We start from the raw sequence: 72089 nt of genomic DNA, 5'->3' as shown, positions 1-72089 counted from the left end.
CACAGCTATCTGTATATCAATGGAAATATCTACACTGCTATCTCTATAAACATGGAAATAACTACACTACTAACTGTATAAACATGGAAATATCTACACCGCTATCTGTATGAACATGGAAATATCTTCACCGCCGTCTGTATGAACATGGATCTATCTACACCGGCATCCCGATGAACATGGAAATATCTACACCGCTTTCTGCGTGAACATGGAAATATCTACACAGCTATCTGCATATAGATGGAAATATCTACACAGATTTCTGTATAAATATGGAAATAACTAGAGTGCTATATCTATAAACTTCGAAATGTCTACACCGCCATCTGTATGAACATGGAAATATGTACAACACCATCTGTATGAACATGGACATATCTACACCGCCTTCTGTATTAAGATGGAAATATCTACACCGCTATCTGTATAAACATGGAAATATGTGCCCAAATATCTGTATAAACATGGAAATATCCGCACCGCTATCTGTATAAACATGGAAATATCTACACCGCTATCTGCATAAACATTTAAATATCCACACCGCTATCTCTGTAAACACGGAAATGTCTACACCGCTATCTGTGTAAACACGGAAATATCTACACCGCCATCTCTATAAACATGGAAATATCTACACCGCCATCTGTATGAACATGGAAATATCTACACAGCCATCTTTATAAATGTGGAAATATCTACACCGTTATCGGTATGAATTTGGAAATATCTACAATGCTATCAGTGTAAAATTGGAATTATCTACACCACTATCTCTATAAACATGGAAATATCCACACGGCTGTCTGCATAAACATGGAAATATCTACACCGCTATCTGTATAAACATGGAAACATCTGACCATCTGTATAAACATGGAAATATCTGCACCGCTATCTGTATAAACATGGAAATATCTACACCGCTATCTGCATAAACATGGAAATATCCACACCGCTATCTGTGTAAACATGGAAATGCCTACACCGCTATCTGTGTAAACATGGAAATATCTACACCGCCATCTGTGTAAACATGAAAATATCTACACCGCCATCTCTATAAACATGGAAATATCTACACCGCCATCTGTATGAACATGGAAATATCTACACCGCCATCTCTATAAACGTGGAAATATCTACACCGCTATCTGTATGAACTTGGAAATATCTACACTGCTATCTGTATAAAATTGGAATTATCTACAGCGCTATCTGTATAAACATGGAAATATCTACACCGCCATCTGTACGAACATGTAAATATCTACACCGCCATCTGTATGAACATGGAAATATCTACACCGCTATCTGTATGACCATGGAAATGTCTACACCGCTATCTGTATGAACATGGAAATATCTACACCGCTATCTGTATGAACACGCAAATATCTACACAGCTATCTGTATATCAATGGAAATATCTACACTGCTATCTCTATAAACATGGAAATAACTACACTGCTATCTGTATAAACATGGAAATATCTACACTGCCATCTCTATAAACATGGAATTATCTACACCGCCATTTGTATGAACGTTGAAATATCAACACCGCCATCTCTATGAACATGGAAATATCTACACCGCCATTTGTATGAACATGGAAAGATCTACACCGCCATCTGTATGAACATGGAAATATCTTCACCGCCATCTGTATGAACATGGAAATATCTACACCGCCATGTGTATGAACATGTAAATATCTACACCGCCATCTCTATAAACGTGGAAATATCTACACCGCTATCTGTATGAACTTGGAAATATCTACACTGCTATCTGTATAAAATTGGAATTATCTACACCACTATCTCTATAAACATGGAAATATCTACACCGCTATCTGTATAAACATGGAAATATCTACACCGCTATCTGTATAAACATGGAAATATCTTCACCGCTATCTGCATAAACATGGAAATATGTACACCGCCATCTCTATGAACATGGAGATATCTACACCGCCATCTGTACGAACATGGAAATATCTTCACCGCCATCTGTATGAACATGTAAATATCTACACTAACATCTGTATGAACATGGAAATATCTACTCCACTAACTGTATCAACATGGAAATATCTACACCGCTATCTGTTTGAACGTGGAAATATCTACACCGCTAACTGTATGTACATCGAAATATCTACACCGCTATTGGTATGAACATGGAAATATCTACACCGCTATCTGTATGAACATGGAAATATCTACACCGCCATCTATACGAACTTGGAAATAACTACACCGCCATCTCTATGAACATGTAAATATCTACACCACCATCTGTATGAACATGGAAATATCTACACCGCTAACTGTATGCACATGGAAATATCTACACCGCTATCTGTATCAACATGGAAATATCTACACCGCTATCTGTACGAACATGGAAATATCTACACCGCTATCTGTATGAACATGCAAATATCTACACAGCTATCTGTATATCAATGGAAATATCTACACCGCTATCTCTATAAACATGGAAATAACTACATTGCTATCTGTATAAAAATGGAAATATCTACACCCTCATCTCTATGAACATGGAAATATCTACACCGCCATCAGAATGAACATGGAAATATCTACACCGCCATCTGTATGAACATGGAAATATCTACACCGCCATCTGTATGAACATGGAAATATCTACACCGTTATCTGTATGTACATCGAAATATCTACACCGCTATCTGTATGAACATGGAAATACCTACACCGCTATCTGTATATCAATGGAAATATCTACTCAGCTATCTCTATAAACATGGAAATAACTACACTGCTATCTGAATAAACATGGAAATATCTACACCGCCAGCTGTATGAAGATGGAAATGTCTACACTGCCATCCGTACGAACATGGAAATATCTACACCGCCATCTGTATGAACATGGAAATATCTACACCGCTATCTGTATGAATATGCATATATCTACAGAGCTATCTATATATCAATGGAAATATCTACAATGCTATCTCTATAAACATAGAAATAACTACACTGCTATCTGTATAAACATGGAAATATCTACACCGCCATCTCTATGAACATGGAAATATCTACATCGCCATTTGTATGAACATGGAAATATCTACACCGCCATCTGTAAGAACATGGAAATATCTACACCGCTATCTGTACGAACATGGAAATATCTACACCGCTATCTGTACGAACATGCAAATATCTACACAGCTATCTGTATATCAATGGAAATATCTACACTGCTATCTCTATAAACATGGAAATAACTACACTGCTATCTGTATAAACAAGGAAATATCTACATCGCCATCTGTATGAACATGTAAATATCTACACCGCCATTTGTAGGAACATGGAAATATCTACACCGCTAACTGTATGAACATGGAAATATCTGCACCGCTATCTATATGAACATGGAAATGTCTACACCACTATCTGTTTGAACATGGAAATATCTGCACCGCTATCTGTATGAACATGGAAATATCTACACCGCTATCTGTATGAACATGGAAATATCTACACCGCTATCTCTATAAACATGGAAATATCTACACCGCTATCTGTATGAACATGGAAATATCTACACCGCTATCTGTATGAACATGCAAATATCTACACAGCTATCTGTATATCAGTGGAAATATCTACTATGCTATCTCTATAAACATGGAAATAACTACACTGCTATCTGTATAAACATGGAAATAGCTACACCGCCATCTCTATGTACATGTAAATATCTACACCGCCATTTGTATGAACTTGGAAATATTTACACCGCCATCTCTATGAACATGGAAATATCTACACCGCCATTTGTATGAACATGGAAGTATCTACACCGCCATCTGTATGAACATGGAAATATCTTCACCGCCATCTGTATGAACATGGATATATCTACACCGGCATCTGGATGAACATGGAAATATCTACACCGCTATCTGTATAAACATGGAAATAGCTACAACGCTGTCTCTATAAACCTGGAAATAACTACACCACTATCTCTATAAAGATGGAAATATCTAGACCGCCAGCTCTATAAACATGGAAATATCTACACCACCATCTGTATAAACATGGGAATATCTATACCGCTATGTCCATAAACATGGAAATATCTACACCCCCATCTCTATGAACATGGAAATACCTACACCGCCATCTGTATAAACATGGAAATATCTATACCGCCATCTGTACGAACATGGAAATATTTACACCGCCATTTGTATGAACATGGAAATATCTACACCGCCATCTGTATGAACATGGAAATATCTACACTGCAACTGTATGAACATGGAAATACCTACACCGCTATCTGTATGAACATGGAAATAGCTACACCGTTATCTGTATGAACATGGAAATATCAACACCGCTATCTGTATGAACATGGAAATATCTACACTGCTATCTGTATGAACATGGAAATATCTACACCGCAATCTGTATGAACATGGAAATATCTACACGGCTATCTGTATGAACATGCAAATATCTACACGGCTATCAGTATATCAATGGAAATATCTACAATGCTATCTCTATATACATGGAAATAACTACACTGCTATCAGTATAAACATAGAAATATCTACACCGCCACCTGCATGAACTTGGAAATATCTATACTGCCATCCGTACGAACATGGAAATATCTACACCTCCACCTGTATGAACATGTAAATATCTACACTGCCATCTGTATGAACATGGAAATATCTACACCGCTAACTGTATGAACATGGAAATACCTTCACCGCTATCTGTATGAACATGGAAATGTCTACACCGTTATCTGTATGAACATGGAAATATCTACACCGCTATCTGTATGAACATGGAAATATCTACACAGCTATCTGTATGAACATGGAAATATCTACACCGCTGTCTGTATAAACATGGATATATCTACACAGCTATCTGTATATCAATGGAAATATCTACACTGCTATCTCTATAAATATGCAAATAAATACACCACTATCTGTATAAACATGGAAATATCTACACCGCCACCTGTATGAGCATGGAAATATCTACATTGCCATCCGTAAGAACATGGAAATATCCACACCGCCATCTGTATGAACATGTAAGTATCTACACCGCCATCTATATGAACATGGAAATATCTATACCGCTAACTGTATGAACATGGAAATATCTACAATGCTATCTGTATGAACATGGAAATATCTTCACCACTATCTGTATGAACATGGAAATATCTACACCGCTATCTGTATGAACATGGAAATACCTACACCACTGTCTGTATGAACATGGAAATATCTACTCCGCTATCTGAATGAACATGCAAATATCTACACAGCTATCTGTATATCAATGGAAATATCTACACTGCTATCTCTATAAACATGGAAATAACTACACTACTAACTGTATAAACATGGAAATATCTACACCGCTATCTGTATGAACATGGAAATATCTTCACCGCCATCTGTATGAACATGGATCTATCTACACCGGCATCCCGATGAACATGGAAATATCTGCACCGCTTTCTGCGTGAACATGGAAATATCTACACAGCTATCTGCATATAGATGGAAATATCTACACAGATTTCTCTATAAATATGGAAATAACTAGAGTGCTATATCTATAAACTTCGAAATGTCTACACCGCCATCTGTATGAACATGGAAATATGTACAACACCATCTGTATGAACATGGATATATCTACACCGCCATCTGTATTAAGATGGAAATATCTACACCGCTATCTGTATAAACATGGAAATATCTGCCCAAATATCTGTATAAACATGGAAATATCCGCAACGCTATCTGTATAAACATGGAAATATCTACACCGATATCTGCATAAACATTTAAATATCCACACCGCTATCTCTGTAAACACGGAAATGTCTACACCGCTATCTGTGTATACACGGAAATATCTACACCGCCATCTCTATAAACATGGAAATACCTACACCGCCATCTGTATGAACATGGAAATATCTACACCGCCATCTTTATAAATGTGGAAATATCTACACCGCTATCGGTATGAATTTGGAAATATCTACAATGCTATCAGTGTAAAATTGGAATTATCTACACCACTATCTCTATAAACATGGAAATATCCACACGGCTATCTGTATAAACATGGAAATATCTACACCGCTATCTGTATAAACATGGAAATATCTGACCATCTGTATAAACATGGAAATATCTGCACCGCTATCTGTATAAACATGGAAATATCTACACCGCTATCTGCATAAACATGGAAATATCCACACCGCTATCTGTGTAAACATGGAAATGCCTACACCGCTATCTGTGTAAACATGGAAATATCTACACCGCCATCTGTGTAAACATGAAAATATCTACACCGCCATCTCTATAAACATGGAAATATCTACACCGCCATCTGCATGAACATGGAAATATCTACACCGCCATCTCTATTAACGTGGAAATATCTACATCGCTATCTGTATGAACTTGGAAATATCTACACTGCTATCTGTATAAAATTGGAATTATCTACAGCGCTATCTGTATAAACATGGAAATATCTTCACCGCTATCTGTATAAACATGGAAATATCTACAACGCTGTCTCTATAAACTTGGAAATAACTACACCACTATCTCTATAAACATGGAAATATCTAGACCGCCATCTATATAAACATGGAAATATCTACACCACCATCTGTATATACATGGAAATATCTATACCGCTATCTGCATAAACATGGAAATATGTACACCGCCATCTGTATGAACATGGAAATATCTACACCGCCATCTGTACGAACATGGAAATATCTACACCGCCATCTGTATGAACATGGAAATATCTACACCGCCATCTGTACGAACATGGAAATATCTACACCGCCATCTGTATGAACATGGAAATATCTACACCGCTATCTGTATGAATATGGAAATATCTACACTGCATCTGTATGAACATGGAAATACCTACACCGCTATCTGTATGAACATGGAAATAGCTACACCGTTAGCTGTATGAACATGGAAATATCTACACCGCTATCTGTATGAACATGGAAATATCTACACCGCTATCTGTATGAACATGCAAATATCTACACAGCTATCTGTATATCAATGGAAACATCTACACTGCTATCTCTATAAACATGGAAATAACTACACTGCTATCTGAATAAACATGGAAATATCTACACCGCCACCTGTATGAAGATGGAAATGTCTACACTGCCATCCGTACGAACATGGAAATATCTACACCGCCATCTGTATGAACATGGAAATATCTACACCGCTATCTGTATGAATATGCATATATCTACAGAGCTATCTTTATATCAATGGAAATATCTACAATGCTATCTCTATAAACATAGAAATAACTACACTGCTATCTGTATAAACATGGAAATATCTACACCGCCATCTCATTGAACATGGAAATATCTACACCGCCATTTGTATGAACATGGAAATATCTACACCGCCATCTGTAAGAACATGGAAATATCTACACCGCTATCTGTACGAACATGGAAATATCTTCACCGCTATCTGTACGAACATGCAAATATCTACACAGCTATCTGTATATCAATGGAAATATCTACACTGCTATCTCTATAAACATGGAAATAACTACACTGCTATCTGTATAAACAAGGAAATATCTACACCGCCATCTGTATGAACATGTAAATATCTACACCGCCATTTGTAGGAACATGGAAATATCTACACCGCTAACTGTATGAACATGGAAATATCTGCACCGCTATCTGTATGAACATGGAAATATCTACACCACTATCTGTTTGAACATGGAAATATCTGCACCGCTATCTGTATGAACATGGAAATATCTACACCGCTATCTGTATGAACATGGAAATATCTACACCGCTATCTCTATAAACATGGAAATATCTACACCGCTATCTGTATGAACATGGAAATATCTACACCGCTATCTGTATGAACATGCAAATATCTACACAGCTATCTGTATATCAGTGGAAATATCCACTATGCTATCTCTATGAACATGGAAATAACTACACTGCTATCTGTATAAACATGGAAATAGCTACACCGCCATCTCTATGTACATGTAAATATCTACACCGCCATTTGTATGAACATGGAAATATTTACACCGCCATCTCTATGAACATGGAAATACCTACACCGCCATTTGTATAAACATGGAAATATCTATACCGCCATCTGTACGAACATGGAAATATTTACACCGCCATTTGTATGAACATGGAAATATCTACACCGCCATCTGTATGAACATGGAAATATCTACACTGCAACTGTATGAACATGGAAATACCTACACCGCTATCTGCATGAACATGGAAATAGCTACACCGTTATCTGTATGAACATGGAAATATCTACACCGCTATCTGTATGAACATGGAAATATCTACACTGCTATCTGTATGAACATGGAAATATCTACACCGCAATCTGTATGAACATGGAAATATCTACACGGCTATCTGTATGAACATGCAAATATCTACACAGCTATCTGTATATCAATGGAAATATCTACAATGCTATCTCTATATACATGGAAATATCTACACTGCTATCTGTATAAACATAGAAATATCTACACCGCCACCTGCATGAACTTGTAAATATCTATACTTCCATCCGTACGAACATGGGAATATCTACACCTCCACTTGTATGAACATGTAAATATCTACACCGCCATCTGTATGAACATGGAAATATCTACACCGCTAACTGTATGAACATGGAAATACCTTCACCGCTATCTGTATGAACATGGAAATATCTACACCGTTATCTGTATGAACATGGAAATATCTACACCGCTATCTGTATGAACATGGAAATATCTACACAGCTATCTGTATGAACATGGAAATATCTACACCGCTGTCTGTATAAACATGGAAATATCTACACAGCTATCTGTATATCAATGGAAATATCTACACTGCTATCTCTATAAATATGGAAATAAATACACCGCTATCTGTATAAACATGGAAATATCTAAACCGCCACCTGTATGAGCATGGAAATATCTACATTGCCATCCGTAAGAACATGGAAATATCCACACCGCCATCTGTATGAACATGTAAATATCTACACCGCCATTTGTAGGAACATGGAAATATCTACACCGCTAACTGTATGAACATGGAAATATCTGCACCGCTATCTGTATGAACATGGAAATATCTACACCACTATCTGTTTGAACATGGAAATATCTGCACCGCTATCTGTATGAACATGGAAATATCTACACCGCTATCTGTATGAACATGGAAATATCTACACCGCTATCTCTATAAACATGGAAATATCTACACCGCTATCTGTATGAACATGGAAATATCTACACCGCTATCTGTATGAACATGCAAATATCTACACAGCTATCTGTATATCAGTGGAAATATCTACTATGCTATCTCTATGAACATGGAAATAACTACACTGCTATCTGTATAAACATGGAAATAGCTACACCGCCATCTCTAAGTACATGTAAATATCTACACCGCCATTTGTATGAACATGGAAATATTTACACCGCCATCTCTATGAACATGGAAATATCTACACCGCCATTTGTATGAACATGGAAATATCTACACCGCCATCTGTATGAACATGGAAATATCTTCACCGCCATCTGTATGAACATGGATATATCTACACCGGCATCTGGATGAACATGGAAATATCTACACCGCTATCTGTATAAACATGGAAATATCTACAACGCTGTCTCTATAAACCTGGAAATAACTACACCAATATCTCTATAAAGATGGAAATACCTAGACCGCCAGCTCTATAAACATGGAAATATCTATACCGCTATCTCCATAAACATGGAAATATCTACACCCCCATCTCTATGAACATGGAAATACCTACACCGCCATCTGTATAAACATGGAAATATCTATACCGCCATCTGTACGAACATGGAAATATTTACACCGCCATTTGTATGAACATGGAAATATCTACACCGCCATCTGTATGAACATGGAAATATCTACACTGCAACTGTATGAACATGGAAATACCTACACCGCTATCTGCATGAACATGGAAATAGCTACACCGTTATCTGTATGAACATGGAAATATCTACACCGCTATCTGTATGAACATGGAAATATCTACACTGCTATCTGTATGAACATGGAAATATCTACACCGCAATCTGTATGAACATGGAAATATCTACACGGCTATCTGTATGAACATGCAAATATCTACACAGCTATCTGTATATCAATGGAAATATCTACAATGCTATCTCTATATACATGGAAATATCTACACTGCTATCTGTATAAACATAGAAATATCTACACCGCCACCTGCATGAACTTGTAAATATCTATACTTCCATCCGTACGAACATGGGAATATCTACACCTCCACTTGTATGAACATGTAAATATCTACACCGCCATCTGTATGAACATGGAAATATCTACACCGCTAACTGTATGAACATGGAAATACCTTCACCGCTATCTGTATGAACATGGAAATATCTACACCGTTATCTGTATGAACATGGAAATATCTACACCGCTATCTGTATGAACATGGAAATATCTACACAGCTATCTGTATGAACATTTAAATATCCACACCGCTATCTGTGTAAACACGGAAATGTCTACACCGCTATCTGTGTAAACACGGAAATATCTACACCGCCATCTCTATAAACATGGAAATATCTACACCGCCATCTGCATGAACATGGAAATATCTACACCGCCATCTTTATAAATGTGGAAATATTTTCACCGCTATCTGTATGAATTTGGAAATACCTACAATGCTATCAGTATAAAATTGGAATTATCTACACCACTATCTCTATAAACATGGAAATATCTACACGGCTATCTGTATAAACATGGAAATATCTACACCGCTATCTGTATAAACATGGAAATATCTGACCATCTGTATAAACATGGAAATATCTGCACCGCTATCTGTATAAACATGGAAATATCTACACCGCTATCTGCATAAACATGGAAATATCCACACCGCTATCTGTGTAAACATGGAAATGCCTACACCGCTATCTGTGTAAACATGGAAATATCTACACCGCCATCTGTGTAAACATGAAAATATCTACACCGCCATCTCTATAAACATGGAAATATCTACACCGACATCTGTATGAACATGGAAATACCTACACCGCCATCTCTATAAACGTGGAAATATCTACACCGCTATCTGTATGAACTTGGAAATATCTACACTGCTATCTGTATAAAATTGGAATTATCTACAGCGCTATCTGTATAAACATGGAAATATCTTCACCGCTATCTGTATAAACATGGAAGTATCTACAACGCTGTCTCTATAAACTTGGAAATAACTACACCACTATCTCTATAAACATGGAAATATCTAGACCGCCATCTCTATAAACATGGAATTACCTACACTACCATCTGTATATATATGGAAATATCTATACCGCTATCTGCATAAACATGGAAATATGTACACCGCCAACTGTATGAACATGGAAATATCTACACCGCCATCTGTATCAAGATGGAAATATCTACACCGCTATCTGTATAAACATGGAAGTATCTGCCCAAATATCTGCATAAACATGGAAATATCCGCACCGCTATCTGCATAAACATGGAAATATCTACACCACCATCTCTATGAACATGGAAATATCTACACGGCCATATGTACGAACATGGAAATATCTACACCGCCATCTGTATGAACATGTAAATATCTACACCACCATCTGTATGAACATGGAAATATCTACACCACTAACTATATGAACATGGAAATATCTACACCGCTATCTGTATGAATATGGAAATATCTACACCGCCACCTGTATGAACATGGAAATATCTACACCGCTATCTGTATGAACATGGAAATAACTACACCGTTATCTGTATGAACATGGAAATATCTACACCGCTATCTGTATGAACATGGAAATATCTACACCGCTATCTGTATGAACATGGAAATATCTACACCGCTATCTGTATGAACATGCAAATATCTACACAGCTATCTGTATATCAATGGAAATATCTACACTGATACCTCTATAAACATGGAAATTACTACGCTGCTCTCTATAAATATGGATATATCTACAACGCCATCTCTATGAACATGGAAATATCTACACCGCCATTTGTATGATCATGGAAATATCTACACCGCCATCTCTATGAACATGGAAATATCTACACCGCCATTTGTATGAACGTGGAAATATCTACACCGCCATCTGTATGAACATGGAAATATCTACTCCGCCATCTCTATAAACGTGGAAATATCTACATCGCTATCTGTATTAACTTGAAAATATCTACACTGCTCTCGGTATAAAATTGAAATTATCTACACCTCTATCTCTATAAACATGGAAATATCTACACTGCTATCTGTATAAACATGGAAATATCTACAACGCTATCTGTATAAACTTGGAAATATCTTCACCACTATCAGTATAAACATGGAAATATCGAGACCGCCATCTCTATAATCATGGAAATATCTACACCACCATCTGTATAAACCTGGAAATATCTATAACGCTATCTGCATAAACATGGAAATATCTACACTGCCATCTCTATGAACATGGAAATATCTACACCGCCATCTGAACGAACATGGAAATATCTACACCGCCATCTGTATGAACATGTAAATATCTACACAGCCATCTGTATGAACATGGAAATATCTACACCGCTACCTGTATGATCTTGGAAATAACTACACCGCTATCTGTATGAACATGGAAATATCTACACCGCTATCTGTATGAACATGCAAATATCTACACAGCTATCTGTATATCAATGGAAATATCCACACTGCTATCTGTTAAACATGGAAATAACTACACTGCTATCTGTATAAACATGGAAATATCTACACCGCCACCTGTATGAACATGGAAATATCTACACTGCCATCCGGACAAACATGGAAATATCTACACTGCCATCTGTATGAACATGTAAATATCTACAACGCCACCTGTATGAACATGGAAATATCTTCAACGCTAACTGTATGGACATGGAAATATCTACACCGCTATTGGTATGAACATGGAAATATCTACACCGCTATCTGCCTGAACATGGAAACATCTACACCGCTATCTGTATGAACATGGAAATATCTACACCGCTATCTGTATGAACATGGAAATATCTACACAGCTATCTGCATAAAATTGAAATTGTCTACACCACTATCTCTATAAACATGGAAATAACTACACTGCTATCTGTATAGACATGGAAATATCTACACCGCCATCTCTACGAACATGGAAATACCTACACCGCCAATTGCATGAACATGGAAATATCTACACCGCCATCTCTATGAACATGGAAATATCTACACCGCCATTTGCATGAACATGGAAATATCTACACCGCCATCTGTATGAACATGGAAATATCTTCACCGCCATCTGTATGAACATGGATATATCTACACCGGCATCTGGATGAACATGGAAATATCTACACCGCTATCTGCATGAACATGGAAATATCGACACAGCTATCTGAATATACATGGAAAGATCTACACAGATTTCTCTATAAATATGGAAATAACTACAGCGCTATCTCTATAAACTTCGAAATATCTACACCGCCATCTGTATGAACATGGAAATATCTGCCCATCTGTATAAACATGGAATTATTCGCACCGCTATCTGTATAAACATGGAAATATCTACAATGCTATCTGCATAAACATGGAAATATCCACACAGCTATCTGTGTAAACATGGAAATGTCTACACCGCTATCTGTGTAAACATGGAAATATCTACACCGCCATCTGAGTAAACATGAAAATATCTACACCGCCATCTGTATGAACATGGAAATATCTACACCGCTAACTGTAAGAACATGGAAATATCTACACCGCTAACTGTATGAACATGGAAATAACTACACCGCTATCTGTATGAACATGGAAATATCTACACCGCTATCTGTATGAACATGGAAATATCTACACCGCTATCTGTAAAAAATTGAAATTATCTACACCCCTATCTCTATAAACATGGAAATATCTGCACTGTTATCTGTATAAACATGGAAATATCTACACCGCTATCTGTATAAACATGGAAATATATTCACCGCTATCTGTATAAACATGGAAATATCTACAACGCTGTCTCTATGAACTTGGAAATAACTACCCCATTATCTCTATAAACATGGAAGTATCTAGACCGCCTTCTCTATAAACATGGAAATATCTACAGCACCATCTGTATAAACATGGGAATATCTATACCGCTATCTGCATAAACATGGAAATATCTCCAACGCCATCTCTATGAACACGGAAATATCTACACCGCCATCTCTATGAACATGGAAATATCAACACCGAAATCTGTATGAACATGTAAATATCTACACCGCCATCTGTATGAACATGGAAATATCTACACCGCTAACAGTATGAACATGGAAATATCTACACCGCTATCTGTATGAGCATGGAATTATCTACACCGCTATCTGTACGAACATGGAAATATCTACACCGCTGTCTGTATGAACATGCAAATATCTACACAGCTATCTGTATATCAATGGAAATATCTACACTGCTATCTCTATAAACATGGAAATAACTTCACTGCTATCTGTATAAACATGGAAATATCTACACCGCCACCTGTATGAACATTTAAATATCTACACCGCCATCTGTTTGAACATGGAAATATATACACCGCTAACTGTATGAACATGGAAATAACTACACCGCTATCTGTATGAACATGGAAATATCTACACCGCTATCTGTATGAACATGGAAATATCTACACCGCTATCTGTATGAACATAGAAATATCTACACCGCTATCTGTATGAACACGCAAATATCTACACAGCTATCTGTATATCAATGGAAATATCTACACTGCTATCTCTATAAACATGGAAATAACTACACTGCTATCTGTATAAACATGGAAATATCTACACTGCAATCTCTATAAACATGGAAATATCTACGCCGCCATTTGTATGAACATTGAAATATCTACACCGCCATCTCTATGAACATGGAAATATCTACAACGCCATTTGTATGAACATGGAAAGATCTACACCGCCATCTGTATGAACATGGAAATATCTTCACCGCCATCTGTATGAACATGGATATATGTACACCGGCATCTGGATGAACATGGAAATATCTTCACTGCTATCTGCATGAACATGGAAATATCTACACAGCTATCTGAATATACATTGAAATAGCTACACAGATTTCTCTATAAATATGGAAATAACTACAGCGCTATCTCTATAAACTTCGAAATATCTACACCGCCATCTGTATGAACATGGAAATATCTACACCGCCATCTGTATGAACATGGACATATCTACACCGCCATCTGTATTAAGATGGAAATATCTACACCGCTATCTGTATAAACATGGAAATATCTGCACCACTATCTGTATAAACATGGAAATAACCGCACCGCTATCTGTTTAAAGATGGAAATATCTACACCGCTATCTGCATAAACACGGAAATATCCACACTGCTATCTGTGTAAACATGGAAATGTCTACACCGCTATCTGTGTAAACATGGAAATATCTACACCGCCATCTGTATAAACATGAAAATATCTACACCGCCATCTCTATAAACATGGAAATATCTACACCGCCATCTGTATGAACATGGAAATATCTACACCGTCATCTCTATAAACGTGGAAATATCTACACTGCTATCTGTATGAACTTGGAAATATCTACACTGCTATCTGTATAAAATTGAAATTATCTACACCACTATCTCTATAAACATGGAAATATCTACACCGCTATCTGTATAAACATGGAAATATCTACACCGCTATCTGTATAAACATGGAAATAACTTCAAAGCTATCTGTATATACATGGAAATATCTACAATGCTGTCTCTATAAACTTTGAAATAACTACACCACTATCTCTATAAACATGGAAATATCTAGACTGCCATCTCTAAAAACATGGAAATATCTACACCACCATCTGTATAAACATGGAAATACCTATACCGCTATCTGCATAAACATGGAAATATCTATACCGCCATCTCTATGAACATGGAAATATCTACACCGCCATCTGTAAGAACATGGAAATATTTACACCGCCATCTGTATGAACATTTGAATATCTAAACCGCCATCTGTATGAACATGGAAATATCTACACCGCTAACTGTATGAACATGGAAATACCTACACCGCTATCTGTATGAACATGGAAATATCTACACCGCTATCTGTATGAACACGGAAATGTCTACACCGCTCTCTGTATGAACATGGAAATATCTACACCGCTATCTGTATGAACATGGAATTATCTACACTGCTGTCTGTATGAACATGCAAATATCTACACAGCTATCTGTATATCTATGGAAATATCTACACTGCTATCTCTGTAAACATGGAAATAACTACACTGCTATCTGTATAAACATGGAAATGTCTACACCGCCACCTGTATGAACATGGAAATATCTACACTGCCATCCGTACGAACATGGAAATATCTGCACCGCCATCTGTATGAACATGTAAATATCTACACCGCCATCTGTATGAACATGGAAATATCTACACCGCTGTCTGTATGAACATGGAAATATCTACACCGCTATCTGTATGAAAATGGAAATATCTACACCGCTATCTGTATGAACATGGAAATATCTACAAAGCTCTCTGTATAAACATGGAAATATCTACACCGCTATCTGTATGAACATGGAAATATCTACACCGCTATCTGTATATTAATTGAAATATGTACACTGCTATCTCTATAAACATGGAAATAACTACACTGCTATCTGTATAAACATGGAAATATCTACACCGCCATCTCTATGAACCTGGAAATATCTACACCGCCATCTGTATGAACATGGAAATATCTACACCGCCATCTGTATGAACATGGAAATATCTTCACCGCCATCTGTATGAGCATGGATATATCTACACTGGCATCTGGATGAAGATGGAAATATCTACACGGCTATCTGCAAGAACATGGAAATATCTACAGAGCTATCTGTATATACATGGAAATATCTACACAGATTTCTCTATAAATATGGAAGTAACTACAGTGCTATCTCTATAAACTTCGAAATATCTACACCGCCATCAGTATGAACATGGAAATATCTACACCGCCATCTGTACTAACATGGACATATCTACACCGCCATCTGTATTAAGATGGAAATATCTACACCGCAATCTGTATAAACATGGAAATATCTGCCCAAATATCTGTATAAACATGGAAATATCCGCACCGCTATCTGTATAAACATGGAAATATCTACACCGCTATCTGCATAAACATGGAAATATCCACACCGCTATCTGCGTAAACATGGAAATGTCTACACCGCTATCTGTGTAAACATGGAAATACCTACCCCGCTATCTGTATGAACATGGAAATATCTACACCGCTATCTGTATGAACATGCAAATATCTACACAGCTATCTGTATAAAATTGAAATTATCTACACCACTATCTCTATAAACATGGAAATAACTACACTGCTATCTCTATAAACATGGAAATACCTACACCGCCATCTCTATGAACATGGAAATATCGAAACCGCTATCTGTATGAACATGGAAATATCTACACCGCCATCTCTATGAACATGGAAATATCTACACCGCCATTTGTATGAACATGGAAATATCTACACCGCCATCTGTATGAACATGGATATATCTTCACCGCCATCTGTAGGAACATGGATATATCTACACCGGCATCTGGATGAAGATGGAAATATCTACATCGCTATCTGCATGAACATGGAAATATCTACACAGCTATCTGCATATACTTGGAAATATCTACACAGATTTCTCTATAAATATGGAAATAACTACAGCGCTATCTCTGTAAACTTCAAAATATCTACACCGCCATCTGTATGAACATGGAAATATCTACACCGCCATCTGTAGGAACATGATCATGTCTGCACCGCCATCTGTATTAAGATGGAAATATCTACACCGCTATCTGTATAAACTTGGAAATATCTGCCCAACTATCTGTACAAACATGGAAATATCCGCACCGCTATCTGTGTAAACATGGAAATGTCTACACCGCCATCTGTGTAAACATGGAAATATCTACACCGCCATCTCTATAAACATGGAAATATCTACAAAGCTATCTGTATGAACATGGAAATATCTACACCGCCATCTCTATAAACGTGGAAATATCTACACCGCTATCTGTATGAACATGGAAATATCTACACTGCTATCTGTATAAAATTGAAATTATCTACACCACTAGATCTATAAAAATGGAAATATCTACACTGTTATCTGCATAAACATGAAAATATCTACACCGCTATCTGTATAAACATGGAAAAATCTACATCGCTGTCTCTATAAACTTGGAAATATCTACAACGCTGTCTCTATAAACTTGGTAATAACTACACCACTATCTCTATAAACATGGAAATATCTAGACAGCTATCTCTATAAACATGGAAATATCTACACCACCATCTGTATAAACATGGAAATATCTATACCGCTATCTGCATAAATATGGAAATATCTACACCACCATCTCTATGAACATGGAAATATCTACACCGCCATCTGTACGAACATGGAAATAACTACACCGCCATCTCTATGAACATGTAAATATCTACACCACCATCTGTATGAACATGGAAATATCTACAACGCTAACTGTATGAACATGGAAATATCTACACCGCTATCTGTATCAACATGGAAATATCTACACCGCTATCTGTACGAACATGGAAATATCTACACCGCTATCTGTATGAACATGCAAATATCTACACAGCTATCTGTATATCAATGGAAATATCTACACCGCTATCTCTATAAACATGGAAATATCTACATTGCTATCTGTATAAAAATGGAAATATCTACACCCTCATCTCTATGAACATGGAAATATCTACACTGCCATCAGTACGAACATGGAAATATCTACACCGCCATCTCTATAAACGTGGAAATATCTACACCGCTATCTGTATGAACATGGAAATATCTACACCGTTATCTGTATGAACATCGAAATATCTACACCGCTATCTGTATGAACATGGAGATAACTACACCGCTATCTATACGAACATGGAAATATCTACACCGCTATCTGTATGAACATGCAAATATCTACACATCTATCTGAATATCAATGGAAATATCTACACTGCTATCTCTATAAACAGGGAAATAACAACTCTGCTATCTGTAAACATTGAAATATCTACACCGCCACCTGTATGAACATGGAAATATCTACAATGCCATCCGTACGAACATGGAAATATCTACACCGCCATCTGTATGAACATGTAAATATCTACACCGCCATCTGTATGAACATGTAAATATCTACACCGCTATCTGTATGAACATGGAAATATCTACACCGCTATCTGTATGAACATGCAAATATCTACACTGCTATCTGTAAAAAATTGAAATTATCTACACCCCTATCTCTATAAACATGGAAATATCTGCACTGTTATCTGTATAAACATGGAAATATCTACACCGCTATCTGTATAAACATGGAAATATCTTCACCGCTATCTGTATAAACATGGAAATATCTACAACGCTGTCTCTATGAACTTGGAAATAACTACACCATTATCTCTATAAACATGGAAATAACTACACTGCTATCTTTATAAACATGGAAATATCTACACTGCAATCTCTATAAACATGGAAATATCTACGCCGCCATTTGTATGAACATTGAAATATCTACACCGCCATCTCTATGAACATGGAAATATCTACACCGCCATTTGTATGAACATGGAAAGATCTACACCGCCATCTGTATGAACATGGAAATATCTTCACCGCCATCTGTATGAACATGGATATATGTACACCGGCATCTGGATGAACATGGAAATATCTTCACTGCTATCTGCATGAACATGGAAATATCTACACAGCTATCTGAATATACATTGAAATAGCTACACAGATTTCTCTATAAATATGGAAATAACTACAGCGCTATCTCTATAAACTTCGAAATATCTACACCGCCATCTGTATGAACATGGAAATATCTACACCGCCATCTGTATGAACATGGACATATCTACACCGCCATCTGTATTAAGATGGAAATATCTACACCGCTATCTGTATAAACATGGAAATATCTGCACCACTATCTGTATAAACATGGAAATAACCGCACCGCTATCTGTTTAAAGATGGAAATATCTACACCGCTATCTGCATAAACACGGAAATATCCACACCGCTATCTGTGTAAACATGGAAATGTCTACACCGCTATCTGTATAAACATGTAAATATCTATACCGCTATCTGCATAAACATGGAAATATCTACAACGCCATCTCTATGAACATGGAAATATCTACACGTCCATCTGTACGAACATGGAAATATCTACACCGCCATCTGTATGAACATGTAAATATCTACACTGCCATCTGTATGAATATGGAAATATCTACACCGCTATCTGTATGAACTTGGAAATATCTACACTGCTATCTTTATAAAATTGAAATTATCTACACCAATATCTCTATAAACATGGAAATATCTACACTGTTATCTGTATAAACATGGAAATATCTACACCGCTATCTGTATAAACATGGAAACATCTTCACCGCTATCTGTATAAACATGGAAATATCTACAACGCTGTCTCTATAAACTTGGTAACAACTACACCACTATCTCTATAAACATGGAAATATCTAGACAGCTATCTCTATAAACATGGAAATATCTACACCACCATCTGTATGAACATGTAAATATCTGTACCGATATCTGCATAAATATGGAAATATCAACACCGCCATCTCTATGAACATGGAAATATCTACACCGCCATCTGTACGAACATGGAAATAACTACACCGCCATCTCTATGAACATGTAAATATCTACACCACCATCTGTATGAACATGGAAATATCTACACCGCTAACTGTATGAACATGGAAATATCTACACCGCTATCTGTATCAACATGGTAATATCTACACCGCTATCTGTACGAACATGGAAATATCTACACCGCTATCTGTATGAACATGCAAATATCTACACAGCTATCTGTATATCAATGGAAATATCTACACCGCTATCTCTATAAACATGGAAATAACTACATTGCTATCTGTATAAAAATGGAAATATCTACACCCTCATCTCTATGAACATGGAAATATCTACACCGCCATCAGTACGAACATGGAAATATCTACACCGCCATCTGTATGAACATGTAAATATCTACACTGCCATCTGTATGAACATGGAAATGTCTACACCGTTATCTGCATGAATATCGAAATATCTACACCGCTATCTGTATGAACATGGAAATACCTACACCGCTATCTATACGAACATGGAAATATCTACACCGCTATCTGTATGAACATGCAAATATCTACACATCTATCTGAATATCAATGGAAATATCTACACTGCTATCTCTATAAACAGGGAAATAACAACTCTGCTATCTGTAAACATGGAAATATCTACACCGCCACCTGTATGAACATGGAAATATCTACAATGCCATCCGTACGAACATGGAAATATCTACACCGCCATCTGTATGAACATGTAAATATCTACACCACCATCTGTATGAACATGTAAATATCTACACCGCAATCTGTATGAACATGGAAATATCTACACCGCTATCTGTATGAACTTGCAAATATCTACCCAGCTATCTGTATAAAATTGATATTATCCACACCGCTATCTCTATAAACATGGAAATAACTACGCTGCTATCTGTAAAAACATGGAAATATCTAGACCGCCATCTCTATAAACATGCAAATATCTACACCGCCATCTGTAAAAGCATGGAAATACCTATACCGCTATCTGTATAAACCTGGAAATATCTACAACGTTATCATTATAAACATGGAAATATCTACACCGCTATCTCTATAAACTTGGAAATAACTACACTGCTATCTGTATCAACATGGAAATATCTACAGCGCTCTCTGTGTAAACATGGAAATATCTACACCGCCAACTGTATGAACATGGAAATATCTACACCGCCATCCGTATGAACATGGAAGTATCTACACCGCCATCGGTACGAACATGGAAATATCTACACCGCCATCTGCATGAACAGGTAAATAACTACTCCGCCATCTGTATGAACATGGAAATATCTACACCGCTATCTGTATGAACATGGAAATATCTACACCGTTATCTGTATGAACATGGAAAGATCTACACCGCTATCTGTACGAACATGGAAATATCTACACCGCTATCTGTACGAACATGGAAATATCTACACCGCTATCTGTACGAACATGGAAATATCTACACAGTTATCTGTATATCAATGGAAATATCTACAATGCTATCTCTATAAACATGGAAATAACTACACTGCTATCTGTATAAACGTGGAAATATCTACACCGCCACCTGTATGAACATGGAAATATCTACACTGCCCTCCATACAAATACGGAAGTATCTACACCGTCATCTGTATGAACATGTAAATATCTACACCGCCATGTGTATGAACATGGAAATATCTACACCGATGACTGTATGAACATGGAAATATCTACACCGCTATCTGTATGAACATGGAAATATCTACACCGCTATCTGTATGAACATGGAAATATCTACACCGCTATCTGTATGAACATGGAAATATCTACACCGCCCTCTGAACATGGAAACATCTACACCGCTATCTGTATGAACATGCAAATATCTACACAGCTATCTGTATATCCATGGAAATATCTAAACTGCTATCTCTATAAACATGGAAATATCTACACTGCTATCTGTATAGACATGGAAAAATCCACACCAACATCTCTATGAACATGGAAGTATCTACACCGCCATTTGTATGAACATGGAAATATCTATACCGCTATCTGCATAAACATGGAAATATCTACACAGATTTCTCTATAAATATGGAAATAACTACAATGCTATCTCTATAAAGTTCGAAATATCTACACCGCCATCTGTATAAACATGGAAATTTCTGCCCATCTGTATAAACATGGAAATATCTACACTGCTATCTGCATAAACAAGGAAATATCCACACCGCTATCTGTGTAAACTTGGAAATGTCTACACCGCTATCTGAGTAAACATGGAAATATCTACACCGCCATCTGTGTAAACATGAAAATATCTACACCGCCATCTCTATAAACTTGGAAATATCTACACCGCCATCTGTATGAACATGGAAATTTCTACACCGCCATCTCTATAAACGTGGAATTATCTACACCGCTATCGGTATGAAATTGGAAATACCTACACTGCTATCTGTAAAAAATTGAACTTATCTACACCCCTATCTCTATAAACATGGAAATATCTGCACTGTTATCTGTATAAACATGGAAATATCTACACCGCTATCTGAATCAACATGGAAATATCTTCACCGCTATCTTTATAAACATGGAAATATCTACAACGCTGTCTCTATAAACTTGGAAATAACTACACCATTATCTCTATAAACATGTAAATATCTACACCGCCATCTCTATAAACATGGAAATACCTACAGCAACATCTGTATAAACATGGGCATATCTATAACGCTATCTGCATAAACATGGAAATAACTCCACCGCCATCTCTATGAACATGGAAATATCTACACCGCCATCTGTACGAACATGGAAATACCTACACCGCCATCTGTATGAACATGTAAATATCTACACCGCCATATGCATGAACATGGAAATATCTACATCGCTAACTGTATGAACGTGGAAATATCTACACCGCTACCTGTACGAAAATGGAAATATCTACACCGTTATCTGTATGAACATGCAAATATCTACACAGCTATCTGTATATCAATGGCAATATCCACACTGCTATCTCTATAAACATGGAAATAACTACACTGCTATCTGTATAAAGATGGAAATATCTACACCGCCACCTGTATGAACATAGAAATATCAACACTGCCATCTGTACGAACATGTAAATATCTGCACCGCCATCTGTATGAACATGTAAATACCGACACTGCCATCTGTATGAACATGGAAATATCTACAACGCTAACTGTATGAACATGGAAATATCTACACCGCTATCTGTATGAACATAGAAATATCTACACCGCCATCTGTATGAACATGGAAATATCTACACCACTATCTGAATGAATATGGAAATATCTACACCGCTATCTGTATGAACATGGAAATATCTACACCGCTATCTGTATGAACATGCAAATATCTACACACCTATCTGTTTATCAATGGAAATATCTACACTGCTATCTCTATAAACATGGAAATAACTACACTGCTATCTGTATAAACATGGAAATATCTACACCGCCATCTCTATAAACATGGAAATATCTACACCGCCATTTGTATGAACGTGGAAATAACTACGCCGCCATCTCTATGAACATGGAAATATCTACACCGCCATTTGTATGAACATGGAAATATCTACAATGCCGTCTGTATGAACATGGAAATATCTTCACCGCCATCTGTAAGAACTTGGATATATGTACACCGGCATCTGGATGAACATGGAAATATCTTCACCGCTATCTGCATGAACATGGAAATATCTACACAGCTATCTGAATATACATTGAAATAGCTACACAGATTTCTCTATAAATAGGGAAATAACTACAGCGCTGTCTCTATAAACTTCGAAATATCTACACCGCCATCTGTATGAACATGGAAATACCTTCACCGCCATCTGTACGAGCATGGACATTTCTACACCGCCATCTGTATTAAGATGGAAATATCTACACCGCTATCTGTATAAACATGGAAATATCTGCACCACTATCTGTATAAACATGAAAATAACCGCACCGCTATCTGTATAAATATGGAAATATCTACACCGCTATCTGCATAAACACGGAAATATCCACACCGCTATCTGTGTAAACATGGAAATGTCTACAAAGCTATCTGTGTAAACATGGAAATATCTACACCGCCATCTGTGTAAACATGAAAATATCTACACCGCCATCTCTATAAACATGGAAATATCTACACCGACGTCTGTATGAACATGGAAATATCTACACCGCATCTCTATAAACGTGGAAATATCTACACCGCTATCTATATGAACTTGGAAATATCTACACTGCTATCTGTATAAAATTGAAATTATCTACACCACTATCTCTATAAACATGGAAATATCTACACTGTTATCTGTATAAACATGAAAATATCTACACCGCTATCTGTATAAACATGGAAATATCTTCACCGCTATCTGTATAAACATGGAAATATCTACAACGCTGTCACTATAAACTTGGAAATAACTACACCACTATCTCTGTAAACATGGAAATATCTACACCGCCATCTCTATAAACATGGAAATATCTACACCACCATCTGTATAAACATGGAAATATCTATACCGCTATCTGCATAAACATGGAAATATCTACACCGCCATCTCTATGAACATGGAAATATCTACACGGCCATCTGTACGAACATGGAAATATCTACACCGCCATCTGTATGAACATGTAAATATCTACACCGTTATCTGTATGAACATGGAAATATCTACACCGCTAACTATAAGAACATGGATATATCAACACCGCTATCTGTACGAATATGGAAATATCTACACCGTTATCTGTATGAACATGGAAATATATACACCGCTATCTGTATGAACATGCACATATCTACACAGCTATCTGTATATCAATGGAAATATCTACACTACATTCTCTATAAACATGGAAATATCTACACTGCTATCTGTATAAACATGGAAATAACTACACCGCCACCTGTATGAACATGGAAATATCTACACTGCCATCCATACGAACATGGAAATATCTACACCGCCATCTGTATGCACATGTAAATATCTACACCGCCATCTGTATGAACATGGAAATATCTACACCGCTAACTGTACGAACATGGAAATATCTACACCGCTATCTGTATGAACATGGAAATATCTACACTGCTATCTGTATGAACATGGAAATATCTACACCGCTATCTGTATGAACATGGAAATATCTACACAGCTATCTGTATGAACATGGAAATATCTACACAGCTATCTGTATATCATTGGAAATATATACACTGCTATCTGTATGAACATGGAAATATCTACACCGCTATCTGTATGAACATGGAAATATCTACACCGCTATCTGTATGAACATGGAAATATCTACACCGTTATCTGTATGAACATGGAAATATCTACACAGCTATCTGTATATCAATGGAAATATCTACACTGCTATCTCTATAAACATGGAAATAACTACACTGCTACCTGTATAAACATGGAAATATCTACACCGCCACCTGTATGAACATGGAAATATCAACACTGCCATCTGTACGAACATGTAAATATCTACACCGCCATCTGTATGAACATGTAAATATCTACACCGCCATCTGTATGACCATGGAAATATCTACACTGCTAACTGTATGAACATGGAAATATCTACTCCGCTATCTGTATGAACATGGAAATATCTACACCGCAATCTGTATGAACATGGAAATATCTACACCGCTATCTGTATGAACATAGAAATATCTACACCGCTATCTGTTTGAACATGGAAATATCTACACCGCTACCTGTATGAACATGGAAATATCTACACCGCTATCTGTATGAACATGGAAATATATACACCGCCCTCTGAACATGGAAACATCTACACTGCTATCTGTATGAACATGCAAATATCTACACAGCTATCTGTATATCAATGGAAATATCTAAACTGCTATCTCTATAAACATGGAAATATCTACACTGCTATCTGTATAAACATGGAAATATCCACACCGCCATCTCTATGAACATGGAAATATCTACACCGCCATTTGTATGAACATGGAAATATCTATACCGCTATCTGCATAAACATGGAAATACCTACACAAATTTCTCTATAAATATGGAAATAACTACAACGCTATCTCTATAAAGTTCGAAATATCTACACCGCCATCTGTATAAACATGGAAATATCTGCCCATCTGTATAAACATGGAAATATCCGCACCGCTCTCTGTATAAACATGGAAATATCTACACTGCTGTCTGCATAAACATGGAAATATCCACACCGCTATCTGTGTAAACTTGGAAATGTCTACACCGCTATCTGAGTAAACATGGAAATATCTACACCGCCATCTGTGTAAACATGAAAATATCTACACCGCCATCTCTATAAACTTGGAAATATCTACACCGCCATCTGTATGAACATGGAAATTTATACACCGCCATCTCTATAAACGTGGAATTATCTACACCGCTATCGCAATGAAGTTGGAAATACCTACACTGCTATCTGTAAAAAATTAAAATTATCTACACCCCTATCTCTATAAACATGGAAATATCTGCACTGTTATCTGTATAAACATGGAAATATCTACACCGCTATCTGTATCAACATGGAAATATCTTCACCGCTATCTGTATAAACATGGAAATATCTACAACGCTGTCTCTATAAACTTGGAAATAACTACACCATTATCTCTATAAACAGGGAAATATCTACACCGCCCTCTCTATAAACATGGAAATACCTACAGCACCATCTGTATAAACATGGGAATATCTATAACGCTATCTGCATAAACATGGAAATAACTCCACAGCCATCTCTATGAACATGGAAATATCTACACCGCCATCTGTAAGAACATGGAAATACCTACACCGCCATCTGTATGAACATGTAAATATCTACACCGCCATCTGCATGAACATGGAAATACCTACACCGCGAACTGTATGAACGTGGAAATCTCTACACCGCCATCTGCAAGAACATGGAAATATCTACACCGCTAACTGTATGAACGTGGAAATCTCTACACCGCTATCTGTATGAACATGGAAATATCTACACCGTTATCTGTATGAACATGGAAATATCTACACCGCTATCTGTATGAACATGGAAATATCTACACCGCTACCTGTACGAACATGGAAATATCTACACCGTTATCTGTATGAACATGCCAATATCTACACAGCTATCTGTATATCAATGGAAATATCTACACTGCTCTCTGTATGAACATGGAAATATCTACACCGCTATCTGTATGAACATGGAAATATCTACACCGCTATCTGTATGAACATGGAAATATCTACACCGTTATCTGTATTAACATGGAAATATCTACACAGCTATCTGTATATCAATGGAAATATCTACACTGCTATCTGTACGAACATGGAAATATCTACACCGCTATCTGTATGAACATGCAAATATCTACACAGCTATCTGTATATCAATGGTAATATCTACACTGCTATCTCTATAAACATGGAAATAACTACACTGCTATCTGTATAAACATGGAAATATCTACACCGCCACCTGTATGAACATGGAAATATCAACACTGCCATCTGTACGAACATGTAAATATCTACACCGCCATCTGTATGAACATGTAAATATCTACACCGCCATCTGTATGAACATGGAAATATCTACACCGCTAACTGTATGAACATGGAAATACCTACTCCGCTATCTGTATGAACATGGAAATATCTACACCGCAATCTGTATGAACATGGAAATATCTACACCGCTATCTGTATGAACATAGAAATATCTACACCGCTATCTGGTTGAACATGGAAATATCTACACCGCTATCTGTATGAACATGCAAATATCTACACACCTATCTGTATATCAATGGAAATATCTACACTGCTATCTCTATAAACATGGAAATAACTACACTGCTATCTGTATAAACATGCAAATATCTACACTGCCATCTCTATAAACATGGAAATATCTACACCGCCATTTGTTTGAACGTGGAAATATCTACACTGCCATCTGTATGAACATGGAAATATCTTCACCGCCATCTGTATGAACATGGATATATGTACACCGGCATCTGGATGAACATGGAAATATCTTCACCGCTATCTGCATGAACATGGAAATATCTACAGAGCTATCTGAATATACATTGAAATAGCTACACAGATTTCTCTATAAATATGGAAATAACTACAGCGCTATCTCTATAAACTTCGAAATATCTACACCGCCATCTGTATGAACATGGAAATATCTGCCCATCTGTATAAACATGGAAATATCCGCACCGCTATCTGTATAAACATGGAAATATCTACACTGCTATCTGCATAAACATGGAAATATCCACACCGCTATCTGTGTAAACTTGGAAATGTCTACACCGCTATCTGTGTAAACATGGAAATATCTACACCGCCATCTGTGTAAACATGAAAATATCTACACCGCCATCTCTATAAACTTGGAAATATCTACACCGCCATCTGTATGAACATGGAAATATCTACACCGCCATCTCTATAAACGTGGAAATATCTACACCGCTATCGGAATGAACTTGGAAATATCTACACTGCTATCTGTAAAAAATTGAAATTATCTACACCCCATCTCTATAAACATGGAAATATCTGCACTGTTATCTGTATAAACATGGAAATATCTACACCGCTATCTGTATAAACATGGAAATATCTTCACCGCTATCTGTATAAACATGGAAATATCTACAAGGCTGTCTCTATGAACTTGGAAATAACTACACCATTATCTCTATAAACATGGAAGTATCTAGACCGCCATCTCTATAAACATGGAAATACCTACAGCACCATCTGTATAAACATGGGAATATCTATACCGCTATCTGCATAAACATGGAAATATCTCCACCGCCATCTCCATGAACACGGAAATATCTACACCGCCATCTCTACGGACATGGAAATATCAACACCGAAATCTGTATGAACATGTAAATATCTACACCGCCATCTGTATGAACATGGAAATATCTACACCGCTAACTGTATGAACATGGAAATATCTACACCGCTATCTGTAAGAACTTGGAAATATCCACACCGTTATCTGTATGAACATGGAAATATCTAAACCGCTATCTGTAAGAACTTGGAAATATCTACACCGCTATCTGTATGAACATGGAAATATCTACACCGCCATATGTATGAACATAGAAATATCTACACCGCTATCTGTATGAATATGGAAATATCTACACCGCTATCTGTATGAACATGGAAATATCTACACCGCTATCTGTATGAACATGCAAATATCTACACACCTATCTGTATATCAATGGAAATATCTACAATGCTATCTCTATAAACATGGAAATAACTACACTGCTATCTGTATAAACATGGAAATATCTACACCGCCATCTCTATAATCATGGAAATATCTACACCACCATCTGTATAAACATGTGAATATCTATACCGCTATCTGCATAAACATGGAAATATCTACACTGCCAACTCTATAAACATGGAAATATCTACACGGCCATCTGTACGAACATGGAAATATCAACACCGCCATCTGTAAGAACATGTAAATATCTACACCACCATCTGTATGAACATGGAAATATCTACACCGCTAACTATATGAACATGAATATATCTACACCGCTATCTGTACGAATATTGAAATATCTACACCGTTATCTGTATGAACATGGAAATATATACACCGCTATCTGTATGAACATGCACATATCTACACAGCTATCTGTATATCAATGGAAATATCCACACTACATTCTCTATAAACATGGAAATAACTACACTGCTATCTGTATAAACATGGAAATATCTACACCGCCACCTGTATGAACATGGAAATATCTACACTGCCATCCATACGAACATGGAAATATCTACACCGCCATCTGTATGAACATGTATATATCTACACCGCCATCTGTATGAACATGGAAATATCTACACCGCTAACTGTATGAACATGGAAATATCTACACCGCTATCTGTATGAACATGGAAATATCTGCACCACTATCTGTATAAACATGGAAATAACCGCACCGCTATCTGTTTAAAGATGGAAATATCTACACCGCTATCTGCATAAACACGGAAATATCCACACCGCTATCTGTGTAAACATGGAAATGTCTACACCGCTATCTGTGTAAACATGGAAATATCTACACCGCCATCTGTATAAACATGAAAATATCTACACCGCCATCTCTATAAACATGGAAATATCTACACCGCCATCTGTATGAACATGGAAATATCTACACCGTCATCTCTATAAACGTGGAAATATCTACACTGCTATCTGTATGAACTTGGAGATATCTACACTGCTATCTGTATAAAATTGAAATTATCTACACCACTATCTCTATAAACATGGAAATATCTACACTGCTATCTGTATAAACATGGAAATACCTACACCGCTATCTCTATAAACATGGAAATAACTTCACCGCTATCTGTATATACATGGAAATATCTACAATGCTGTCTCTATAAACTTTGAAATAACTACACCACTATCTCTATAAACATGGAAATATCTAGACTGCCATCTCTTTAAACATGGAAATATCTACACCACCATCTGTATAAACATGGAAATACCTATACCGCTACCTGCATAAACATGGAAATATCTACAAAGCCGTCTCTATGAACATGGAAATATCTACACCGCCATCTGTAAGAACATGGAAATAGTTACACCGCCATCTGTATGAACATTTGAATATCTAAACCGCCATCTGTATGAACATGGAAATATCTACACCGCTAACTGTATGAACATGGAAATACCTACACCGCTATCTGTATGAACATGGAAATATTTACACCGCTATCTGTATGAACACGGAAATGTCTACACCGCTCTCTGTATGAACATGGAAATATCTACACCGCTATCTGTATGAACATGGAATTATCTACACCGCTATCAGTATGAAGATGCAAATATCTACACAGCGATCTGTATATCTATGGAAATATCTACACTGCTATCTCTGTAAACATGGAAATAACTACACTGCTATCTGTATAAACATGGAAATGTCTACACCGCCACCTGTATGAACATGGAAATATCTACACTGCCATCCGTACGAACATGGAAATATCTACACTGCCATCTGTATGAACATGTAAATATCTACACCGCCATCTGTATGAACATGGAAATATCTACAACGCTAACTGTATGGACATGGAAATATCTACACCGCTATTGGTAGGAACATGGAAATATCTACACCGCTATCTGCATGAACATGGAAATATCTACACCGCTATCTGTATGAACATGCACATATCTACACAGCTATCTGTATATCAACGGAAATATCCACACTACATTCTCTATTAACATGGAAATAACTACACTGCTATCTGTATAAACATGGAAATATCTACAAAGCCACCTGTATGAACATGGAAATATCTACACTGCCATCCATACGAACATGGAAATATCTACACCGCCATCTGTATGAACATGTAAATATCTACACCGCCATCTGTATGAACATGGAAATATCTACACTGCTATCTGTATGAACATGGAAATATCTACACCGCTATCTGTATGAACATGGAAATATCTACACCGCTATCTGTATGAACATGGAAATATCTACACAGCTATCTGTATATCAATGGAAATATCTACACTGCTATCTGTATGAACATGGAAATATCTACACCGCTATCTGTATGAACATGGAAATATCTACACCGCTATCTGTATGAACATGGAAATATCTACACCGTTATCTGTATGAACATGGAAATATCTACACAGCTATCTGTATATCAATGGAAATATCTACACTGCTGTCTGTATGAACATGGAAATATCTACACCGCTATCTGTATGAACATGGAAATACCTACACCGCTATCTGTATGAACATGGAAATATCTACACCGTTATCTGTATGAACATGGAAATATCTACACAGCTATCTATATATCAATGGAAATATCTACACTGCTATCTGTACGAACATGGAAATATCTACACCGCTATCTGTATGAACATGCAAATATCTACACAGCTATCTGTATATCAATGGTAATATCTACACTGCTATCTCTATAAACATGGAAATAACTACACTGCTATCTGTATAAACATGGAAATATCTACACCGCCACCTGTATGAACATGGAAATATCAACACTGCCATCTGTACGAACATGTAAATATCTACACCGCCATCTGTATGAACATGTAAATATCTACACCGCCATCTGTATGAACATGGAAATATCTACACCGCTAACTGTATGAACATGGAAATATCTACTCCGCTATCTGTATGAACATGGAAATATCTACACCGCAATCTGTATGAACATGGAAATATCTACACCGCTATCTGTATGAACATAGAAATATCTACACCGCTATCTGGTTGAACATGGAAATATCTACACCGCTATCTGTATGAACATGCAAATATCTACACACCTATCTGTATATCAATGGAAATATCTACACTGCTATCTCTATAAACATGGAAATAACTACACTGCTATCTGTATAAACATGCAAATATCTACACTGCCATCTCTATAAACATGGAAATATCTACACCGCCATTTGTATGAACGTGGAAATATCTACACTGCCATCTGTATGAACATGGAAATATCTTCACCGCCATCTGTATGAACATGGATATATGTACACCGGCATCTGGATGAACATGGAAATATCTTCACCGCTATCTGCATGAACATGGAAATATCAACACAGCTATCTGAATATACATTGAAATAGCTACACAGATTTCTCTATAAATATGGAAATAACTACAGCGCTATCTCTATAAACTTCGAAATATCTACACCGCCATCTGTATGAACATGGAAATATCTGCCCATCTGTATAAACATGGAAATATCCGCACCGCTATCTGTATAAACATGGAAATATCTACACTGCTATCTGCATAAACATGGAAATAACCACACCGCTATCTGTGTAAACTTGGAAATGTCTACACCGCTATCTGTGTTTACATGGAAATATCTACACCGCCATCTGTGTAAACATGAAAATATCTACACCGCCATCTCTATAAACTTGGAAATATCTACACCGCCAACTGTATGAACATGGAAATATCTACACCGCCATCTCTATAAACGTGGAAATATCTACACCGCTATCGGAATGAACTTGGAAATATCTACACTGCTATCTGTAAAAAATTGAAATTATCTACACCCCATCTCTATAAACATGGAAATATCTGCACTGTTATCTGTATAAACATGGAAATATCTACACCGCTATCTGTATAAACATGGAAATATCCTCACCGCTATCTGTATAAACATGGAAATATCTACAAGGCTGTCTCTATGAACTTGGAAATAACTACACCATTATCTCTATAAACATGGAAGTATCTAGACCGCCATCTCTATAAACATGGAAATACCTACAGCACCATCTGTATAAACATGGGAATATCTATACCGCTATCTGCATAAACATGGAAATATCTCCACCGCCATCTCCATGAACACGGAAATATCTACACCGCCATCTCTACGGACATGGAAATATCAACACCGAAATCTGTATGAACATGTAAATATCTACACCGCCATCTGTATGAACATGGAAATATCTACACCGCTAACTGTATGAACATGGAAATATCTACACCGCTATCTGTAAGAACTTGGAAATATCCACACCGTTATCTGTATGAACATGGAAATATCTAAACCGCTATCTGTATGAACATGGAAATATCTACACCGGCATGTGTATGAACATGTAAATATCTACACCGCCATCTGTATGAACATGGAAATATCTACACCGCTAACTGTATGAACATGGAAATATCTTCACCGCCATCTGTATGAACATGGATATGTATACACCGGTATCTGGATGAACATGGAATTATCTACACAGCTATCTGCATGAACATGGAAATATCTACACAGCTATCTGAATAAAAATGGAAATATCTTCACAGATTTCTCTATAAATATGGAAATAATAACAGCGCTATCTCTATAAACTTCGAAATATCTACACCGCCATCTGTATGAACATGGAAATATCTACACCGCCATCTGTACAAACAAGGACATATCTACACCGCCATCTGTATTAAGATGGAAATATCTACACCGCTATCTGTATAAACATGGAAATATCTGCCCAACTATATGTATAAACATGGAAATATCCGCACCGCTATCTGTATAAACATGGAAATATCTACACTGCTATCTGCATAAACATCGAAATATCCACACCGCTAACTGTGTAAACATGGAAATGCCTACACCGCTATCAGTGTAAACATGGAAATATCTACACCCCAATCTGTATAAACATGAAAATATCTACACCGCCACCCCCATAAACATGGAAATATCCACACCACCGTCTGTATAAACATGGAAATATCTATACCGCAGTCTGCATAAACATGGAAATATCTACACCGCCATTTCCATGAACATGGAAATATCTACACCGCCATCTGTACGAACTTGGAAATATCTACAACGCCATCTGTACAAACATGGAAATATCTACACCGCCATGTGTATGAACATGTAAATATCTACACCGCCATCTGTATGAACATGGAAATATCTACACGGATAACTGTATGAACATGGAAATATCTACACCGCTATCTGTATGAACATGGAAATATCTACACCGTTATCTGTATGAACATGGAAATATCTACACCGCTATCTGTATGAACATGGAAATATCTACACAGCTATCTGTGTGAACATGGAAATATCTACACCGCAATTTGTAAGAACATGCAAATATCTACAAAGCTATCTGTATATCAATGGAAATATCTACATTGCTATCTCTATAAACATGGAAATATCAACACTGCTATCTGTAAAAACATGGAAATATCTACACCGCCACCTGTACGAACATGGAAATATCTACACAGCCATCCGTAAGAACATGGAAATATCTACACCGCCACCTGTATGAACATGGAAATATCTACACAGCCATCTGTATGAACATGGAAATATCTTCACCGCCATCTGTATGAACATGGATCTATCTACACAGGCATCCCGATGAACATGGAGATATCTACACCGCTTTCTGCATGAACATGGAAATATCTACACAGCTATCTGCATATACATGGAAATATCTACACAGATTTCTCTACAAATATGGAAATAACTAGAGTGCTATATCTATAAACTTCGAAATATCTACACCGCCATCTGTATGAACATGGAAATACGTACAACGCCATCTGTATGAACATGGACATATCTACACCGCCATCTGTATTAAGATGGAAATATCTACACCGCTATCTGTATAAACATGGAAATATCTGCCCAAATATCTGTATAAACATGGAAATATCCACACCACTATCTGTATAAACATGGAAATATCTACACCGCTATCTGCATAAACATTTAAATATCCACACCGCTATCTGTGTAAACACGGAAATGTCTACACCGCTATCTGTGTAAACACGGAAATATCTACACCGCCATCTCTATAAACATGGAAATATCTACACCGCCATCTGTATGAACATGGAAATATCTACACCGCCATCTTTATAAATGTGGAAATATCTACACCGCTATCTGTATGAATTTGGAAATATCTACAATGCTATCAGTATAAAATTGGAATTATCTACACCACTATCTCTACAAACATGGAAATATCTACACGGCTATCTGTATAAACATGGAAATATCTACACCGCTATTTGTATAAACATGGAAATATCTGACCATCTGTATAAACATGGAAATATCTATACCGCTATATGCATAAACATGGAAATATGTACACCGCCATCTCTATGAACATGGAAATATCTACACCGACATCTGTACGAACATGGAAATATCTACACCGCCATCTGTATGAGCATGTAAATATCTACACCGCCATCTGTATGAACATGGAAATATCTACTCCACTAACTGTATGAACATGGAAATATCTACACCGCTATCTGTATGAACATGGAAATATCTACACCGTTATCTGTATGAACATGGAAATACCTACACCGCTATCTGTATGAACATGGAAATATCTACACCGCTATCTGTACGAACATGGAAATATCTACACCGCTATCTGTATGAACATGCAAATATCTACACAGCTATCTGTATATCAATGGAAATATCTACACTGCTATCTCTATAAACATGGAAATAACTACACCGCTATCTGTATAAACATGGAAATATCTACAGCGCCACCTGTATGAACATGGAAATATCTACACCGCCATCTGTATGAACATGGAAATATCTACACCGCCATATCTATAAACGTGGAAATATCTACACCGCTATCTGAATGAACTTGGAAATATCTACACTGCTATCTGTGTAAAATTGGAATTATCTACACCACTATCTCTATAAACATGGAAATATCTACACTGTTATCTGTATAAACATGGAAATATCTACACCGCTATCTGTATGAACTTGGAAATATCTTCACCGCTATCTGCATAAACATGGAAATATCTATACCGCTATCTGTATAAACATGGAAATATCTTCACCGCTATCTGCATAAACATGGAAATATCTACAACGCTGTCTCTATAAACTTGGAAATAACTACACCACTATCTCTATAAACATGGAAATATCTAGACCGCCATCTCTATAAACATGGAAACATCTACACCACCATCTGTATAAATATGGAAATATCTATACCGCTATCTGCATAAACATGGAAATATCTACACCGAAATCTCAATGAACATGGAAATATCTACACCGCCATCTGTACGAACATGGAAATATCTACACCGCCATCTGTATGAACATGTAAATATCTACACCACCATCTGTATGAACATGGAAATATATACACGGCTAACTGTATGAACATGGAAATATCTGCACCGCTATCTGAATGAACATGGAAATATCTACACCACTATCTCTTTGAACATGGAAAAATCTGCACCGCTATCTGTATGAACATGGAAATATCTACACCGCTATCTGTATGAACATGGAAATATCTAAACCGCTATCTGTATGAACATACAAATATCTACAAAGCTATCTGTATATCAATGGAACATCTACACTGCTATCTCTATAAACATGGAAATAACTACACTGCTATCTGAATAAACATGGAAATATCTACACCGCCACCTGTATGAACATGGAAATATCTACACTGCCATCCGTACGAACATGGAAGTATCTAAACTGCCATCTGTATGAACATGGAAATATCTACACCGCTATCTGTATGAATATGCAAATATCTACAGAGCTATCTGTATATCAATGGAAATATCTACAATGCTATCTCAATAAAAATGGAAATAACTACACTGCTATGTGTATAAACATGGAAATATCTACACCGCCATCTCTATGAACATGTAAATATCTACACCGCCATTTGTATGAACATGGAAATATCTACACCGCCATCTCTATGAACATGGAAATATCTACACCGCCATCTGTATGAACATGGAAATATCTTCACCGCCATCTGTATGAACATGGATCTATCTACACCGGCATCCCGATGAACATGGAGATATCTACACCGCTTTCTGCGTGAACATGGAAATATCTACACAGCTATCTGCATATACATGGAAATATCTACACAGATTTCTCTACAAATATGGAAATAACTAGAGTGCTATATCTATAAACTTCGAAATATCTACACCGCCATGTGTATAAACATGGAAATATGTACAACGCCATCTGTATGAACATGGACATATCTACACCGCCATCTGTATTAAGATGGAAATATCTACACCGCTATCTGTATAAACATGGAAATATCTGCCCAAATATCTGTATAAACATGGAAATATCCGCACCGCTATCTGTATAAACATGGAAATATCTACACCGCTATCTGCCTAAACATTTAAATATCCGCACCGCTATCTGTGAAAACACGGAAATGTCTACACCGCTATCTGTGTAAACACGGAAATATCTACACCGTCATCTCTATAAACATGGAAATATCTACACCGCCATCTGTATGAACATGGAAATATCTACACCGCCATCTTTATAAATGTGGAAATATCTACACCGCTATCTGTATGAATTTGGAAATATCTACAATGCTATCAGAATAAAATTGGAATTATCTACACCACTATCTCTATAAACATGGAAATATCTACACGGCTATCTGTATAAACATGGAAATATCTACACCGCTATCTGTATAAACATGGAAATATCTGACCATCTGTATAAACATGGAAATATCTGCACCGCTATCTGTATAAACATGGAAATATCTACAACGCTATCTGCATAAACATGGAAATATCCACACCGCTATCTGTGTAAACATGGAAATGCCTACACCGCTATCTGTGTAAACATGGAAATATCTACACCGCCATCTGTGTAAACATGAAAATATCTACACCGCCATCTCTATAAACATGGAAATATCTACACCGCCATCTGTATGAACATGGAAATATCTACACCGCCATCTCTATAAACGTGGAAATAGCTACACCGCTATCTGTATGAACTTGGAAATATCTACACTGCTATCTGTATAAAATTGGAATTATCTACAGCGCTATCTGTATAAACATGGAAATTTCTTCACCGCTATCTGTATAAACATGGAAATATCTACAACGCTGTCTCTATAAACTTGGAAATAACTACACCACTATCTCTATAAACATGGAAATATCTAGACCGCCATCTCTATAAACATGGAAATACCTACACCACCATCTGTATATACATGGAAATATCTATACCGCTATCTGCATAAACATGGAAATATGTACACCGCCATCTGTATGAACATGGAAATATCTACACCGCCATCTGTACGAACATGGAAATATCTACACCGCAATCTGTATGAACATGGAAATATCTACAACGCCATCTGTATGAACATGGAAATATCTACTCCGTTAAATGTATGAACATGGAAATATCTACACCGCTATTTGTATGAACATGGAAATATCTACACCGTTATCTGTATGAACATGGAAATACCTACACTGCTATCTGTATGAACATGGAAATATCTACACCGATATATGTACGAACATGGAAATATCTACACCGGTATCTGTATGAACATGCAAATATCTAAACAGCTATCTGTATATCAATGGAAATATCTACACTGCTATCTCTAAAAACATGGAAATAACTACACCGCTATCTGTATAAACATGGAAATATCTACACCGCCACCTGTATGAACATGGAAATATCTACACCGCCATCTGTATGAACATGGAAATATCTACACCGCCATATCTATAAACGTGGAAATATCTACACCGCTATCTGTATGAACTTGGAAATATCTACACTGCTATCTGTATAAATTTGGAATTATCTACACCACTATCTCTATAAACATGGAAATATCTACACTGCTATCTGTATAAACATGGAAATATCTACACCGCTATCTGTATAAACATGGAAATATCTTCACCGCTATCTGCATAAACATGGAAATATCTACAACGCTGTCTCTATAAACTTGGAAATAACTACACCACTATCTCTATAAACATGGAAATATCTAGACCGCCATCTCTATAAACATGGAAATATCTACACCACCATCTGTATAAACATGGAAATATCTATACCGCTATCTGCATAAACATGGAAATATCTACACCGCCATCTCTATGAACATGGAAATATCTACACCGCCGTCTGTACGAACATGGAAATATATACACCGCCATCTGTATGAACATGTAAATATCTACACCACCATCTGTATGAACATGGAAATATCTGCACCGCTAACTGTATGAACATGGAAATATCTGCACCGCTATCTGAATGAACATGGAAATATCTACACCACTATCTCTTTGAACATGGAAAAATCTGTACCGCTATCTGTATGAACATGGAAATATCTACACCGCTATCTGTATGAACATGGAAATATCTACACCGCTATCTCTATAAACATGGCAATATCTACACCGCTATCTGTACGAACATGGAAATATCTACACCGCTATCTGTATGAAAATGCAAATATCTACACAGCTATCTGTATATCAATGGAAACATCTACTCTGCTATCTCTATAAACATGGAAATGACTACACTGCTTTCTGAATATACATGGAAATATCTACACCGCCACCTGTATGAACATGGAAATATCTACACCGCTATCTGTATGAATATGCAAATATCTACAGAGCTATCTGTATATCAATGGAAATATCTACAATGCTATCTCTATAAACTTGGAAATAACTACACTGCTATCTGTATAAACATGAAAATATCTACACCGCCATCTCTATGAACATGGAAATATCTACACCGCCATTTGTATGAACATGGAAATATCTACACCGCCATCTCTATGAACATGGAAATATGTACACCGCCATTTGTATGAACATGGAAATATTTTCTCCGCCATCTGTATGAACATGGATATATCTTCCCCGCCATCTGTATGAACATGGATATATCTACACCGGCATCTGGATGAACATGGAAATATCTACACCGCTATCTGCATGAACATGGAAATATCTACACAGCTATCTGCATATACATGGTAATATCTACACAGTTTTCTCTATAAATATAGAAATAACTACAGCGCTATCTCCATAAACTTCGAAATGTCTACACCGCCATCTGTACGAACATGGAAATATCTACACCGCCATCTGTATGAACATGTAAATATCTACACCGCCATCTGTATGAACATGGAAATATCTACACCGCTAACTGTATGAACATGGAAATATCTACACCGGTATCTGGATGAACATGGAAATATCTACACCGCTATCTGTATGAACATGGAAATATCTACACCGCTATCTGTATGAACATACAAATATCTACACAGGTATCTGTATATCAATGGAAATATATACACTGCTATCTGTATAAACATGGAAATAACTACACTGCTATCTGTATAAACATGGAAATATCTACACCGCCATCTCTATGAACATGGAAATATCTACACCGCCATTTGTATGAACATGGAAATATCTACACCGCCATCTCTATGAACATGGAAATATCTACACCGCCATTAGTATGAACATGGAAATATCTACACCGCCATCTGTATGAACATGGAAATATCTGCACCGCCATCTCCATAAACGTGGAAATATCTACACCGATATCTCTATGAACTTGGAAATATCTATAGTGCTCTCAGTATAAAATTGAAATTATCTACATCACTCTCTCTGTAAACATGGAAATATCTACACTGCTATCTGTATAAACATGGAAATATCTTCACTGTTATCTGTATAAACATGGAAATATCTTCACCGCTATCTGTATAAACATGGAAATATCTACAACGCTGTCTCTATAAACTTGGAAATAACTACACCACTATCTCTGTAAACATGGAAATATGTAGACCGCCATCTCTATAAATATGGAAATATCTACACCACCATCTGTATTAACATGGAAATATCTACACCACTAACTGTATGAACATGGAAATATCTACACCGCTATTGGTATGAACATGGAAATATCTACACCGCTATCTGTATGAAGATGGAAATATCTACACCGCTATCTGTATGAACAAGGAAATATTTACACCGTTATCTGTATGAACATGGAAATATCTACGCCGCCATCTGTATGAACATGGAAATATCTACCCCGTCATCTGTATGAACATGGAAATATCTACACCGCTAACTGTATGAACATGGAAATATCTACACCGCTATCTGTATGAACATGGAAATATCTACACCGCTATCTGTATGAACATGGAAATATCTACACCGCTATTTGTATGAACATGGAAATATCTACACCGCTATCTGTATGAACATACAAATATCTACACAGGTATCTGTATATCAATGGAAATATCTACACTGTTATCTGTATAAACATGGAAATAACTACACTGCTATCTGTATAAACATGGAAATATCTACACCGCCGTCTCTATGAACATGGAAATATCTACACCGCCATTTGTATGAACATGGAAATATCTAAACCGCCATCTCTATGAACATGGAAATATCTACACCGCCATTAGTATGAACATGGAAATATCTACACCGCCATCTGTATGAACATGGAAATATCTGCACCGCCATCTCTATAAACGTGGAAATATCTACACCGCTATCTGTATGAACTTGGAAATATCTACACTGCTCTCGGTATAAAATTGAAATTATCTACACCACTCTCTCTGTAAACATGGAAATATCTACACTGCTATCTGTATAAACATGGAAATATCTACACTGCTATCTGTATAAACATGGAAATATCTTCACCGCTATCTGTATAAACATGGAAATATCTACAACGCTGTCTCTATAAACTTGGAAATAACTACACCACTATCTCTGTAAACATGGAAATATGTAGACCGCCATCTCTATAAATATGGAAATATCTACACCACCATCTGTATTAACATGGAAATATCTATACCGCTATCTGCATAAACATGGAAATATCTACACCGCCATCTCTACGAACATGGAAATATCTACACCGCCATCTGTACGAACATGGAAATATCTACACCGCTATGTGTATGAACATGGAAATATCTACACCGCTATGTGTATGAACATGCAAATATCTACACAGCTATCTGTATATCAATGGAAATATCTACACTGCTATCTCTGTAAACATGGAAATATCTACACTGCTATCTGTATAAACATGGAAATATCTACACCACCATCTCTATGAACATGGAAATACCTACACCGCTATCTGTATGAACATGGAAATATCTACACCGCTATCAGTATGAACATGGACATATCCACACCGCCATCTGCATTAAGATGGAAATATCTACACCGCTATCTGTATAAACGTGGAAATATCTGCCCAACTATATGTATAAACATGGAAATATCCGCACTGCTATCTTTATAAACATGGAAATATCTACACTGCTATCTGCATAAACATGGAAATATCCACACCGCTATCTGTGTAAACATGGAAATGTCTAAACAGCTATCTGTGTAAACATGGAAATATCTACACCGCCATCTGTGTAAACATGAAAATATCTACACCGCCTTCCCTATAAACATGGAAATATATACACCGCCATCTGTATGAACATGGAAATATCTACACCGCCATCTCTATAAATGTGGAAATATCTACACCGCTATCTGTATGAACATGGAAATATCTACACTGCTCTCTGTATAAAATTGAAATTATCTACACCACTATCTCTATAAACATGGAAATATCTACACTGCTATCTGTATAAACATGGAAATATCTACACAGCTATCTGTATAAACATGGAAATATCTTCACCGCTATCTGTATAAACATGGAAATATCTACAATGCTGTCTCTATAAACTTCGAAATAACTACACCACTATCTCTGTAAACATGGAAATATTTAGACCGCCATCTCTATAAACATGGAAATATCTACAGCACCATCTGTATAAACATGGAAATATCTAAACCGCTATCTGCATAAACATGGATATATCTACACCGCCATCTATAGGAACTTGGAAATATCTATGCCGCCATCTGTACGAACATGGAATTATCTATACCGCCATCTGTATGAACATGTAAATATCTACACCGCCATCTGTATGAACATGGAAATAACTACACCGCTAACTGTATGAACATGGAAATATCTACACCGCTAACTGTATGAACATGGAAATATCTACACCGCTATCTGTATGAACATGGAAATATCTACACCGTTATCTGTATGAACATGGAAATATCTACACCGCTATCTGTATGAACATGGAAATATCTACACAGCTATCTGTATATCAATGGAAATATCTACAATGCTATCTCTATAAACGTGGAAATAACTACACTGCTATCTGTATAAACATGGAAATATATACACCGCCACCCGTATGAACATGGAAATGTCTACCCTGCCATCCGTACAAACATGGAAATATCTACACCGCCATCTGTATGAACATGTAAATATCTTCACCGCCATCTGTATGAACATGTAAATATATTCACCGCCATCTGTATGAACATGGAAATATCTACACCGCTAACTGTATGAACATGGAAATATCTACACCGCTATCTGTATGAACAAAGAAATATCTACAACGATATCTGTATGAACATGGAAATATCTACACCGCTATCTGTATGAACAAGGAAATATCTACACCGCTCTCTGTATGAACATGGAAATATCTACACCGCTATCTGTGTGAATATGCAAATATCTACACAGCTATTTGTATATCAATGAAAATATCTACACTGCTATCTCTATAAACATGGAAATAACTACACTGCTATCTGTATAAACATGGAAATATCTACAGCGCCATCTCTATGAACATGGAAATATCTACACCGCCTTTTGTATGAACATGGAAATATCTACACTGCCATCTCTATGAACATGGAAATATCTACACCGCCATCTGTATGAACATGTAAATATCTACACCGCCATCTGTATGAACATGGAAATATCTACACCGCTATGTGTATGAACTTGGAAATAACTACACCGCTATCTGTAGGAACATGGAAATATCTACACCGCTATCTGTACGAGCATGTAAATATCTACACCGCTATCTGTATGAACATGCAAGTATCTGCACAGCTATCTGTATATCAATGGAAATATCCAGACTGCTATCTCTATAAACATGGAAATAACTACACTGCTATCTGTATAAACATGGAAATATCTACACCGCCACCTGTATGTACATGGAAATATCTACACTGCCATCCGTACGAACATGGAAATATCTACACCGCCATCTGTATGAACATGTAAATATCTACACCGCCATCTGTATGAACATGGAAATATCTACAACACTAACTGTATGAACATGGAAATATCTACACTGCCATCCGTACGAACATGGAAATACCTACACCGCCCTCTGTATGAACATGTAAATATCTACACCGCCATCTGTATGAACATGGAAATATCTACACCACTAACTGTATGAACATGGAAATATCTACACCGCTATTGGTATGAACATGGAAATATCTACACCGCTATGTGTATGAACATGGAAATGTCTACACCGCTACCTGTATGAACATGGAAATATCTACACCGCCATCTGTATGAACATGGAAATATCTACACCGCCATCTGTATGAACATGTAAATATCTACACTGCCATCTGTATGAACATGGAAATATCTACACCGCTAACTGTATGAACATGGAAATATCTACACCGCTATCTGTATGAACATGGAAATATCTACACCGCTATATGTATGAACATGGAAATATCTACACCGCTATCTGTATGAACATGGAAATATCTACACCGCTATCTGTATGAACATACAAATATCTACACAGGTATCTGTATATCAATGGAAATATATACACTGCTATCTGTATAAACATGGAAATAACTACACTGCTATCTGTATAAACATGGAAATATCTACACCGCCATCTGTACGAACATGGAAATATCTACACCGCTATGTGTATGAACATGGAAATATCTACACCGCTATGTGTATGAACATGCAAATATCTACACAGCTATCTGTATATCAATGGAAATATCTACACTGCTATCTCTGTAAACATGGAAATATCTACACTGCTATCTGTATAAACATGGAAATATCTACACCACCATCTCTATGAACATGGAAATACCTACACCGCTATCTGTATGAACATGGAAATATCTACACCGCTATCAGTATGAACATGGACATATCCACACCGCCATCTGTATTAAGATGGAAATATCTACACCGCTATCTGTATAAACGTGGAAATATCTGCCCAAATATATGTATAAACATGGAAATATCCGCACTGCTATCTTTATAAACATGGAAATATCTACACTGCTATCTGCATAAACATGGAAATATCCACACCGCTATCTGTGTAAACATGGAAATGTCTAAACAGCTATCTGTGTAAACATGGAAATATCTACACCGCTATGTGTATGAACTTGGAAATAACTACACCGCTATCTGTAGGAACATGGAAATATCTACACCGCTATCTGTACGAGCATGTAAATATCTACACCGCTATCTGTATGAACATGCAAGTATCTGCACAGCTATCTGTATATCAATGGAAATATCCAGACTGCTATCTCTATAAACATGGAAATAACTACACTGCTATCTGTATAAACATGGAAATATCTACACCGCCACCTGTATGTACATGGAAATATCTACACTGCCATCCGTACGAACATGGAAATATCTACACCGCCATCTGTATGAACATGTAAATATCTACACCGCCATCTGTATGAACATGGAAATATCTACAACACTAACTGTATGAACATGGAAATATCTACACTGCCATCCGTACGAACATGGAAATACCTACACCGCCCTCTGTATGAACATGTAAATATCTACACCGCCATCTGTATGAACATGGAAATATCTACACCGCTAACTGTATGAACATGGAAATATCTACACCGCTATTGGTATGAACATGGAAATATCTACACCGCTATGTGTATGAACATGGAAATGTCTACACCGCTACCTGTATGAACATGGAAATATCTACACCGCCATCTGTATGAACATGGAAATATCTACACCGCCATCTGTATGAACATGTAAATATCTACACCGCCATCTGTATGAACATGGAAATATCTACACCGTTAACTGTATGAACATGGAAATATCTACACCGCTATCTGTATGAACATGGAAATATCTACACCGCTATATGTATGAACATGGAAATATCTACACCGCTATCTGTATGAACATGGAAATATCTACACCGCTATCTGTATGAACATACAAATATCTACACAGGTATCTGTATATCAATGGAAATATATACACTGCTATCTGTATAAACATGGAAATAACTACACTGCTATCTGTATAAACATGGAAATATCTACACCACCATCTCTATGAACATGGAAATATCTACACCGCCATTTGTATGAACATGGAAATATCTACACCGCCATCTCTATGAACATGGAAATATCTACACCGCCATTAGTATGAACATGGAAATATCTACACCGCCATCTGTATGAACATGGAAATATCTGCACCGCCATCTCCATAAACGTGGAAATATCTACACCGATATCTCTATGAACTTGGAAATATCTATAGTGCTCTCAGTATAAAATTGAAATTATCTACATCACTCTCTCTGTAAACATGGAAATATCTACACTGCTATCTGTATAAACATGGAAATATCTTCACTGTTATCTGTATAAACATGGAAATATCTTCACCGCTATCTGTATAAACATGGAAATATCTGCAACGCTGTCTCTATAAACTTGGAAATAACTACACCACTATCTCTGTAAACATGGAAATATGTAGACCGCCATCTCTATAAATATGGAAATATCTACACCACCATCTGTATTAACATGGAAATATCTACACCACTAACTGTATGAACATGGAAATATCTACACCGCTATTGGTATGAACATGGAAATATCTACACCGCTATCTGTATGAAGATGGAAATATCTACACCGCTATCTGTATGAACAAGGAAATATCTACACCGTTATCTGTATGAACATGGAAATATCTACGCCGCCATCTGTATGAACATGGAAATATCTACCCCGCCATCTGTATGAACATGGAAATATCTACACCGCTAACTGTATGAACATGGAAATATCTACACCGCTATCTGTATGAACATGGAAATATCTACACCGCTATCTGTATGAACATGGAAATATCTACACCGCTATTTGTATGAACATGGAAATATCTACACCGCTATCTGTATGAACATACAAATATCTACACAGGTATCTGTATATCAATGGAAATATCTACACTGCTATCTGTATAAACATGGAAATAACTACACTGCTATCTGTATAAACATGGAAATATCTACACCGCCATCTCTATGAACATGGAAATATCTACACCGCCATTTGTATGAACATGGAAATATCTACACCGCCATCTCTATGAAAATGGAAATATCTACACCGCCATTAGTATGAACATGGAAATACCTACACCGCCATCTGTATGAACATGGAAATATCTGCACCGCCATCTCTATAAACGTGGAAATATCTACACCGCTATCTGTATGAACTTGGAAATATCTACACTGCTCTCGGTATAAAATTGAAATTATCTACACCACTCTCTCTGTAAACATGGAAATATCTACACTGCTATCTGTATAAACATGGAAATATCTACACCGCTATCTGTATAAACATGGAAATATATTCACCGCTATCTGTATAAACATGGAAATATCTACAACGCTGTCTCTATAAACTTGGAAATAACTACACCACTATCTCTGTAAACATGGAAATACGTAGACCGCCATCTCTATAAATATGGAAATATCTACACCACAATATGTATTAACATGGAAATATCTATACCGCTATCTGCATAAACATGGAAATATCTACACCGCCATCTCTATGAACATGGAAATATCTACACCGCCATCTGTACGAACATGGAAATATCTACACCGCTATGTGTATGAACATGGAAATATCTACACCGCTATGTGTATGAACATGCAAATATCTACACAGCTATCTGTATATCAATGGAAATATCTACACTGCTATATCTGTAAACATGGAAATATCTACACTGCTATCTGTATAAACATGGAAATATCTACACCACCATCTCTGTGAACAAGGAAATACCTACACCGCTATCTGTATGAACATGGAAATATCTACACCGCTATCAGTATGAACATGGACATATCCACACCGCCATCTGTATTAAGATGGAAATATCTACACCGCTATCTGTATAAACATGGAAATATCTGCCCAACTATATGTATAAACATGGAAATATCTACACTTCTATCTGTATAAACATGTAAATATTTACACCGCTATCTGTATAAACCTGGAAATATCTTCACCGCTATCTGTATAAACATGGAAATATCTTCACCGCTATCTGTATAAACATGGAAATATCTACAACGCTGTCTCTATAAACTTCGAAATAACTACACCACTATCTCTGTAAACATGGAAATATTTAGACCGCCATCTCTATAAACATGGAAATATCTACAGCACCATCTGTAAAAACATGGAAATATCTAAACCGCTATCTGCATAAACATGGAAATATCTACACCGCCATCTATAGGAACTTGGAAATATCTACGCAGCCATCTGTACGAACATGGAATTATCTATACCGCCATCTGTATGAACATGTAAATATCTACACCGCCATCTGTATGAACATGGAAATATCTACACCGCTAACTGTATGAACATGGAAATATCTACACCGCTAACTGTATGAACATGGAAATATCTACACCGCTATCTGTATGAACATGGAAATATCTACACCGTTATCTGTATGAACATGGAAATATCTACACCGCTATCTGTATGAACATGGAAATATCTACACAGCTATCTGTATATCAATGGAAATATCTACACTGCTATCTCTATAAACGTGGAAATAACTACACTGCTATCTGTATAAACATGGAAATATATACACCGCCACCTGTATGAACATGGAAATATCTACACTGCCATCCGTACGAACATGGAAATATCTACACCGCCATCTGTATGAACATGTAAATATCTTCACCGCCATCTGTATGAACATGGAAATATCTACACCGCTAACTGTATGAACATGGAAATATCTACACCGCCTTTTGTATGAACATGGAAATATCTACACTGCCATCTCTATGAACATGGAAATATCTACACCGCCATCTGTATGAACATGTAAATATCTACACCGCCATCTGTATGAACATGGAAATATCTACACCGCTATGTGTATGAACTTGGAAATATCTACACCGCTATCTGTATGAACATGGAAATATCTACACCGCTCTCTGTATGAACATGGAAATATCTACACCGCTATCTGTATGAACATGCAAATATCTACACAGCTGTCTGTATATCAATGGAAATATCTACACTGCTATCTCTATAAACATGGAAATAACTACACTGCTATCTGTATAAACATGGAAATATCCTCACGGCCTTCCCTATAAACCTGGAAATATCTACACCGCCATTTGTATGAACATGGAAATATCTACACCGCCATCTCTATGAACATGGAAATATCTACACCGCCATCTCTTTGAACATGGAAATATCTACACCGCCATTTGTATGAACATGGAAATATCTACACCACCATCTGTATGAACATGGAAATATCTTCACCGCCATCTGAATGAACATGGATATATGTACACCGGCATCTGTATGAACATGGAAATATCTGCACCGCCATCTCTATAAACGTGGAAATATCTACACCGCTATCTGTATGAACTTGGAAATATCTACACTGCTCTCGGTATAAAATTGAAATTATCTACACCACTCTCTCTGTAAACATGGAAATATCTACACTGCTATCTGTATAAACATGGAAATATCTACACCGCTATCTGTATAAACATGGAAATATATTCACCGCTATCTGTATAAACATGGAAATATCTACAACGCTGTCTCTATAAACTTGGAAATAACTACACCACTATCTCTGTAAACATGGAAATACGTAGACCGCCATCTCTATAAATATGGAAATATCTACACCACAATATGTATTAACATGGAAATACCTATACCGCTATCTGCATAAACATGGAAATATCTACACCGCCATCTCTATGAACATGGAAATATCTACACCGCCATCTGTACGAACATGGAAATATCTACACCGCTATGTGTATGAACATGGAAATATCTACACCGCTATGTGTATGAACATGCAAATATCTACACAGCTATCTGTATATCAATGGAAATGTCTACACTGCTATATCTGTAAACATGGAAATATCTACACTGCTATCTGTATAAACATGGAAATATCTACACCACCATCTCTGTGAACAAGGAAATACCTACACCGCTATCTGTATGAACATGGAAATATCTACACCGCTATCAGTATGAACATGGACATATCCACACCGCCATCTGTATTAAGATGGAAATATCTACACCGCTATCTGTATAAACATGGAAATATCTGCCCAACTATATGTATAAACATGGAAATATCTACACTTCTATCTGTATAAACATGTAAATATTTACACCGCTATCTGTAAAAACCTGGAAATATCTTCACCGCTATCTGTATAAACATGGAAATATCTTCACCGCTATCTGTATAAACATGGAAATATCTACAACGCTGTCTCTATAAACTTCGAAATAACTACACCACTATCTCTGTAAACATGGAAATATTTAGACCGCCATCTCTATAAACATGGAAATATCTACAGCACCATCTGTAAAAACATGGAAATATCTAAACCGCTATCTGCATAAACATGGAAATATCTACACCGCCATCTATAGGAACTTGGAAATATCTACGCAGCCATCTGTACGAACATGGAATTATCTATACCGCCATCTGTATGAACATGTAAATATCTACACCGCCATCTGTATGAACATGGAAATATCTACACCGCTAACTGTATGAACATGGAAATATCTACACCGCTAACTGTATGAACATGGAAATATCTACACCGCTATCTGTATGAACATGGAAATATCTACACCGTTATCTGTATGAACATGGAAATATCTACACCGCTATCTGTATGAACATGGAAATATCTACACAGCTATCTGTATATCAATGGAAATATCTACACTGCTATCTCTATAAACGTGGAAATAACTACACTGCTATCTGTATAAACATGGAAATATATACACCGCCACCTGTATGAACATGGAAATATCTACACTGCCATCCGTACGAACATGGAAATATCTACACCGCCATCTGTATGAACATGTAAATATCTTCACCGCCATCTGTATGAACATGGAAATATCTACACCGCTAACTGTATGAACATGGAAATATCTACACTGCCATCTCTATGAACATGGAAATATCTACACCGCTATCTGTATGAACATGGAAATACCTACACCGCTCTCTGTATGAACATGGAAATATCTACACCGCTATCTGTATGAACATGCAAATATCTACACAGCTGTCTGTATATCAATGGAAATATCTACACTGCTATCTCTATAAACATGGAAATAACTACACTGCTATCTGTATAAACATGGAAATATCCTCACCGCCTTCCCTATAAACCTGGAAATATCTACACCGCCATTTGTATGAACATGGAAATATCTACACCGCCATCTCTATGAACATGGAAATATCTACACCGCCATCTCTTTGAACATGGAAATATCTACACCGCCATTTGTATGAACATGGAAATATCTACACCACCATCTGTATGAACATGGAAATATCTTCACCGCCATCTGAATGAACATGGATATATGTACACCGGCATCTGGATGAACATGGAAATATCTACACCGCTATCTGCATGAACATGGAAATATCTACACAGCTATCTGAATATTCATGGAAATATTTACACAGATTTCTCTGTAAATATGGAAATAACTACAGCGCTATCTCTATAAACTTCGAAATATCTACACCACCATCTGTATGAACATGGAAATATCTACACCGCCATCAGTACGAACATGGATATATCTACACCGCCATCTGTATTAAGATGAAAATATCTACACCGCTATCTCTATAAACATGGAAATATCTGCCCAAATATCTGTATAAACATGGAAATATCCACACCGCTATCTGTGTAAACATGGAAATATCTACACCGCCATCTGTATAAACATGAAAATATCTACACCGCCATCCCTATAAACATGGAAATATCTAGACCGCCATCTCTATATACATGGAAATATCTACACCACCATCTGTATAAACATGGAAATATCTATACCGCTATCTGCATAAATATGGAAATATCTACACCGCCATCTCTATGAACATGTAAATATCTACAGCGCCATCTGTACGAACATGGAAAAATCTATAACGCCATCTGTATGAACATGTAAATATCTACACCGCCATCTGTATGAACATGGAAATATCTACACCGCTAACTGTTTGAACATGGAAATATCTACACCGCTATCTGTATGAACATGGATATATCTACACCGGCATCTGGATGATCATGGAAATATCTACACCGCTATCTGTATGAACATGGAAATATCTACACCGCTATCTGTACGAACATGGAAATATCTACACCGCTATCTGTATGAACATGCAAATATCTACACAGCTATCTGTATATCAATGGAAATATCTACACTGCTATCTCTATAAACATGGAAATAACTACACTGCTATCTGTATAAACATGGAAATATCTACACCGCCACCTGTATGAACATGGAAATATCTACACTTCCATCCCTACGAACATGGAAATATCTACACCGCCATGTGTATGAACATGTAAATATCTGCAACGCCATCTGTATGAACATGGAAATATCTACACCGCTAACTGAATGAACATGGAAATAGCTACACCGCTATCTGTATGAACATGGAAATATCTACACCGCCATCTGTGTGAACATGGAAATATCTACACCGCCATCTGTATGAACATGTAAATATCTACACGGCCATCTGTAAGAACATGGAAATATCTACACCGCTAACTGTATGAACATGGAAATATCTACACCGCTATTGGTATGAACATGGAAATATCTACACCGCTCCCTGTATGAACATGGAAATATCTACACTGATATCTGTATGAACATGGAAATATCTACACCGCTATCTGTATGAACATGGAAATATCTACACCGCCATCTCTATGAACATGGAAATATCTACACCGCCATTTGTATGAACATGGAAATATCTACACCGCCATCTCTATGAACATGGAAATATCAACAGCGCCTTTTGTATGAACATGGAAATATCTACACCGCCATCTGTATGAACATGGAAATATCTTCACGGTCATCTGTATGAACATGGATATATCTAAACCGGCATCTGCATGATCATGGAAATATCTACCCCGCTTTCTGCATGAACATGGAAATATCTACACAGCTATCTGAATATACATGGAAATATCTACACAGATTTCTCTGTAAATATGGAAATAACTACAGCGGTATCTCTATGAACTTCGAAATATCTACACCACCATCTGTATGAACATGGAAACATCTACATCGCCATCTGTACGAACATGGAGATATCTACACCTCCATCTGTATTAAGATGGAAATATCTTCACCGCTATCTGTATAAACATGGAAATATCTGCCCAACTATCTTTATAAATATGGAAATATCCGCACCACTAACTGTGTAAACATGGAAATATCTACACCGCTATCTGCATAAACATGGAAATATCCACACCGCTATCAGTGTAAACATGGAAATGTCTACACCGCTATCTGTGTAAACATGGAAATATCTACACCGCCATCTATGTAAACATGAAAATACCTACACTGCCATCTCTATAAACATGGAAATATCTACACCGCCATCCGTATGAACATGGAAATATCTACACACTCCATCTCTATAAACGTGGAAATATCTACACCGCTATCTGTATGAACTTGGAAATATCTACACTGCTAACTGTACAAAATTGGAATTATCTACACCACTATATCTATAAACATGGAAATATCTACACCGCTATCTGTATAAACACGGAAATATCTACACCGCTCTCTGTATAAACATGGAAATATCTTCACTGCTATCTGTATAAACACGGAAATACCTACAACGCTGTCTCTATAAACTTGGAAATAACTACACCACTATCTCTATAAACATGGAAATATCTAGACCGCCATCTCTATAAACATGGAAATATCTACACCACCATCTGTATAAACATGGAAATATCTATATCTCTGTCTGCATAAACATGGAAATATCTACACCGCCAGATGTATGAACATGGAAATATCTTCACCGCCATCTGTACGAACATGGAAATATCTACACCACCATCTGTATGAAAATGTAAATATCTACACCGCCATATGTATGAACATGGAAATATCTACACTGCTAACTATATGAACATGGAAATATCTACACCGCTATCTGTAAGAACATGGAAATATCTACACCGTTATCTGTATGAACATGGAAATATCTACAACGCTATCTGTTTGAACATGGAAATATCTACACCGCTATCTGTATGAACATGGAAATATCTACACCGCTATCTGTATGAACATGCAAATATCTACACTGCTATCTCTATAAACATGGAAATAACTACATTGCTATCTGTATAAACATGGAAATATCTACACCGCTATCTCTATGAACATGGATATATCTACACCGCCATCTGTATGAACATGCAAATATCTACACTGCCATCTCTATAAAGGTGGAAATATCAACACTGCTATTTGAATGAACTTGGAAATATCTACACTGCTATATGTATAAAATTGAAATTATCTACACCACTATCTCTATAAACATGGAAATATCTACACTGCTATCTGTAGAAACATGGAAATATCTACACCGCTATCTGTATAAACATGGAAATATCTTCACCGCTATCTGTATAAACATGGAAATGTATACAACGCAGTCTCTATAAACTTGGAAATATCTACACCACTATCTTTATAAACATGGAAATATCTAGACCGCCATCTCTATAAACATGGAAATATCTACACCACCATCTGTATAAACATGGAAATATCTATACCGCTATCTGCATAAACATGGAAATATCTGCACTGCCATCTCTATGAACATGGAAATATCTACACCGCCATCTGTACGAACATGGAAATATCTACACCGCCATCTGTATGAACATGGAAATATTTAAACCGCCCTCTGTATGAACATGGAAATATCTACACCGCTAACTGTATGAACATGGAAATATCTACAAGGCTATCTGTATGAACATCGAAATATCTACACCGTTATCTGTATGAACATGGAAATATCTACACCGCTATCTGTATGAACATGGAAATATCTACACCGCTATCTGAACGAAAATGGAAATATCTACACCGCTATCTGCATGAACATGCAAATACCTACACAGCTATCTGTATATCAATGGAAATATCTACACTGCTATCTCTATAAACATGGAAATAACTACACTGCTATCTGTATAAATATGGAAATATCTACACTGCCATCTCTATGAACATGGAAATATCTACACCGCCATTTGTATGAACATGGAAATATCTACACCGCCATCTCTATGAACATGGAAATATCTACACCGCTAACTGTATGAACATGGAAATATCTACACCGCTATCTGTATAAACATGGAAATATCTACACCGCTATCTTTATGAACACGGAAATATCTACACCACTATCTGTATGAACATGGAAGTATCTACACCGCTATCTGTATGAACATGCACATATCTACAGAGCTATCTGTATATCAATGGAAATATCTACACCGCTATCTCTATAAACATGGAAATAACTACATTGCTATCTGTATAAACATGGAAATATCTACACACCCATCTCTATGAACATGGAAATATCTACACCGCCATTTGTATGAACACGGAAATATCTACACCGCCATCTCTATGAACATGGAAATATCTACACCGCCATCTGTATGAACATGGAAATATCTACTCCGCCATGTGTATGAACATGGAAATATCTTCACCGCCATCTATTTGAAAATGGATATATCTACACCGGCATCTGGATGAACATGGAAATATCTACACCGCTATCTGCATGAACATGGAAATATCTACACAGATATCTGCATATACATGGAAATGTCTTCAGAGATTTCTCTATAAATATGGAAATAACTACAGCGCTATCTCTATAAACTTCGAAATATCTACACCGCCATCTGTATGAACATGGAAATATCTACACCGCCATCTGTACAAACATGGACATATGTACAAAGCCATCTATATTAAGATGGAAATATCTACACCGCTTTCTGTATAAACATGGAAATATCTACACCGCTATCTGCATAAACATGGAAATATCCACACCGCTATCTCTGTAAACATGGAAATGTCTACACCGCTATCTGTGTAAACATGGAAATATCTACACCGCCATCTGTGTAAACATGAAAATGTCTACACCGCCAACTCTATATACATGGAAATATCTACACCGCCATCTGTATGAACATGGAAATATCTACACCGCCATCTCTATAAACGTGGAAATGTCCACACCGCTATCTGTATGAACTTGGGAAAATCTACACAGCTCTCGGTATAAAATTGAAATTATCTACACCACTATCTCTATAAACATGGAAATAACTACACCGCTATCTGTATAAACATGGAAAAATCTTCACCGCTATCTGAATAAACATGCAAATATCTACAGCGCTCTCTCTATAAACTTGGAAATAACTACACCACTATCTCTGTAAACATGGAAATATCTATACCGCTATCTCTATAAACATGTAAATATCTACACCACCATCTGTATAAACATGGAAATATCTATACCGCTATCTGCATAAACATGGAAATATCTACACCGCCATCTCTATTAACATGGAAATATCTACACCACCATCTGTACGAACATGGAAATATCTACACCGCCATCTGTATGAACATGTAAATATCTACACCGCCATCTGTATGAACATGGAAATATCTACACCGCTAACTGTATGAACATGGAAATATCTACACCGCTATCTGTATGAACATGGAAATATCTACACTGCTCTCTGTATGAAGATGGAAATATCTACACCGCTATATGTATGAACATGGAAATATCTACACCGCTATCTGTATGAACATGCAAATATCTACACAGCTATCTGTATATCAATGGAAATATCTACACTGCTATCTCTATAAACATGGAAATTACTACACTGCTATCTGTATAAATATGGAAATATCTACACCGCCATCTCTATGAACATGGAAATATCTACACCGCCATTTGTATGAACATGGAAATATCTACACCGCCATCTCTATGAACATGGAAATATCTACACCGCCATTTGTATGAACATGGAAATATCTACACCGCCATCTGTATGAACATGGAAATATCTACACCGCCATCTCTATAAACGTGGAAATATCTACATCGCTATCTGCATGAACTTGGAAATATCTACACTGCTCTCGGCATAAAATTGAAATTCTCTACACCACTATCTCTATAAACATGGAAATATCTACACTGCTATCTGTATGAACATGGAAATATCTACACCGCCATCTGTATAAACATGGAAATATCTTCACCGCTATCTGTATAAACATATAAATATCTAGACCGCCATCTCTATAAACATGGAAATACCTACACCACCATCTGTATAAACATGGAAATATCTATACCGCTATCTGCATAAACATGGAAATATCTACACCGACATCTCTATGAACATGGAAATAACTACACCGCGATCTGTACGAACGTGGAAATATCTACTCCGTCATCTGCATGAACATGTAAATATCTACACTGCCACCTGTATGAACATGGAAATATGTACAACGCTAACTGTATGGACATGGAAATATCTACACCGCTATCTGCATGAACATGGAAATATCTACACAGCTATCTGCATATACATGGAAATAGCTACACAGATTTCTCTATAAATATGGAAATAACTACAGCGCTATCTTTATAAACTTCGAAATATCTACACCGCCATCCGTATGAACATGGAAATACCTACACCGCCATCTGTACGAACATGGACATATCTACACCGCCATCTGTATTAAGATGGAAATTTCTACACCGCTATCTGTATAAACATGGAAATATCTGCTCAACTATCTGTATAAACATGGAAATATCCACACAGCTATCTGCATAAACATGGAAATATCTACACCGCTATCTGCATAAACATGGAAATATCCAAACCGCTATCTGCGTAAACATGGAAATGTCTACACCGCGATCTGTGTAAACATGGATATATCTGCACCGCCATCTGTGTAAACATGGAAATATCTACAACGCCATCTCTATATACATGGAAAGATCTACACCGCCGTCTGTATGAACATGGAAATATCTACACCGCCGTCTCTATAAACGTGGAAATGTCTACACCGCTATCTGTATGAGCTTGGAAATATCTACACTGCTATCTGTATAAAATTGAAATTATCTACACCACTATCTCTATAAACATGGAAATATCTACACTGTTATCTGTATAAACATGAAAATATTTACACCGCTATCTGTATGAACATGGAAATATCTTCACCGCTATCTGTATAAACATGGAAAAATCTACAACGCTGTCTCTATAAACTTGGAAATAACTACACCACTATCTCTATAAACATGGAAATATCTAGACCGCCATCTCTATAAACATGGAAATATCTACACCACCTTCTGTAAACATGGAAATATCTATACCGCTATCTGCGTTAACATGGACATATCTACACCGCCATCTCTATGAACATGGAAATATCTACACGGCCATCTGTACGAACATGGAAATATCTACACCGCCATCTGTATGAACATGTAAATATCTACACCGCCGTCTGTATGAACATGGAAATATCTACACCGCTAACTGTATGAACATGGAAATATATACACCGCTATCTATAAGAACATGGAAATATCTACACCGTTATCTGTATGAACATGGAAATATCTACACCGCTATCTGTATGAACATGGAAATATCTACACTGCTATCTGTACGAAGATGGAAATATCTACACCGCTATCTGTATGAACATGCACATATCTACACAGCTATCTGTATATCAATGGAAATATCTACACTGCTATCTCTATAAACATGGTAATAACTACACTGCTATCTGTATAAACATGGAAATATATACACCGCCATCTGTATTAACATGGAAATATCTACACTGCCATCCGTACGAACATGGAAATATCTACACCGCCATCTCTATGAACATGTAAATATCTAAACCGCCATCTGTATGAAGATGGAAATATCTACACCGATTACTGTATGAACATGGAAATATCTACACCGCTTTCGGTATGAACATGGAAATACCTACACTGCTATATGTACGAACATGGAAGCATCTACACCGCTATTTGTATGAACATGCAAATATCTACACAGCTACATGTATATCAATGGAAATGTCTACACTGCTATCTCTATAAACATGTAAATTACTACACTGCTATTTGTATAAATATGGAAATATCTACACCGCCATCTCTATGAACATGGAAATATCTACACCGCCATCTCTATGAACATGGAAATATCTACACCGCCATTTGTATGAACATGGAAATATCTACACCGCCATCTGTATGAACATGGAAATATCTACACCGCCATATCTATAAACGTGGAAATATCTACATCGCTATCTGCATGAACTTGGAAATATCTACACTGCTGTCGGTATAAAATTGAAATTATCTACACCACTATCTCTATAAACATGGAAATATCTACACTGCTATCTGTATAAACATGGAAATATCTACACCGCTATCCGTATAAACATGGAAATATCTTCACCGCTATCTGTATAAACATGGAAATATCTAGACCGCAATCTCTATAAACATGGAAATATCTACACCACCATCTGTATACACATGGAAATATCTATACCGCTATCTGCATAAACATGGAAATATCTACACCGCCATCTCTATGAACATGGAAATAACTACACCGCCATATGTACGAACATGGAAATATCTACACCGCCATCTGCATGAACACGTAAATATATGCACGGCCACCTGTATGAACATGGAAATATCTACAACGATAACTGTATGGACATGGAAATATCTACACCGCTATTGGTATGAACATGGAAATATCTACACCGCTATCTGCATGAACATGGAAATATCTACACCGCTACCTGTATGAACATGGAAATATCTACACCGCTATCTGAACGAAAATGGAAATATCTACACCGCTATCTGCATGAACATGCAAATACCTACACAGCTATCTGTATATCAATGGAAATATCTACACTGCTATCTCTATAAACATGGAAATAACTACACTGCTATCTGTATAAATATGGAAATATCTACACTGCCATCTCTATGAACATGGAAATATCTACACCGCCATTTGTATGAACATGGAAATATCTACACCGCCATCTCTATGAACATGGAAATATCTACACCGCTAACTGTATGAACATGGAAATATCTACACCGCTATCTGTATAAACATGGAAATATCTACACCGCTATCTTTATGAACACGGAAATATCTACACCACTATCTGTATGAACATGGAAGTATCTACACCGCTATCTGTATGAACATGCACATATCTACAGAGCTATCTGTATATCAATGGAAATATCTACACCGCTATCTCTATAAACATGGAAATAACTACATTGCTATCTGTATAAACATGGAAATATCTACACACCCATCTCTATGAACATGGAAATATCTACACCGCCATTTGTATGAACACGGAAATATCTACACCGCCATCTCTATGAACATGGAAATATCTACACCGCCATCTGTATGAACATGGAAATATCTACTCCGCCATGTGTATGAACATGGAAATATCTTCACCGCCATCTATTTGAAAATGGATATATCTACACCGGCATCTGGATGAACATGGAAATATCTACACCGCTATCTGCATGAACATGGAAATATCTACACAGATATCTGCATATACATGGAAATGTCTTCAGAGATTTCTCTATAAATATGGAAATAACTACAGCGCTATCTCTATAAACTTCGAAATATCTACACCGCCATCTGTATGAACATGGAAATATCTACACCGCCATCTGTACAAACATGGACATATGTACAAAGCCATCTATATTAAGATGGAAATATCTACACCGCTATCTGTATAAACATGGAAATATCTACACCGCTATCTGCATAAACATGGAAATATCCACACCGCTATCTCTGTAAACATGGAAATGTCTACACCGCTATCTGTGTAAACATGGAAATATCTACACCGCCATCTGTGTAAACATGAAAATGTCTACACCGCCAACTCTATATACATGGAAATATCTACACCGCCATCTGTATGAACATGGAAATATCTACACCGCCATCTCTATAAACGTGGAAATGTCCACACCGCTATCTGTATGAACTTGGGAAAATCTACACAGCTCTCGGTATAAAATTGAAATTATCTACACCACTATCTCTATAAACATGGAAATAACTACACCGCTATCTGTATAAACATGGAAAAATCTTCACCGCTATCTGAATAAACATGCAAATATCTACAGCGCTCTCTCTATAAACTTGGAAATAACTACACCACTATCTCTGTAAACATGGAAATATCTATACCGCTATCTCTATAAACATGTAAATATCTACACCACCATCTGTATAAACATGGAAATATCTATACCGCTATCTGCATAAACATGGAAATATCTACACCGCCATCTCTATTAACATGGAAATATCTACACCACCATCTGTACGAACATGGAAATATCTACACCACCATCTGTATGAACATGTAAATATCTACACCGCCATCTGTATGAACATGGAAATATCTACACCGCTAACTGTATGAACATGGAAATATCTACACCGCTATCTGTATGAACATGGAAATATCTACACTGCTCTCTGTATGAAGATGGAAATATCTACACCGCTATATGTATGAACATGGAAATATCTACACCGCTATCTGTATGAACATGCAAATATCTACACAGCTATCTGTATATCAATGGAAATATCTACACTGCTATCTCTATAAACATGGAAATTACTACACTGCTATCTGTATAAATATGGAAATATCTACACCGCCATCTCTATGAACATGGAAATATCTACACCGCTATCTGTATAAACATGGAAAAATCTACAACGCTGTCTCTATAAACTTGGAAATAACTACACCACTATCTCTATAAACATGGAAATATCTAGACCGCCATCTCTATAAACATGGAAATATCTACACCACCTTCTGTAAACATGGAAATATCTATACCGCTATCTGCGTTAACATGGAAATATCTACACCGCCATCTCTATGAACATGGAAATATCTACACGGCCATCTGTACGAACATGGAAATATCTACACCGCCATCTGTATGAACATGTAAATATCTACACCGCCGTCTGTATGAACATGGAAATATCTACACCGCTAACTGTATGAACATGGAAATATATACACCGCTATCTATAAGAACATGGAAATATCTACACCGTTATCTGTATGAACATGGAAATATCTACACCGCTATCTGTATGAACATGGAAATATCTACACTGCTATCTGTACGAAGATGGAAATATCTACACCGCTATCTGTATGAACATGCACATATCTACACAGCTATCTGTATATCAATGGAAATATCTACACTGCTATCTCTATAAACATGGTAATAACTACACTGCTATCTGTATAAACATGGAAATATATACACCGCCATCTGTATTAACATGGAAATATCTACACTGCCATCCGTACGAACATGGAAATATCTACACCGCCATCTCTATGAACATGTAAATATCTAAACCGCCATCTGTATGAAGATGGAAATATCTACACCGATTACTGTATGAACATGGAAATATCTACACCGCTTTCGGTATGAACATGGAAATACCTACACTGCTATATGTACGAACATGGAAACATCTACACCGCTATTTGTATGAACATGCAAATATCTACACAGCTACATGTATATCAATGGAAATGTCTACACTGCTATCTCTATAAACATGTAAATTACTACACTGCTATTTGTATAAATATGGAAATATCTACACCGCCATCTCTATGAACATGGAAATATCTACACCGCCATCTCTATGAACATGGAAATATCTACACCGCCATTTGTATGAACATGGAAATATCTACACCGCCATCTGTATGAACATGGAAATATCTACACCGCCATATCTATAAACGTGGAAATATCTACATCGCTATCTGCATGAACTTGGAAATATCTACACTGCTGTCGGTATAAAATTGAAATTATCTACACCACTATCTCTATAAACATGGAAATATCTACACTGCTATCTGTATAAACATGGAAATATCTACACCGCTATCCGTATAAACATGGAAATATCTTCACCGCTATCTGTATAAACATGGAAATATCTAGACCGCAATCTCTATAAACATGGAAATATCTACACCACCATCTGTATACACATGGAAATATCTATACCGCTATCTGCATAAACATGGAAATATCTACACCGCCATCTCTATGAACATGGAAATAACTACACCGCCATATGTACGAACATGGAAATATCCACACCACCATCTGCATGAACACGTAAATATATGCACCGCCACCTGTATGAACATGGAAATATCTACAACGATAACTGTATGCACATGGAAATATCTACACCGCTATTGGTATGAACATGGAAATATCTACACCGCTATCTGCATGAACATGGAAATATCTACACCGCTACCTGTATGAACATGGAAATATCTACACCGCTATCTGTATGAACATGGAAATATCTACACCGCCATCTGTATGAACATGGAAATATCTACACCGCCATCTGTATGAACATGTAAATATCTACACCGCCATCTGTATGAACATGGAAATATCTACACCGCTAACTGTATGAACATGGAAATATCTACACCGCTATCTGTATGAACATGGAAATATCTACACCGTTATCTGTATGAACATGGAAATATCTACACCGATATCAGTATGAACATGGAAATATCTACACCGCTATCTGTACGAACATGGAAATATCTACACCGCTATCTGTATGAACATGCAAATATCTACACAGCTATCTGTATATCAATGGAAATATCTACACTGCTATCTCTATAAACATGGAAATAACTACACTGCTATCTGTATAAACATGGAAATATCTACACGGCCATCTCTATGAACATGGAAATATCTACACCGCCATTTGTATGAACATGGAAATATCTTCACCGCCATCTGTATGAACATGGAAATATCTTCACCGCCATCTGTATGAGCATGGATATATCTACACTGGCATCTGGATGAACATGGAAATATCTACACCGCTATCTGCATGAACATGGAAATATCTACACAGCTATCTGCATATACATGGAAATATCTACACAGTTTTCTCTATAAATATGGAAATAACTACAGTGCTATCTCTATAAACTTCGAAATATCTACACCGCCATCTGTATGAACATGGAAATATCTACACCACCATCCGTACGAACATGGACATATCTACACCGCCATCTGTATTAAGATGGAAATATCTACACCGCTATCTGTATAAACATGGAAACATCTGCATAACTATCTGTATAAACATGGAAATATCCGCACCGCTCTCTGTATAAACATGGAAATATCTACACCGCTATCTGCATAAACATGGAAATATCCACACCGCTATCTCTGTAAACATGGAAATGTCTACACCGCTATCTGTGTAAACATGGAAATATCTACACCGCCATCTGTGTAAACATGAAAATATCTACACCGCCATCTCTATATACATGAAAATATCTACACCGCCATCTCTATGAACATGGAAATATCTACACCGCTAACTGAATGAAGATGGAAATATCTACACCGCTATCTGTATGACCATGGAAATATCTACACCGTTATCTGTATGAACTTCGAAATATCTACACCGCTATCTGTATGAACATGGAAATATCTACACCGCTATGTATATGAACATGGAAATATCTACACCGCTATCTGTATGAACATGCAAATATCTACCCAGCTATCTGTATAAAATTGAAATTATCTACACCGCTATCTCTATAAACATGGAAATAACTACACTGCTATCTGTAAAAACATGGAAATATCTACACCGCCATCTCTATGAACATGGAAATATCTACACCGCCATTTGTATGAACATGGAAATATCTACACTGCCATCCGTACGAACATGGAAATATCTACACCGCCATCTGTATGAACATGTAAATATCTTCACCGCCATCTGTATGAACATGGAAATATCTACACCGCTAACTGTATGAACATGGAAATATCTACACTGCCATCTCTATGAACATGGAAATATCTACACCGCTATCTGTATGAACATGGAAATACCTACACCGCTCTCTGTATGAACATGGAAATATCTACACCGCTATCTGTATGAACATGCAAATATCTACACAGCTGTCTGTATATCAATGGAAATATCTACACTGCTATCTCTATAAACATGGAAATAACTACACTGCTATCTGTATAAACATGGAAATATCCTCACCGCCTTCCCTATAAACCTGGAAATATCTACACCGCCATTTGTATGAACATGGAAATATCTACACCGCCATCTCTATGAACATGGAAATATCTACACCGCCATCTCTTTGAACATGGAAATATCTACACCGCCATTTGTATGAACATGGAAATATCTACACCACCATCTGTATGAACATGGAAATATCTTCACCGCCATCTGAATGAACATGGATATATGTACACCGGCATCTGGATGAACATGGAAATATCTACACCGCTATCTGCATGAACATGGAAATATCTACACAGCTATCTGAATATTCATGGAAATATTTACACAGATTTCTCTGTAAATATGGAAATAACTACAGCGCTATCTCTATAAACTTCGAAATATCTACACCACCATCTGTATGAACATGGAAATATCTACACCGCCATCAGTACGAACATGGATATATCTACACCGCCATCTGTATTAAGATGAAAATATCTACACCGCTATCTCTATAAACATGGAAATATCTGCCCAAATATCTGTATAAACATGGAAATATCCACACCGCTATCTGTGTAAACATGGAAATATCTACACCGCCATCTGTATAAACATGAAAATATCTACACCGCCATCCCTATAAACATGGAAATATCTAGACCGCCATCTCTATATACATGGAAATATCTACACCACCATCTGTATAAACATGGAAATATCTATACCGCTATCTGCATAAATATGGAAATATCTACACCGCCATCTCTATGAACATGTAAATATCTACAGCGCCATCTGTACGAACATGGAAAAATCTATAACGCCATCTGTATGAACATGTAAATATCTACACCGCCATCTGTATGAACATGGAAATATCTACACCGCTAACTGTTTGAACATGGAAATATCTACACCGCTATCTGTATGAACATGGATATATCTACACCGGCATCTGGATGATCATGGAAATATCTACACCGCTATCTGTATGAACATGGAAATATCTACACCGCTATCTGTACGAACATGGAAATATCTACACCGCTATCTGTATGAACATGCAAATATCTACACAGCTATCTGTATATCAATGGAAATATCTACACTGCTATCTCTATAAACATGGAAATAACTACACTGCTATCTGTATAAACATGGAAATATCTACACCGCCACCTGTATGAACATGGAAATATCTACACTTCCATCCCTACGAACATGGAAATATCTACACCGCCATGTGTATGAACATGTAAATATCTGCAACGCCATCTGTATGAACATGGAAATATCTACACCGCTAACTGAATGAACATGGAAATAGCTACACCGCTATCTGTATGAACATGGAAATATCTACACCGCCATCTGTGTGAACATGGAAATATCTACACCGCCATCTGTATGAACATGTAAATATCTACACGGCCATCTGTAAGAACATGGAAATATCTACACCGCTAACTGTATGAACATGGAAATATCTACACCGCTATTGGTATGAACATGGAAATATCTACACCGCTCCCTGTATGAACATGGAAATATCTACACTGATATCTGTATGAACATGGAAATATCTACACCGCTATCTGTATGAACATGGAAATATCTACACCGCCATCTCTATGAACATGGAAATATCTACACCGCCATTTGTATGAACATGGAAATATCTACACCGCCATCTCTATGAACATGGAAATATCAACAGCGCCTTTTGTATGAACATGGAAATATCTACACCGCCATCTGTATGAACATGGAAATATCTTCACGGTCATCTGTATGAACATGGATATATCTAAACCGGCATCTGCATGATCATGGAAATATCTACCCCGCTTTCTGCATGAACATGGAAATATCTACACAGCTATCTGAATATACATGGAAATATCTACACAGATTTCTCTGTAAATATGGAAATAACTACAGCGGTATCTCTATGAACTTCGAAATATCTACACCACCATCTGTATGAACATGGAAACATCTACATCGCCATCTGTACGAACATGGAGATATCTACACCTCCATCTGTATTAAGATGGAAATATCTTCACCGCTATCTGTATAAACATGGAAATATCTGCCCAACTATCTTTATAAATATGGAAATATCCGCACCACTAACTGTGTAAACATGGAAATATCTACACCGCTATCTGCATAAACATGGAAATATCCACACCGCTATCAGTGTAAACATGGAAATGTCTACACCGCTATCTGTGTAAACATGGAAATATCTACACCGCCATCTATGTAAACATGAAAATACCTACACTGCCATCTCTATAAACATGGAAATATCTACACCGCCATCCGTATGAACATGGAAATATCTACACACTCCATCTCTATAAACGTGGAAATATCTACACCGCTATCTGTATGAACTTGGAAATATCTACACTGCTAACTGTACAAAATTGGAATTATCTACACCACTATATCTATAAACATGGAAATATCTACACCGCTATCTGTATAAACACGGAAATATCTACACCGCTCTCTGTATAAACATGGAAATATCTTCACTGCTATCTGTATAAACACGGAAATACCTACAACGCTGTCTCTATAAACTTGGAAATAACTACACCACTATCTCTATAAACATGGAAATATCTAGACCGCCATCTCTATAAACATGGAAATATCTACACCACCATCTGTATAAACATGGAAATATCTATATCTCTGTCTGCATAAACATGGAAATATCTACACCGCCAGATGTATGAACATGGAAATATCTTCACCGCCATCTGTACGAACATGGAAATATCTACACCACCATCTGTATGAAAATGTAAATATCTACACCGCCATATGTATGAACATGGAAATATCTACACTGCTAACTATATGAACATGGAAATATCTACACCGCTATCTGTAAGAACATGGAAATATCTACACCGTTATCTGTATGAACATGGAAATATCTACAACGCTATCTGTTTGAACATGGAAATATCTACACCGCTATCTGTATGAACATGGAAATATCTACACCGCTATCTGTATGAACATGCAAATATCTACACTGCTATCTCTATAAACATGGAAATAACTACATTGCTATCTGTATAAACATGGAAATATCTACACCGCTATCTCTATGAACATGGATATATCTACACCGCCATCTGTATGAACATGCAAATATCTACACTGCCATCTCTATAAAGGTGGAAATATCAACACTGCTATTTGAATGAACTTGGAAATATCTACACTGCTATATGTATAAAATTGAAATTATCTACACCACTATCTCTATAAACATGGAAATATCTACACTGCTATCTGTAGAAACATGGAAATATCTACACCGCTATCTGTATAAACATGGAAATATCTTCACCGCTATCTGTATAAACATGGAAATGTATACAACGCAGTCTCTATAAACTTGGAAATATCTACACCACTATCTTTATAAACATGGAAATATCTAGACCGCCATCTCTATAAACATGGAAATATCTACACCACCATCTGTATAAACATGGAAATATCTATACCGCTATCTGCATAAACATGGAAATATCTGCACTGCCATCTCTATGAACATGGAAATATCTACACCGCCATCTGTACGAACATGGAAATATCTACACCGCCATCTGTATGAACATGGAAATATTTAAACCGCCCTCTGTATGAACATGGAAATATCTACACCGCTAACTGTATGAACATGGAAATATCTACAAGGCTATCTGTATGAACATCGAAATATCTACACCGTTATCTGTATGAACATGGAAATATCTACACCGCTATCTGTATGAACATGGAAATATCTACACCGCTATCTGAACGAAAATGGAAATATCTACACCGCTATCTGCATGAACATGCAAATACCTACACAGCTATCTGTATATCAATGGAAATATCTACACTGCTATCTCTATAAACATGGAAATAACTACACTGCTATCTGTATAAATATGGAAATATCTACACTGCCATCTCTATGAACATGGAAATATCTACACCGCCATTTGTATGAACATGGAAATATCTACACCGCCATCTCTATGAACATGGAAATATCTACACCGCTAACTGTATGAACATGGAAATATCTACACCGCTATCTGTATAAACATGGAAATATCTACACCGCTATCTTTATGAACACGGAAATATCTACACCACTATCTGTATGAACATGGAAGTATCTACACCGCTATCTGTATGAACATGCACATATCTACAGAGCTATCTGTATATCAATGGAAATATCTACACCGCTATCTCTATAAACATGGAAATAACTACATTGCTATCTGTATAAACATGGAAATATCTACACACCCATCTCTATGAACATGGAAA

This window comes from Gorilla gorilla, chromosome 9, assembly GCF_029281585.2.
Source record: "Gorilla gorilla gorilla isolate KB3781 chromosome 9, NHGRI_mGorGor1-v2.1_pri, whole genome shotgun sequence".
Classification (NCBI taxonomy): domain Eukaryota; kingdom Metazoa; phylum Chordata; class Mammalia; order Primates; family Hominidae; genus Gorilla; species Gorilla gorilla.
The sequence above is the reverse complement of the archived record's forward strand: the minus strand, read 5'-3'. Positions refer to the sequence as shown.